At 43.2% G+C, this 72,089-nt stretch overlaps 1 protein-coding gene across 1 annotated transcript; it reads left to right on the top strand.

The window, feature by feature from the left end:
• The first annotated feature begins 37,910 nt into the window (after positions 1–37,910).
• On the top strand, positions 37,911–38,823 carry LOC131901816 (polyadenylate-binding protein 1-like 2). Its single transcript, XM_059252889.1, has one exon. The coding sequence runs from the start codon at positions 38,079–38,081 to the stop codon at positions 38,766–38,768; it is 690 nt and encodes a 229-aa protein (XP_059108872.1). The 5' UTR covers positions 37,911–38,078; the 3' UTR covers positions 38,769–38,823.
• Positions 38,824–72,089: the final 33,266 nt, after the last annotated feature.

Raw genomic sequence — 72,089 nt, 5'->3', positions numbered from 1 at the left:
TGTTCGGGACATAGGAGTGCTCTGGAGGGCCAAGTTCCTTCACCTAGACCCAAAGACTAACTCGGGGAGGTCAGAGGCTGTCTTCTATCTCGGGGAAGAAGCTCCTGCACCTTTAGGATGACACACTTCAGCTTGTCTGCCCTTTTGATCCACACAGTCTTCGCGTCCTTAGCCAGCAGGTACTGCGCCAGCAGCTCAGCTACTTTCTAGCTCCCAGGGCCTCTGGGCATGCGCGCCAGGGGTGGTGGGACCCGCGGGGTGCTCGGCGGGGGATCCCCTAGGGGCTTGTGGGGTCCACAAAGGAGCTTGCAGAAGCACCTGGGCGGGGGAGGGGGGCTACGTGCCTCAGAAGAAGTGCTCTCTCTCTCGGGGCTCGGGGAGCACTTAGCGTCCCCGCTGCAGGCGGCCCCGCGGGGTTTCCTGGGCAAGGAGGAGAGAAGAAGGAGGCCAGGGGGCCTCTGAGACCCGCAGGCCCTGGGTGCCACCTCTACCGCGGACGTTCTCACCTGCGGCTTTGGCTGGCCCAGGAAGCAGGAACTCGGGGAGGAGATGCGCGTCCACGGGCATTCGGCGGCCGGCCCGAGCGCTGGCTGCCAGGCCGCGAGGACCGTGACGTCGCCGCGGACGCTGCGGCGGCCGCCGAGAACACCCGCAGCCCCTGGGTCTGGAGTCCCAGGCCGCGGCGCTCAGACCCCGAGGACCAGGAAGCGGGCAGGGGAGGGGGCGCAGCCTCCGCCTCCCGGCTCTGCCGCGAGCTGTGGGAACGCGCTGGCGCCGCCCCGCAGCGCCTCTGCCGGCCGGGGACGGTACTGCAGCCCGGGGCCGGAAGGATGCGGGGGCACTGCTCCCAGAGGTGGGGGCCGCTGATGCCAGCCTTCCAAGAGACCAGAAGCCTCAGGACCACACTCAAGGCAAACCTTCCTCCCTGTTGGCTGTTACTGGGAAGAATCCGCTCCCTTGAGATCATCCCTGTCTCCCTCTCCCTGCCCCTTGAGGAGGAGGCTCCCTAGGAGATAGATGCTTCTGGCCCTGAGTGGAAGCCCTTCTCCAGCAACAGGCCCTCTTGCTTCCTCTAGGCATGCTCCACTTGGGAGGGCGGCGGTGGTAGCATGCCCTTTTTGTATGTTACTTCTCCTCTAGACAACCAAAGAGCCATTAAGTATAGTCTAACTTTCCAGAGTTCACGGCATCTTTGTTTACTTCGTTCTCTGCCTCCCACCTCACTGGGTCTCCTTGTTCCCCTACAAAGTACTTTTTTTCCTCGTGCCTCTCATCTGACATTCAGGGACCTTCAATAAACCTTGGGCTCAGAGGTCAACTCCTGGGGAGCCCACAAGGAGCCAGGAGAAGGCTCCACCCCAGCAAGTGCCTCTTTTTGTTGCAGCGTGTCCAACAGGTTGGAATTCCATTTTGAGCCTACCCTTTCTAGGCAGTAAGCAACCAGCCTCTTGGCCTTAACGCCTATGGCCAGCTCTGTATCCCGATACAATGGTCCCACTTTCCATGTGATTTTGATGCTTCTAGGTAATAAATTTCTCCCACTGCTGGCATTTTATTGTTGTCCTTGCTGTTATGGAGACTTGAACGTCATTTTTATCATCTGAGAAAAACAGTTTCGCCTTATTATCCTGTGTCTTGAAATCTTTTGAAAAATATTGTCCTCTATATGAACATCACGGTCAAAATTTGCCGATACCAAGACATACTTGGCTCGATTTGCATTAGTGTTACCTGGCATGTAGAGCTCAGTACCTAGGACGGTTAGCATCTGGAAAATGTGGAGGGTTCCCAACCATGAGAACGTACGTTCTTCCCTTGATTCTGGCTTCTATTCAGAGTACTTGAGTTGTCTTTATAACTTGCCTTCTGTGCCTATTGCGTGTTTCTGACGTTGTCAATGCCCCTTTTGGTTTTACCGTTGCTCTGAGTTGGAGAATTCCCCACTGTATGTTCTAATAATTTTTGACTTGTCAGATGCCCAGTTGTCTCATACATTTGATCGATCTGCTATAAAGCCGTCTGAACAACAACTGTCCTTGATTGGAATTTGCTGTCAGTGGGTATTCGTGGAATGCTGCAGTTCTTGTACCCGATTTCCTCTTTCTGATCACCCTGACTAGGACTGTGGTCATCTGTTAGTTAATGTTCCTCCTGTGAAATTTCTGTTGTTGTTTTTAATGGGATGAACTCTAGGGCCATTGAGCTAAATGCAGTATGTTGTGGTTTTCTGATGTCCACTGAGCTCATTATCTAGCCATTGTTTGTCCAGGTCCAAATCAATTTTCCTTTGTCCTGCCTCGTGGCAGAAAAGCTGATGAGTTACCCTTTCTCCTGCCCCAGCTAAGCGAGTGCTAGGTGTTGTCGGGGTCAAGCACTGGAGTGGCCCTGCAAGTCCCAGCAGGAAATTGCTTCCCTTCCCTTCCCCATCCAGGTTGGGGTGTTCACTGCGGGAGGTCAGAGGCCAGCTCAGATAAACTCCAGCTGCCCCCAGGCCTTGCTCTCCTTCCTGTGGTCGCCTGTCTTAGCTAGCATCTGTATTGCTGTGAAGAGACACCATGACCAAGGCAACTCTTATAAAGGAAAACATTTAATCAGAGGTATAGTCCATTATCATCATGGCAGGACATGGTGGCATGCAGGCAGACATGATGCTCTGAGAAGGAGCTAAGAAATCTACATCTTGATCCACAGGCAGCAGAAGGAGGCTGCATCACTGGATGTAGCTTCAGCATGAGACCTCAAAGCTTGCCCCGCAGTGACACACTTTCTCCAACAAGGCCATTCCTGCTCCAACACATCCACAATTCCTAGTATTGCCATTCCCTATAAGTCAAGCATTCAAACACAAGAGTCTATGGGGGCCATACCTATTCAAACCACTGTACTGCCCTTGGGCAACTCACCCCACCACACTTCCCAACTCTATGATGGAGGTCTCTTCTATAGAGCCACACAGACCCTTACTCTCTGGCAAGTTTCTCCATCCCTGGACAAGAAGATCTTTTCACATGCAAGCTGTCTCAAGGAGGTCTAATTGCAGCCAGGAAGGGAGGGTGTCTTCTCTTACTGCCTCAACCTCTGTCCTTTCTCTTCCTACAGGAAGGAACTGCTCTTTTGCACCCAAACTTTTGAACTCTTAAAAGTGCTCATTCACTCTTTCGACTGTTGAGGCAATCTTTATACTTCTTGATCCAATTAACAGCATCAGTGCTGCCTGCAGACTAGACCCTCACCCACGAGATAGTCATCAACTGAGAAATTTTCCATTAAACCAAACCCTGTAGAGTTTTATTTGGACATGCATTTTAAATTCCACTCAAAGGTGTTTCATTATCAATGATTCACATCGTTTCTCTCTTTGGGTGGCTTTTAACTGTTAAAAGCAAGAAAGGAAAGAAGAATGCAAACCAAGGGAACATGCCAGAACCTCTGGCTGCGCACTCTCTTTAAAATTCTGCCAGCAGTACACAGTCTTCTCTGCACTGGCCACTAAACACAGCCAGTTGGACACTTGATGGGTTCCACCTGTGTTCAGGACTAGAGCCCTGCTGCCTCCACCATGAAACTTGTGCCAGGTCTTCTCCGATCTCCCACCCCCGACAAAGCCAACCATCATCCCAGAGAGATGTCTACAACCTACCTCGGTCCACAACCAGATGAGACTGGGCTCTGTATTCCAAGAAAAGGCCAAGGCCAAAACACTTTCCACTGAGGGAGAAGAGCCACCAGACAGGGACCCAGGTTGCCAGCAGCCTGATGTCAGGCGTGCTCATAGGGGAGGGATAAAGTCCCAGGTCTGGCTTGCTCTCTGCATCAATCTATATGCTGTGGCTGAGACTTAGGCACTCCAACCCTACACCATTGCCACATACTGCTCATGTTGACCTGCTCTAGAAAAATAAAGAGGTAAGAGATGACAACAACAACAACCAAAACAACAACAGCAGCAGCAGCAGCAGCAAAAACAAAAACAAAAACAAAATGTCAACATCTTCTCCTCAGTCAGGAATTCAAAGTGGTGAAAATTCTTTTCTTTTCTTTTTTTGGTTTTTCAAGACAGGGTTTCTCTGCGTATCGTTGGTGCCTGTCCCGGAGCGCACTCTGTAGACCAGGCTGGCCTCAAACTCACAGAGATCCGCCTGGATCTGCCTCCTGAGTGCTGGGGTTAAAGGCGTGCGCCACCGCCACCTGCTATATCTAGGATTGTGAACCAACATACTGTCCAAAGGCGATGACATAATATGGCTCGAATAAGGCCTCACATAACATGACCATTCTAAGTAGAATTCTAAGTCACTTAAATTTAGCAATTAAACAGAGTCTTTGGTTGCATTTTAGGAACATATAGTTAACATGTGCAAACCTTAGGTTCAACTAACACCATCAAAACAGAAAAAAGAAAATCAAGAATTTTAGTGGAAATGTAAATCAAAAATAAAGCTGGCGAACAAATTTGTGTGAGGGTAGTTTTGTACTGAGATGATTCAAATTCAAGTGTCAGTTACATCCTCTCAAATACACAAGTCCAGGTGGTAAGTCTAGAGGTAGCTGATGATTGCAAAATGCACTGGACCTTGTAGCTAAAGCACAGATCAGACTAGAGATAACGTCAATCAGTCGCAGAAAGTCCCCTGTGTTCTTTCTAATCATACCACTGCTTTCCCAGGGCATACCTACCTTTCTTCTTTGTATCAGCATAAATTAGTTTTGTCCATTCTGTACCTATTTACTTATTGAACCATCAGATGTTCTTTTACCTGACTTTTCTTTCTCAGTATAATAATTTTAAGATTCATCAGTGTCATACAGAGCCATAATACTTCCCCGTTTCTGTGTGATATCCAGTTTACAGGTGAATGTATTCCACCCCTACCACAGATGGGATATTCCGTCCAGCTGCCAGGTCTGTGACTCCCTGTCCATAGGAGATGTGTATCAAGTTCAAGACAATTCACACACTAGAACTCGCTCTAGGTTAAATAATATGATTATATACTTCTCCTAGGCATATTCAACATGAGGTTAGCTCCTGAAGGAGACCAGAGTATGGCAAGAACTGGGAAAACATTGAGACAGGAAAAGCCCGAGAGATTTTTGAACAGTGCTGAAGGAACTACCAGTTACCTGCAGCACATTAGAGTGGGAAAATGGAGGAGGAAAGGCCAGGGTAGCAGATTGTGGGTGAAGTTGCTAAAAGAGAGTCTGACAAGGTGGGATATGGGGCATGGGTTGTCCGGGGCAGGGCATATGAGCCAGTTCCTGTTCGAATATTCTATTGCGCAGATTCCTTTCATATGTGGGGAAGAGGAGTATGTTGCAGCATGTAAGCATGAGAAACCAAACAGCCATGTGCATTTAAGTGGTGCCTAACCCATACTCAGGGCAAAGAAGGTGGCATGGTCATGAGAGCAGGTAAGAGGTCTGACATCAGGAGATGCAGCTTCAGTGATGTTTACATGTTGATTAGCACAGGGCTAGCCCTGAGCAGCAGCTTCTCCATGGGAGGTCCAAGGGACAAGCTGTAGCCCTATGTTAATGGGGTTTGCTTTCCTAAGGTGGGATTATGTGTGTAAACCACGGGAGGTGTGCTTTACTGCTTGTGATGTGGCCAACAGGGGAGAAGGTTGTGACCCAGGAGCCTAGAATATGGGTGTTGTCTGAGCCATAGTCAGTCATCCTTTGGGATTTAGGATTGGCTGTCTGTGACCATGGACTTTGAAGGCCAATACAACTCATGGGCCAGATGCAAGACATGGTTAAGTCCAAAAAGTCAGTCATCAAAACTAATATGAAGGTAAGTCAGAGGAGGACTACAAACACCAGACCACATTATTTCTTGTTCAACCTGATGACTGTTCAGCCTGATAGTGCAACATGCCCTGCCTGTTTGAGTGTAGTAGGTACACTTTGACAGGGCTACTGTGGGTGCAGTATTGTCTAGGTGGGCTAGCAATTAGTCAAGAAAAGCATGTCTTAGATACACGGCCCTAGATACCTAAGTGCCCATAAGTCAGTGGGCATAACTAGGCCAGTGCTAGCTGAAAAGATCCACAGGAATCTTTTCAAGACTTTAGAGAGTTCTCTGAATATTGGGGGTCTGCCTGTAGCAGTAGTGGCCCTCCATGTTCTAGGGCTCTGAGAGTCAGCCCAGAACGAGGGTGGCGAATAAGTAGCATCAGGCATGTTATTATAAAATATTGACATCAGGGCCACCTTGGGGTCTTTTCTACCTTTCTGCAAGACATGCATGGTGTTAGACATTGGTCTATATACAAGTATCTCTATTTCCTGGCAGGAAGGACTTGACATCAGGTAACCTTTAAACCCATCATAACTGGTGAAAGCTTTAGAATAGTAGCACCTGCTTTCTAGAAAAATACTGCCAGGTGTTGCCCTGTTCCATGCAGGCTCAGGTAGTCCTAGTGTCCTATGTGCACTGGGTACGGGTGTCATTCCTTTGTGCATCAGGCTAGGACTGAAACAGAATACACACTGGAGTAGTTAAATTCTAGTATGGTGGGGCACCAGTGAGGTTCCATGGCATGGAGCCCCAAAATGTCACTACTGGAAGTTCAAATTCTAAGAATGTAAGAAACCCCACTGAGATTCATTTGGTTTGCCCAGTATTTAGCAGGGTCTTTTTATTTACCATACCTTTCTTTTTGAGTCAGGACATCAATACCAGATGTTACCAATAGCCCCTTTCAGGGACCTCTGATCATCGTGAAGCCACCCTGGAGTCGTGGTAGTGATGGTATATTCTGGAATGGTCTATTGCTTTTGCATTTCAGCTTACAGTTTCCTTGCAGAAGCATATTATCAGAGGAAGGATTTCCTTTGACTCACAGTTTCAGAGGTTTCAGTTGATCATGGACAGCTCTGTGTTTCTGGGTCCAGGCTAAAGCACAGCATTGTGACAGCAGGATTAGGAGGCAGAGGAGATAACACCTCGTGACAGACAGGAAGTAGTGGTAATATGAGAGAAAGGGAGCCAAGGACAATGTCTCTCCAATAATCCACCCCAATAACCTGGTGCCTACAGCTAGATCTCTCCCAAAGTTCCCAGAACCTCTTCACATGGCAACACCACTGTTTACCAGTCTTTCAGTACTAGAGCCTATGGGCAGGGGGGTGGGCTTCATGCCTAATCCATAACAGGGATTGCTGTATACTCTTACTTACATGGCGTTTGATCACATGGTGTAAAAGGCATCCTTTGCTTCAATTTGGATGGATCCATACAAGTGCATGTAATCTGAGGACCTTTAAAAATGAAGGCTAAAAACTGTTGGGCACTATGAAGGAACCAATGGACCACCAAGGTTGCAAAGCCAAGTGACCCTGGGTGGCAGCTGGACTACCATGGCCCTGTTCATCATGTAGAGTTGATATCATTGAGAAATCTGGGGAAGCTAGATCACTATGTGGTGGAAGACTATTTTGGAATTAATGTTCCCATGTTTGTCCCAGAAAATAGGACTTGTGGATCATGGAATAGCCCAATCATGGGTGTACTCCAGGTCTGAAACAGGTTTTCCTGGATTAAAGAGGCTGGAACAGCCTAAATGCAGGATATTCTAGTGCCAGAGGTTTTGTTTGGGGTCTATGATGATCTGAATTCCAAGAGCCTTTATACTTACCTATTCAGAAACTCTTTTTTTTAAAGGGGTTCATTTTGTGTTTGAGATCAGCATGCAGTTGAGTTCAGGGTGGCCACATAGCTGGCCAGCAAATACATCCATCCAGGCATTTCCTCCTTTATAGTGGTCGTAATACTCTGAACTTTGAGAACCGGTCTTAAGAAATAGGTGCTTTATCTCTGCAGCTTAGCAGGCTTGACTAAGGTTAAAAGGTCATTTATTTTGGATGTTTGCCAAAATAGCAGATTTCTTGGAACTATCAGAGTTTTGCAAATTGCAATCTGTGTTCTTCAAACCAGGCTCAGCCACCATGAACCCAAACATTGACACAGTGATCTGCTCACAAGCCCATAAAACCCAAATGTAGGAGGGAAAATTGGGTGCTTGTCTGGGGAATATAGTGTTCTAGAAGAACCATTACAAGAAGTCAGAAGGGACAGTCATCAGGTCATTAACCAAGAGATCACAAGAAATACAGTCTGATCCTTTTTAGAATGGGACAACTGTCATGCAAAATTAGTCCTGAAAGGAATAATAGCTTATCAGACCCTTTCAAATCACTGACTGGACAGAATCCATTTTTTAAAAATAAATGTTTTTTTAAAAAAATACTTTCAAATAAAAAACACCACATATCAAAATTAACCAGCCCCAAGATATATACAGCTTAATGAACCAAAAGGGAAGCTGTGAAGCATGCCATTAAATCTTATACTTTCAGTATCAAATATATTTTATCCACTTGTCCACAGAAACACACACACACACACACACACACACACACACACACACACACACACACATACACACACACACAAACCTCACATGCACTGGCCAGTTTGATGTCAACTTGACACAAGCTAAAGCCATTTTTCATAGGGAAACTCAATGGAGAAAATGTCTCCATTGGTTTGGCCTGTGGTGCATTTCCTCGATTGATGGTTAATGTGGGAGGGCCCAGCTTCGTGGACAGTGCCATCCCTGGGCTGGTGGTCCTGGGTGGTTTAAGAAGGCAGGCTGAGCAAGCCATGAGGAGGAAGCCAGTAAGCAGTTCCCCTCCATGGCCTCTGTATCAGCTCCTGCCTCCAGTTCCCTTCCCTGTTTAAGTTCCTGCCCTAGTTTTTTTTTTGATGATGGACAGAGATGGAAATGGAAGTGAAATAAACCATTTCCTCCCTGAGTTGCTTACAGCCATGGTGCTTTATCACAGCAATAGAAACCCTAACTAATATTCTAGGACAGAATTAGAACTGGAAAAATAATTATCTTTATATCCTCTTTCAAATCTGTGTCCATTACCTGAGTTCACTCCTTCCTCTTCCCTTTATATTAAGCCATTCTTTTTCTCTTTTCTTCATGTTTTACTGCACTGTACATGTATACTACAAGAAGCTTTATGTTCTCTCCAGTTTTTTATACCTTTTGAAATGGATATGTAATAACTATACTCTTATGGCATACAAGGTAATAAATTGTCCTATTATATACTTTATGGTGATCAAATCACAGAAAAACTAAAGTTTCCATCTCCTTAAACATGTAACTTTTTATGGTGGAAAACTATAAACTTTGCTCTTCCAGTTGCTTGTAAGGGATGAACTGCATTCACACCAGTATGTGGTTGAGGGGCAAAGCCTCTCCTAAGCAACTGTATGTAAGTACCAGTTGTCTAGCCTCCTCTATCCCCTCCACTCCTGCTCTTGAATCATAGCTTCGTGTATGAATGTGACACAAATCAGTGAACATCGTACATCCAATGGACAAACCAAAAACGAAAATCAAATTGACCGGGTCCGATGATGCAGTATGTGCCTCTGCTGGAACTCACATACAAGTGACATTATATAGCCTGAGCAGGTTGTATTTAGGAACTTGTGTGTGTGTGTGTGTGTGTGTGTGTGTGTGTGTGTGTGTGCATGTAACAACAATTAATGAACGAAGAGGCTACAAATCTGGAAGAAGGCAAGGAGTGATGTCTGGGAAGGTTTGGAGGCAGGAAAGGAAAAGGGGGAAAACTCAGCATGTGTATATGAATCAAACACTCAAATCGCTGGAGTGCTAACTCAGTGGTTAAGAGCACTGGCTGCTCTTTCCCAGGACGCAGGTTCAATTTTGAGCACCCACATGGCTGCTTACAACCTTCTATAAGCTCAGTCCCAATGGATCAGCTCCTTCTTCTGGCTTCCACAGACACTGCATGAAAGTGATACACAGACACCCATTCGGGTACAACACTCACACATACACACACACACACACAAATGAACCAAAATCTCAAAAATAACTACTGTGCAACTTAAGCGTATCTTTCTTCCTGCTAAAGAGTGACTTCAAAAAGCCAGAGGAACTATCTCACTTAAAAAGTCAAAAGTTATACTTTATCTAAATTAAAAACATCTTTCAGAGACCTTTTTAAGGAAATGAAAAGTAAGGCACATGGAGAGAAAATATTTTTGGTGCATATATTTGATAAAGGAACTACACTTAGAATATGCCCAGAATGCTCATGGCTCAATCATAAGAAAGCTGGCAATCCATTTTTTAAAAGGGACAATGTATGTGAAGAGACATGTCACTAACGAAGATACATGGATTTTTAGGTATGCCTATGGCAAGATGAGCATTATGTAAGTTTCCATTAAAACAGCAATAACATTCCAGGTTGAGCATGACCTGGAACTGCCTTTCAAGGCTGGTGGGCTATGAAATGGTTCAACCACAGAGAATGTTTGGCAGCGTCTTAAAAATTAACCATACACCTATCACACACATATTAGCCATTCTCTTCCTGGGTGTTCACCTAAGAGAAATGAAGACATGCATCTTTATCGTCACTTCCACACAATTGTTCATGGCTGTTCCACTTGTGAAAGCTGAAAATTCCAAACAGTCTCCTATTGTGTTGCCCCAGTTTCCCATCGTTTCCTTTGTCGCAAAGTTATTCAAAATTGCGCATGGCCTTCTGCTGACGTTGTGTGAAACCAATTCACACAAAGAGAGTTTCCCAAGAGTCAGCGGAAGCGCACTCATCATGTTGGCCTCAAAGCAGGTGAGCATCTGAGGCCTCTTGGGTCTCTCTGCATGGTGGTGGTGCATCTGACTCATGGCTGGTTCGAATTATTGTGAATTCAGCTGCAGTATTGTTGAATCTCTTCAACACTGCTTTCATTTTGTTTTCCTAGGATTAAGCTTCATTGGGGTTTATCTGGTTTTGACACCAGAATTGTGTTGTTCCTTGTCCAACCTTCTAACAGCTACACATGTCTTAAATGGCATTTGTCCATAAGATGAAACAGTCCATTGAATGGAAAAGGCAAACACCAGGTCAGTTCTATCCTTAAGGAGGTGCTGGGGTTGAGGACTCTGAAGGACTCCCGAGGCAGTGTCCCTTAGCTTAGGCCATGATGGTTCCCTGCTGAAACTAAGCAATCACACCTCAAGTACTCACCTCAAACAAGGTCGCTGCAAAGCCACAGAAATACAAACATCCCCATCTCTCAGCCAGCATTAGTGACTACTGCGTTTTCTTTTTGACAGTTCTAGCCCCCAGTTCTTCCTTCCTCATAGATTAAATTAACTATGAAGGCCTGAGAGGTGGCTCAGCAGTTAAAAGCATTTGCTGCTCTTGTAGAGGACCCAGATTTGGTTCCCAGCACCCACATGACAGCTCAACTGCCTGTATCTCTAGTTCCCAAGGATCTGACACCCTCCTTTATCCTCCATGAGCACCAGCCTTGCAAGTGGTACACATATGTACATGCAAGCAAAACACATATCACATACCTATGTTATGGAGTTTGTAACCCCTGGAAAAAGACCATAGATGCAATTCGAGTATGATTACAAGATTTATTGATTAGTTTTTAGCAGGATGACAAATAGGAGATTGTCATGAAGGAGCATTATACGGAAGGTTTTTTCTTTGAAAGACTGCCTGAGGTTGGTGTGTTTGGAGAAGTTCAGTCTTTAGTTGATTAGAAATCTGCTAGGATAGTTATAGACTAAGGACAGAAGGTAAAGTTGAGGAGCTCAGGGAAAAACTTTATCTTGGGCGTACATTTGAATCTTCCAGGCCTATGGTCCTGGTAGTTGGGGCCATGGAAGAAGTCTCAAGACCAGCAGAAGAAAAGTGCTCACCCTCAGGAACAGGCAATGTGGGGAAGCTGAAGATGTTGACTGACATGGCAGGAGGAACTTATCTGGAATCCACTTTACCTACGACAGTTGGATTCAAGTTATGATTCCCTGACGTTTACATGATTTTTTTTTTATTTTACAAAAGAGATCTTAATATGACAACAATCACATAGGGAGAGAGAAGGAAGCTGGAACATGTTTTATTTTACCTTAAATTATTGTTTTACACATTTGTAACTTGCATTTATGTACTTTAAATTACTTTCTTAGACTATCATAATTCATTAAAGCTTTTATATCCACAGACCTTTACAACTTGCACCCTAAATAATTTTCCTAGATCCTCATCTTGTTTATAGATTTTAAAGTTTTTATTTAATTAGCTTTCATGAGACATAATTGGTTGATTATTGAAAGTAGTCATTGAAAACCAAGGTTTTGTAAAAAATAATAAAGGAATATTAAAAGGTTACAGTAAAACCTGTGTTGTGTTGTGAGTTTCTCTCTTTTAGTGTGAAGCTTGTCAGCTGGATAAACTATATGGGTTTGCCTTTCTCAACAGGAGACCTAATAGCTCTAGAAGAAGCAAGGCCTGATTTTTACACATGAAATGGACTGAGGAGGCAGCTGCAGCCATTGGGTGAGGAGCTGGGTGCTTGATGCTGTTAAACTGATAAAGCTACAGTTAGCCATCATCATCATCATCAGAGATGTGAGAAGGATAAATTTAAGCAGGAAGTATAATCCAAACGGCCTCTGTATCAATGAAAATGACAGAGACTTTCCTAGACAGTTGCCCTAGGTTTCTACTTGGTGGCTCTGGGGGGCAGAGGTCAGTGGTCTTCAGCAATCACACATGACAGAATTAAGTCTCCCATTGCCACACAGGCTATCATTTGCCTTCAGCTGCCAGACCCAGAAGATCTGGGAGACTCTGTGGATGAGGAACTTGAGAGACTGGCCTACCTTGGCAAGGCAAAGAGGGGTAGTCAGTTCTCTAGTGTCCTGCTTGTCCACAGTTTGGGCAGAGACCTGATGAGGCATGAGACATTTCTTGGCCCAGTGGTCAGTGTTTCCACAATGCAAGTGGAGTCATCTGTGTCTTGCCCTCTTCTTTGTAGGAAACCTTAGGGCTGCCACTAGCATATGACAGTTTTGTCTATCATAGGAAGATTTTTGTTTTCAATACATCATGACTGCAGTTTCTCCTCCTTCCATTCCTCCCATCACCCCACAACCCCACCACCCCTTTCCCCCAGATGCTTTTCTCCTCTGTTCCCTTCAGGTATGAGAAGACCTCCCAGAATATCCACTGAACACAGCATAGCAAGATCAGATAAGTCTAGGCACAAACCCTCATTTCAACGCTGGGCGGGGCAAGCCAGTAGGAGGAAAAGTATCTCAAGCACAACCAAAAGAGTCAGAGGCCCCTCACTCCCACTCTCAGGAGTCCCACAAAAACCCCAAGTTAAACCACCACAGCAATATGCAGAGGACCTAGCACAGGCTTATGCAGGCTCCATAAATGCTGCTCCAGTCTATATGGACCCCTATGTGCCCTACTTAGTTGAAATATGTGGGCCATGTTCTCCTGATGTTCTTGACTGCTCTGGATCCTAGATCTCTTCCTGCCCCTCTTCCATGGGGTTCCCTAAGCTCCAAGGGGAGGGACCCATGGAGATCTTCAATTTGGGCTCTCTCTCTGCCTAATGTTTGGCTGTAGGTCTCTGCATCTGTTCCCACCAGCTGTTGGCAGCAGGCCCTGTGATGACTATTGGGCTAGGCACTTATCATGTTTGTCTTTTGGGGTATTAGTTACCTCTCTCAGGGTGATTTTTTCTAGTCTCATCTATTTGCCTGCAAACTTCATGATGTCATTTTTAACACCCAACTAATACTCCCTTGTGTAGATGTCCCACATCTTCATCGTCCATTTTTTAAAGATTTATTTATTTATCATTCTGCCTGTATGCCAGAACAGGGTACCTGATCTCATTATAGATGGCTGTGGTCATTATAGATGGTTGCTGGAAATTGAACTCAGGACCCCCGGAAGAGCAGCCAGTACTCTTAACTTCTGAGCCATCTCTCCAGCCCCAATTCTTTGTACATTCTTCTGTTGAGGGACATCTAGATTGTTTCCAGTTTCTGGATATTATGAATAAGTTCACTATGAGCATAGTTGAGAAAGTGTCTTTGTGGTAGGATGGAGCACTCTTTGGGTATATGCCCAAGAGTGGTGTAGCTGAGTCTTCAGGTAGATTGGTTCCCAGTTTTCTAAGGATCCTCCATATTGATTTCCATAGTGGTGTTAAGGAGTTTGCACTCCCACCAGCAATGGAGGAGTGTTCCCCTTGCTCCACATATATAGGAAGTTTTTTTATTAAACATTTTAAATACCATACTCAATAGATCTCTTAATACATCATTTAATGTATTAAGTATACCTTATTTTAAATAAACTTTGTGTTTAGCTACCTTCTTTATGCTTAACCTTAAAAATACACAGAGAAGTTTTTGATCCAGATGTAGAACTCTCAGATTTCTTCTCCAGCATCATGTCTGCCTGCATGCAGCCATGCTTTCTGCCATGGTGATAAGGAACTAAACATCTGAAAGTGTAAACCAGCTCCAATTAAGTATTTTCCTTTATAAGAGTTGTCATGGTCATAGTGTCTCTTCATAGCCATAAAACCCTAACTAAGACAGAAATTAATACCAGGGACTGGGGTATTGCTGTAATAGGCCTGACCATGCTTTTGTTTGGAGGAATATGGAACATTGGAGACTATGGATTGGGAAAGTGACCGGACAGTTTGTCCACAAAATCTGCCTGAAGCTAAACTGAAGAGTTATGGATTAACAGCTTTGGCAGAAGACATTTCAAAGCAGTTTAGCATTGACTGTGTTTTGTGGTTATTAGTGGCAATTCTTATGCAGATCTATAATAAAAAGGAGCAAGATGAGCATGGAAAAATGAAAAATGTACAATGGGAAGAGAAAAGGAGCACCAGGACATGTAAACAGATTAAAGAAAAGCCTGATGCTAAGTGGAATAAAGGGAGTGGTGACCTCAGAACCAGACCCCACCCAGCTAAGCTTCCAACTTGAGAAAAAGAATTAAAGAAAAGCTTAGAGCCAGGTGTTGTGGTACACACCTTTAATCCCAGCACTTTGAAGGCAGAGGCTGGCAGATCTCTGAGTTCAAGGCCAGCCTGGTCTACAGAGTGAGTTCCAGGATAGCCAAACTTAGGCAGTGAACAAAACCATCAAAAAAAGAAAGCTTGTGAAAATGTATTTGAAACAAGGGGGCCATGTTCCAGCCCAGCAAGCAGCAGAACTTGCTTCAGTCACGTGCTTCTGAATTTAGAGTCAAGGGTGGATAAAAGGGGTTATGGAATCTCTCTCCATGGCTAAAATCAGCCGCTGAGGCCAGGCATGTGTCAAAAGTATCCCTGAGTGGAGACCTAGATAGGCCATTGTTGAATCTGTGAAGATGAAGCCTGGATTACCTTGGAGACTCCAAGATGTTGGAGATGCCAGAGCCATGGAATGTCTGCCAGGGAAAGCTGCTAACAGAGAGTGGAACCAGCCCAAGAGAGAGAAGTGTGTTGTAGTCAACAAAGCTAAACAGAGTTGGAAATCTGAAGTGCATTTGACATGCAGAGTTTGGACGTTGCCCAGCTGGTTTTCTACACTATGCTCCTTTCCCTACGTTTGGAAGAGTAATATATACCATGTACCATTATATGTTGGAAGTATGTGATCTGCTTTTTGATTTTGATTTTTACAGAGGATTATAATTAAGAAATTGCCATGAGTCAATCTGTGAAGAGATTTTGGTTTTTGGAGTTATAAACAGGGTTGAAACTGTTCTAGACAATGGGGACTTTTGAAGTTGGACTGAATGCATTCCTGCATTATGATATGGCTACAAGCCTATGGGGACCATGGAGTAGAATGTGGTAGTTTGAATGAAAACGGCCCTCATAGGCTCATAGTGAGTGGCACTTGTTGGAGTAGGTATGTCTTTGTTGGAGTAAGTGTCTCACTAGGGGTGGGTTTTGAGGTCTCAGATGCTCAAGTGTCTCACTCTTTTCCTGCTCTCTGCCAATCCAGATGTAGAACTCCCAGCTACCTCTCCAGCACCATGTCTGCCTGCATGCCACCATGCTTCCTACCAGGAGGACAATGGACTAAACCTCTGAACTGTAAGCCAACCCAATTAGATGCTTTCCTTTATAACAGCTGTCATGGTCATGGTGTCTCTTCACAGCAACAGAGACACTAGACAGCACTATTACAGAAAATTACAGGTTTTGTATGACTCAGTTTATCCAAATAGCTAAAACTTAACACAGTTAGCAAAAACCAAGAGGCTAGAGCTACATTTTTAAGTTCCTTATTGTTAACCTGAGAAGACCTTAGGAATTTATAACATCATTTATTACATTTGTTTTATTTATTAAACACATGTTGATTTTATCTAAAAATTTTGTGTTTAGGGTAAAAATCATCATATAAAAATCCATCTTAATTTAAAATATCTTGGAGACTGTTGTTGCCGCCTTAGTCTAAATGGAGATAACCAGAGTTGATTTCAAGTTACATATAAGCATGCAGTTGCAAGTTAAGATTACCTATGCATAGGCTCTTCAAAAACTATTACCCCTTTTTGTTACAAGTTTTAAGCTAACTTTTTACTTGGGATTTTACAGGTTCACACACACACACACACACACACACACACACACACACACATAATGGTCTGCAGATCCTGAGAGAAAGAAAGTTTACATTTCAGCAAGAGGTTTGAATATCCATGACCTTAAATGGGAGAACATTCTGTAAACAAGAACCAAGAAATGGAGAAGAAGTCAAATAGCTGGACATCTGTTGGTTACATTTAGCCATCCTGATTTTTATGTAAACCGTTTATTAAAATATTCAAATAACATGATACATAACAGTAGCAAATTTACCATTTGTTGGGAGAAATGTTTCCTAAGGATGGTGTTAGACAATATCTGGAGCCTTTACCCAGTATATATAACAGCTTTTCCATTGTTGCACAGACAGGGCCCCTCCTCCTTGTTCTTAGTTTTCAGCCTCTATACCATAGTTGGCTCTTTTCCCAGAAAACCTTGGGGCTTCATGCACTATCATCTGGGAGGAGTGTCTGTATACTTAGGTGAGGGTCCAATGACCTTGCCTATCTCTCTTTTATGTAGAAATATGAACTTCTTTGTTTGTTTTTAGAGATAGGGTTTCTCTGTGTAGTTTTGGTGCCTGTCCTGGATCTCCTGGATCTCGCTCTGTAGCCCAGGCTGTCCTCGAACTCACAGAGATCTGCCTGGCCCTGCCTCCCGAGTGCTGGGGTTAAAGGTGTGCACCACCACCACCTGGCTGTAATATTAACTTTTAACAAGTCCAGCTCTGATTATTTTAAGCAGGCCTATCCGGAATTACTATTGAGAAATATTATTTTTTAACCAGTTTTTGTATGTCTGCAGATGGAGGCAAGACAACCTGAAAAGATTAATACATATTTTTTCTTATAATGTCATTAAGTTGCAGAATAATATAAGTATCTGTAACTTATATATATTTAATGTCCTAGAGGACATTAAACAGCAAACTGCAAAAACCAGGTATCTATGGGAACTCAGAAAATGTTGGCATTGTGTTGTTTTTGTTTCATTTACAGATTTTTGACTAAATTCAACATGCCTATAAGTCGTAAGGTACAAAAAAATGATATTTTAGCTGTTTTAAAGCACATGGTGTTTTTCTTACACTGTTTTGTTTAGTTTTCTCTCCTTGTCCTAGAGTCAAATGGCCTTCTGACCTAGGACAGAGATTTTGGAGGAAATTTTCAACAAGCATGCTTGGTTTGGGAAGGGGAGCTGTAACTCCCCTTCAGAGCGAGCTTTTTAATCCAGTAGAACAACATAACACAATACTTCAGTATTATGTATGCCCAAAAGAAAGCTGAATCCAGTGCCCAGAGGGCAGTTCTCAGCACAGGCCCCTGCAGCAGTACGGAGAGCAGTGGGCGGTGAACAGGGAGCTGATGGTGCCTGAGAGGGCTGCCGATGGGAGCACCCACGTAGCTCCATCCCAGCAGCACAGGCATTGGTGGCAGCCAGAGATGCAGGGTCAGAGACAGGAGCCAGCTGGGGTATAGAGCGAGCAGGAAAAAAGACATCCTTCAGAAGCAGAGTGAGGGAAAAGGGAGCTAACAGAAAGGCGTAGAGAAGTGCCTGATAGACCTGCAGGACTAAAACAGCAGGCTCCAGGGAGCCAATGAGAGGGACAGAGATGGCGCAGGCTAGAAGGAGCTCCATGGAGGAGCTTGCATAGAGGCAGCCAGGAGCAGTCTGCCTGGCAGAAATCCTGAAAATGTTGTAGCAGGCAGCTCAGGGGCCATTTGGCTGTGCTCACTCTGACTCCCATCTCTGCTACAACCTTGAAAACACAAGTCGAAGAGACGAAAGAAAACAACATAAAAGACAACAGAGCTTTCAGGGAAAGACAAGAGAACTCGGACATGTGGCGGCCACCTTCATTCATACACCAAGACCAGAAGGACAGCAGGGTGTCCCCTCTGCCCCAAAGACTGGGTCTACTACTGAGTCCAGTTTTGCCTTTGTTTCTCCAAATGTGCAGAGTCCAAAACCGAACAGAGTAACTCACTGGTCAGTCAGCACTTCAGAAGCACAATGGCCTGCACGTCTTACTTTCATTTTTTCTTCCACTTTGCAAATTTGGGAGACTGAAGTTTGGGATCCCCTGGGCTTATCAAGTCCACCTTGGACTTGCTCCTTCTGGGGCCTGCTCCCAACCCCTGGCCCTGAGTCTAGAATCTCCCATGGATCTCTCTGGGGCCTCCAAATATTATGGAGCTTGTGACTCAATCCAAGTATAGTTAAAATATTTATTGATTAGTTGTTAGCAGGATGGCAATCTCTGGGCCAAATTTGAGATTGCCATGAAGGAGAGGAATAGGGAAGGTTTTTTTAAAGGCAAAACTGCAAGAAGACCTTCAATATCTACACAAGCAAGCAAAAACTGGTCTGTTCTGCCAAGTTCAATGGTTAACCCTACTCAAAACAATTTTGGGGTATTTGCATAAAGAAGTTACAGAAGCCAAAAAGTTACATCATAACAAGTAGATGGTCACAGTTGTACATTTTTGGGTGGCGGTCACCGAGTCAGGGTCACTGGGAACTTACCAAGAAGGATGCCTGGCATAAAAGGGAGTTTCTTTAGCCATCACACGTAAAAAATAAAATGAATATTTAAAATTTGCCATGATGCTCAGTCATAGGATTTCTCTACTTTTTAACAACATCCCATCCCAAGTAAAGCCCAACTTGACTGAACTATTTCAGTCCTTTGTGATACCCTCTTACTTGCTGCTCAACTCCCCCATGGGATGCATTCCCCCTTTTTACAGATGCAGGCATGCTCCTGGTACCAGTGGTGAGTGTCTGATGGAGGACTAAATGGATGAAAAGATGGATGGGTGGATGGGTGGTTGGATGGATGGATGGATGGATGGATGGATGGATGGATGGATGGATAGGTGGGTGGGTAGATGGATGGATGGATGGATGGATGGATGGATGAATGGATGAATGAATGGGTGGAAGGGTGGATGGATGGATAGATGGATAGAAGGAAGGATGGATGGATGGGTGGGTGGGTGGGTAGATGGAAGGATGGATGGATGGATGGATGGATAGATGGATGGATGATGGATGGATGGATGGATAGGTGGATGGATGGAAGGATAGATTGATGGATGTTTGGTTGGATGGAAGGATGGATGGATGGGTGGGTGGGTGAATGGATGGATGGGTAGGTGGATGGATGGAAGGATAGATTGATGAGTGGGTGGATGGATGGATGGAAGGATGGATGAATGGATGGGTGGATGAATAGCTACAAATGAGGGAGAAAGGAAGGGATAGGAAAAGGAAGGAAAGTAAAAGGAAGAATACGTAAGAGAGATACAGAAGGAGGAAGAAGCAATTCAGGTCTTCCTGCTCTGTTCCGTGGCCCAAGTTATACCTGACACTGTTGTACATTGTTTCCTAAGGGACCTGCAGTGACTGTATGCCTCTTGAGGTGGCGTTTTATTTTGAAGGCAGTCTTGACTTCTATTATCCAATATTCTGCCCTCACCCTTTTTCTTTTTCCTCTTCCTCCCTTGGTGGTCATCCCAGCACCCATGGCTTTTCTGGGTCAAGGACCTCAACATATGGCCAGATACACTGAAGCTGATAGAAGAGAGAGTGGGGAACAGTCTCGAACTCATTGGCATAGGAAAGGACTTTCTGAACAGAACACCCATAGCATAAGGAACAAAAAAAGACTAGACATCAAGAAAACAAACAACCCAATTTTCTTTCTGCTTTTTGCGAAATGGTTTCCAAGTGTCTTCCTGGAACCACAGCCTCTTCCCAAAGGTGCTGTCCTGCATACCTCTTTACACCACATGATGGCGCTCAAGCAGAAAGAAATGAGGACATGTTTTTTTGTTTGTTTGTTTGTTTGTTTGTTTGTTTGTTTTTTTCCTAGCTCAGAAGGTCCTGTCACAAGCCACATTCTGACTTCTGTCTTTGGCATCTAGCTGCACAGCTCCTTGGTTGTATTCTAATGAGGTTCGTGGTGTCTGTCATGAGTCGTGTTCCTTAGAGGAGCTGTGAGTGGAGGGTTCAGCAGAAAGTCACTATGACCATAGCAGTAACGTACCTGTGGAGGGTTCCTAGCTCCTAGCACCAAAAGGAGATATGTTTCTAGATTATTTGTAGCACCAAAATGTACTAGAAATACTATGCAAATGGTTGGTATATTGTAATGTTTGAGGAATAATATAAGAGCAAAATCTGTACATTTTCAATGCAAATATTTTTTTTTCAAATATTTCCAATTTGTGGTTGGTTGGATCTGAAATTTCAGAAACAGAGAATACATAATTTTGTAGTTTTGGGGTTGGCTATGTGCAACAAACTTTGAAGCACATCTTTTTACAACCTGAGTGATTTCTTCACTCCATTTTAGTTGTGAATGGCATCCATGACTTTTTTTTTTTTCATAATCGACTTTCACACAATAATGATTCCAACTGGGTTATGGTAATTAATCCTTTTAATATGTTGTTGGATTTTGTTTGCTAGCTGTTTTTTTTGTTTTGTTTTGTTTTGAATTCTAAGTTTAAGCAGAGCCATCCGTGTAGGCTTGGGTTTGAAACTATCCATTGGCACATTGCCAACTCACCAGCGGTTACACCACTAAAAACTATCACCACCTTTCACCTGCAGTTTTGTTTCTGGTTTCATCTGGTTCTGGGATTATTACTTCATATAGTGAGTTTGAAAATGTTTGCCCTTCTTCATTTTTTTCAGAGTTTGAGAAGGATCCATGTTAATTCTTTCTTAATGCACGGTCGAATTCACCACTAGTTCTGTTCCTTGCCATTGTCTGGAGGGTTTAAATGGCTACTTCATCCTTGTTAGTAGTTATCAGCAGGTTCTGCCATGTTCTTTTTTCATAATTCACTCTTAGGAGAGTGTGTTTCTAGGTATTTTTAGGTATCAAAGAGTTGGTATAATTTATTTATAATCTTTTATTATCTATTTAATTATTACAAAGGCAGTTGTCATGTCTTTTCTTTCTGTTTTGATTTTAATTATTTGTGCCCTTTCTTTTTTTATTAGTACCACTAAACACTTCATAATTTTGTCAGCTGCTTTGAAGAACTAACTCTTGATTTCTTCGATAGCCTCTAATTTTGGAAATTTAATTTTGGAAATTTATTTTTACATGTATGAGTGTGTGTGTGTGTGTGTCTGTGTGTGTGTGTGTGTGTGTGTGTGTGTGTGTGTGTGTGTGTGTAATGAAATGGTCAACATAGTCTTTAAGGTACTCTCAAACTTTGCTCTAGAACTTCAGAAGCCAGGCCTCCATTGCCTGTACTGTGCTCAGCATTATCTTCTAAGTTCAGTTTCCACAACAGCTAATTAAGCTTTTAACATACAATGGCTTCTGCAGGTGAAAGTTCCAAAGTCCTACCATGACTCTCCCAAAAACATGGTCCAATCTGTCACAGCAATACCTCAATTCTGTTACCAATTTCTGCCTTAGTCAGCATTCTATTGCTGTGATAAGACACCATGAAAAAAGGCAACTTGGGGGAAGAAAGGGGTTCTTTCATCTTACATCTTGTAGTCGCTCATCCAGGAAGTCAAGAAAAGACCTCAAGGCTAGAATTTGGAGGCAGGATTTGTAAAGGCAATGGAGGGAGGAGTGCTGCTTACTAGCTTACTTCCCATGGTTTGCTCAGTCTGCTTTCTTACACACTATCTGCCTAGGGATGGCACCACCCACAATGGGCAGGCCTTTCCCACATCAATCACTAATTAAGAAAATGCCCCACAGATTTTTCTCTGGTGCGCTGGATGGTCACAGTTTCCATGTATGTTTCCAGCATCTAACATTCTCAGGAAGACGTGGGGAGAGCTGTCTGCACTAGTATTTAAATTGAAAGGTGCATGCTCTCATCTCACCAGAACCCTGGCTGCTTCCCGAAGTCAAGTCTTGCCTGTTGGTGTTCACAAGTCTGCGTCAGGGTTGCCACCCCTCATACTTGTGTAGTTAGCAGTGTTTTTATTTGCCTAGGTGGTAAAGGGGGTGAGGGGCTTGGGTGTCTAGATACAGTAGTGCCGAATTATCTCTTCTTTTTGGTGGAACAATTTAGTGATAGACTATATCTTGGGAACACTTCCTTCCTTCACCCCAGCCTAGGAGCAAGAGGGACCGTTCTCAAGTCATGTCCAAGCATCTGGTTCACAGGGCCCACACAGATCTCTCATAGAAAACACTGTTCTCGGAATGTGCTTCTTGATATTGTCCTCCTTTCTTCTATCTGTGGCCCCGAATTGGTTCTTTCTTCTACTCCATTTAGTGTTCTAAGTTGGACTTTTTTCTTTTGTAAAGCTAATATTTACTATTTCTGGATCTTAGTCCGTTTCCTTCTGTCTGTTCTTTACTGTCCCCTCTCTCTTGTCTCTCCAGTCTCTCACCTCTGTCTGCAATCACGCATCAGGTATTTTCCTACAAACGTGTCGGGACATAGGAAAGTCGTGTTGGTCTCTGTTCTGTCATCCTGGGATCTTCTGTACCCCTTCTGCAGTACTGGAGATTGAACCCAAAGACTTTTACATATCAGGCAAGTGCTCTATCAACTGAGCCATGCCTCCAGCATTCACTTCTTCTTGTTTTATATTCCATGGAGATATTCTTTGTGGTTTCCATGGGAAATTCATAAAACATCTAGAAACTGCAACAATTTCTTTAAAATTTGTAAGAGTTTAATCTCATACAGACCCTAATCCTTCACATTTCCACACCCCTTATATTATTGCTACCACAAAACATGCATTGCACATTCCATACTTTGTAATATAGTTGAATCATTTTAGTCTTTGTCTTAAATATAGAAGAATTCAATTTGGAGCCACAAACTGAAGTCAAAACAGTATAGTTTCATATTTACCTATGTACCTGGAGTTATCTCCAGTCCCACTCAGACCCAAATAAACACACAGATGCTTGTATTACTTATAAACTGTATGGCTGTGTGGCTCAGGCTTCTTGCTATCCAGTTCTTATATCTTAAATTAACCCATTTCTATTAATCTATAAGTTGCCACGTGGCTCGTGGCTTACCGGTATCTTAACATCTCCCTTGTCATGGCAGCGGCTGGCAGCATCTCCTCTCTCAGCTTTCCAATTCCCAGAATTCTCCTCTCTCCTTATCCTGCTTATACTATACTTCCTGCCTGGCTACTGGCCAATCAGTGTTTTCTTTATCAATCAATCAGAGCAATACCTTCACAGCATACAGAAAGACATCCCACAACATGCCTACATATTTACTTTCCTCGGGGGAATTTATATTTTTATATATCTTTGAACTCTCCAGCATCTTGTAGAGCATCGACTCTCTTGGTTTTTATTTTAATGTGACTGTCTTAATGTATCCGTAATTATTCAAGGGTGACCTTGGTCCTCTGAGCCTCCTTACTTTACCACCCATGTGCTGGGATTACAGGTATGCACCACCATCCTCAATTTATGCAGGGATGGTGATCAAACCTAGGGCTTTCAGCATATTCTATCAATTGAACTACATCTTAATCCACTATGGGAAAGTTTTTTCATGGGGTTAGAGAAATTAGTCAATTTTGTGAAGTGACTCCAAGGTGGTAACTACAATATATCTGTGCAGTGTTGGGTGTGGAGACCAGGAAAATAAGCCAAGTATGTTGTACTGTTATAACCCAAAGTGGGTGGTCATTAGGAGACAGCTGTAGAAAGCAGGTATATGAATCAATCATACTGAGAACTGGGAGGGTGTAAAATATTGGAATCTGTTTCACTCTTCATATTAAAAGGTCCAATTTATGTTCAAAACAGATGCCAACACTATATAAAAGTATGAGAATTTACTGATACTCAATTCATAATGAATTAGGGAATATTTTTTCCTCTTTAATTTTTGGAAAGAGTTTCAGATACACTGCCCTCTGTTGTTATTTGGTAGGTTTTCTAGTCATTCCATATATAGGATTTTTCCTCTATTGGGATTTTTTTTCTGTTGAAAAGTTCTTTCATTACCAATTCTCTTTCATTACTATTATAATCTCTATTCTCAGCCTTTTTTATTTCCACATACACACACAAGTAACCTGTTCAACCTGTATAACGTTACTCATATGTATGTTTTCAGGGCTGACCATTTCGTATTGGATCACCAACTGGTGTGCTCTCCCCTGGGAAAGACTATTTCTTCCATTCTTAGCATTCTTTATTTGCCTGTAGTTCTCTGTGTAGTGTTGAGGCCTCTGGGATTTCCCCATCCACTTGAGCATGTATACTGTTGTTGTCCTTGTTTAGCTCATGAATAGGCAGCCATGTCGGTGAGACTTTTATGGGTATACAATCCTCACCCTTCATCAAGGAAACTTCTATTTGCATAGACAGAGACTATTACAGAAAATCAATTAATATATTTGTCATCTCACATAGTTCAAAAAAGTTAACATACTTGTGATACGAACATGACTTCTGATTTTTTAAAAAAAGCAAATGCATTAAAACATAGGCAGGAAAGAAATTACTAGGGTAATTGGGGAAAGATGAGGACACATAAATCAAAGGCTACAAATTTGTTTTTGTGAGATGAAAAACTTTAGGAAGCTAATGTATGGTATACAAAATATAGTTAATAATGTATTTGGGGGCTGTAGAGATGACTCAACAGTTAATAGCACTGGCTGCTCTTCTAAAGGACCTGGGTTCAGTTCCTAGTACCCACAGGGAGTTTCACACTCATCTGAACTTCAGTTCCAGGGGATCCAACACCCTCTTCTAAACTTTGAAGGCACCATGCACACACGTGGTACACAGACATACATACAACACACTTATACACATAAAATAAAATTAAACACCCTAAAAATATATCTTCTACTGATGATCATTTATTAGGTCTTATTAATGTGAATGGGTATATGATGTATGTATTTGGATACACAAGTGCACATGGAAGATAGAGAAAAGTTTGTGGAGTCAGTTCTCTCCATCCATTTTTACCAGGATTCCAAGGATCAGATTCAGGTCATGAGACTCATATAGAAAGTTTCTTTGCCCATTAAGCCATCCTACCTGCTCTCCTTGATTTTTTATTGATTTGAAAATGATAGTCTTATGGGAAAATTTTGTTCAGCATTTCTTTAGTATTTGTTCAGTTTTCTTTGACCTTCCACAAACTGTGCTTTTATGTCTGACCTTAGGATGGGAAAGAAATTATGTCTTTTTTCAAAATTATAAAATAAAATGTGTTGAATTTGATTATTCCCTTCTCTGAGATCAGACTCTGGGAAAACCCCAGTAAGTTAGTTTTTGGTTATATAGTTTTTCTTGAGATTAGAACTTTTATGAAAATCTAAAAGTAGTAGAACATTCGAGATTGGATCCCCTATGTCTTTTCCATGCTGTATCTATAATGATTTGCCAATTATACTTTACATTTCCCTATGCTTCCATGGGCTCCCACATTAGTTCACGATCTACACTAGCAGGTTACAACTTTGAGTATTTGTGTATCATTTTCTCTAATTTAGAGCCAGTAGATTTCACTAAATGCACATATTACTGACACATTATTTTAAAAGAATATTATTTGTTATTTATGTGTATAGGTGTGAGCCTAAGTGAGTTTATGTGCACCTGCAGTAGACAGTGGAGAAAAATGGGGGTACTGGAACTACTGGAACTGGGGTTACAGGCAGGTCTTAGCTGCCATGTGGGTGGTAGGCAAAAAATTTCTGTCCTCTGCAAGACAGTAAGCCATTTCTCCACATATAATCTTCATATCTTCAATCACTGCCAATTAAAGGAAGAAATTCCACTTTGTTATAATATGTGATGCTACTATACTGATGAATTTGAGTATCTAGAATTGTATTGAATTTATACATGAACGCTCTAAAATAATATTTGTTTACTGGTTTCTTTTTTAACATTGTGTTTATCTGGTAAATTTACACACAAAGTCATCTGCTATTTCTGTACTCCAATTCTTTACCTCCTAACTCCCAAACCAAACTGCCAAACCAGAAATATTACTAAGCACACACTACCTTGCTGATCTCTGAATAGTTGAATATAAAAGTACAATTCAAATAAGCCTTGTAGACAAATGTGCATAAAAGCTTGATTTAAAATAGCCACACATAAGAAACTTCCAAATGACCATCAGAGGCTGAGCACATGAACAAGCTGCTGGGTAACTAAGCAGGAAAACACTAGACAGCAAAGAAAGCAGACAGAACCTTGGCTAAGGCAGCAAAATAAGAGAATCTCAAAAGGAATTGCTATTAGGATTGAAAGAAGCCAGATGCTTCAAAAGGTCCATACCGTGGGATGTGTGTCTCTGTGAGGATTTGACAATCAGCATTTGTGCACAATTCCAGAAAATACAAAGAAGCCCTCATTTCCCGAAAGCGTATCTGTGTTTGCCTAGACACAGGGAAAAGAGTGTCAGGGTGAGGGAGAGGGAAGCATTGCTAAGGGCTTGGGAACATGTTCTTAGTTGCAGTGAACATTCTAGGTGTCACTTGTCGAACCTACCCAGTGGCATATTTTGTTGTGTATCAGAAATATCTCAATACAGCCTCAAAAAGTCAAGGGAAGAAAAACCACCTAGAAACTCACAAAACAATGGGGAAACAGGAAGTCACTGGACTTGTCTGCCATTGCTGTCTCTGAAAAAAAGAAAGAGGGACTGAGGGCTGCAACACCATCAGAAGAAACTACGTTAGAAATGGTACAAACAGGAGGCAAGATGAGAAAACCACAGCTCTGGGAAGTGAATGAACTCCAAGCAAAAACTATATGAAAGGCTCACAAAGAGAAAGTGGCTTCCAAATGAGAAATACAGACAGGCTACTACTAAAGGTGTGTGTGTGTGGAATCTTGATTACTTTTCTACTTCAGTGAGAAAACACCATGACCAAGGCACTTATGCAAGAGTTTACAAGAGTTTGCTTGCAGTTTCAGAGGATTAATCCATGACTATCATGGTGGGGAGCATGGCAGCAGGCAGGCAGGCACGGTGTTGGAGCAGTAGCTGGGAGCTGGGATCTTGATCCATAAGCAAGAGGCATGGAAAGGGCCAACTGGGGATTTGTATGGGCAGGAAGAGCAGCACAACACTACAGCTCCCTGTGTTCTCTGTAACCCAGAATATCTGGGTTCTGGGGGGCTGGTAATCATTAACTGCCTGTGCAGCTGTGGCCTTTGTAGTGACAGCATGCATTCCTACAGAGCAGAAGAACATGGTCTCCACCACCAGCAGTGAAACAAGAATGCCTTGTGTTGAATCATATCCCAGATTCTGCACTCAGGTCAGTGCTTGAATAACAACACGGTACCAAAATGTTGTCAAAAGTAAAGCAGAGATGCTGTGAACACCAGTTCCACAGGCGGTTGGTTACAGGCTGAATATTTAATGATATTAGTCTGCCTGCCTTTTGAGGACTTGCATGCATAGGAGACAGATACAGAAAGTGTATTTGGTGATTGCTGCATTGAGTCCAAATTAAACTCACCTTTCAGAAGATCCCGGGACAAAGAAAAGGATAAGATACACACTCCCTAGAGAGTTCTATCATTCTGTACCTCCTATCATTCTGCCTTCTGGATGGTACAGGTAGAGAGGAGGGGAAAGGCTCCTCATCTGGACTGACTGAGGCCTCACCACACTGTGGGACAGTCAAGGATCTGTCTGTTAGGCAGACCCGAACATGAAATGAACAACTTACAGTACTCACATTTGGTAAGCCATGAACTGTCACTTCATAGTCTTAGACATCGGTGATATTGTTGCAAGGATGACATGGCAGCATCAAAAGGCACCCCGTGCATTTGTACCGCAGCAGCCAAGCATTACCTTTTGTGAAGTGTGTCCAGATGTGTCCCAGTGAGATTCTGAAAGAGAAGACAGAAAACATTCCTGACCCATACACATTCTTTTGAGCACCTGGGTGGCTCACACCTGTTGGGTGCTTTGCTTGAGAACAAAAGCACCAGGCTTTCATATGCTCATTTGCAAAAGCCTGGGACACCTGGGGGTGGGGGTGGGAAATCAGTGGATCCTAAAGTTGCTCTGGTTGGGAAAAGGTCCACAGAGGGGCTTAGCTAAGTGAGTTCAGGCCAGAGAAACAGGCAGTGGCCTGGAGTGAAATGTGGCCTTAACCAAGGACTGAAGCCAGGAGGTCAGACTCTCTCTGTGCTGACACTTTGATCCTGGTCAGAGAGAAAGTTCCAGGCATCCCGGGTTGCCAGAAAGAAAAGTCACTAGCTTTGAAAACCAGATGAACAAGACATCCTCAGGACAGAGGGAGATGAGATTAATAAACAGTCTATTGTATTGGGCATTGAATGCATGCCAGGCATTGGTGAAAAACATTGCCAGTACATGACCACTTTTCATGCTCATAAATCTCTCTTTGTACAGCCCAGGACTGCAAAGGTAAGGAAAAGAAGAGAACATACAGTAACATGTCCAAGGTAAGCAAGCACCTCTCCTAAGCCATGGCCTTTGCTGCATCTTAGGTACACTGTTATGTGATCACTCCTATAACTGCCTGTGGTTATGGCAGGCCGGCCCAGGGACACCTGGAAGCATGTGATGGAAGGTGAATTGGTTCCCCGAGAAAAAAGAATACGGGGGGAAGCTGTGACAAAACCCTCAGTCCTGATCACTTTTCGCTGTTGGTTTCAAAGCAGGGTTTGGGCAAAGGGACCGTCCTGAAGGAAACTGCCAGGATCCTTCTGGAGAGTTTCCAAAATTCCAACTTCAGGAAGGAACTCAAGTGCACAGTGGTTACGTCTTAGCCTCTAAGATCCTGCCGCCAAGTCAGCTTTGATCCCAGGTCCATCTTCTCCATGCCCTCAGGTAGCAGGTGGTCAGCAGTGCATTAGAGCTGCCAGAACGACATGCTTCTTCATATCTTCTGCCCACCCCGAGGCTGAATGTCATCCTTTTGTGACCCTGGCTGCTCAGGCAGGACCAACACCAAAGAGTCAAAGGGGTTTTCAACCTCATGGAGGGGGTAGAGTGGGGAAGACAGAGAAAACAAGAGAGGAGGGTGAGAAAGAGGAAGAGAATTAGGATGATTAGATAGTGATAGACCAAGATCTTACTTCTCACTATAGACACACCCAGAAGAGACCCAGGGTCCACTCTATGAAACAAGGCACAGGGAATTGAATCCAGTTCCTCTGGAACATCAGTCAGTGCTCTTAACCACTGAGCCACCCCCAGACTCAGAAAGACAAACATGGTGTGTACTCACTCTTAAGTGGATACTAGATACATAAAGCAAAGGGTAATCAGACTACAACCCACAGCTCCGGGGAAGCTAGGAAACAAGGAGGACCCTAAGAGGGACACGTGGATCACCTTGGGAAGGGGAAGGGGAAACAGAGAAGATCTCTATGAGTAAACTGGGGATGGGGGGACAATAGAGGAGAGGCGATGGGGGATGAGAACATGAGGGAACAGGACAGTCAAGCTGGGGGAGGGATGGAGTGGAAGAGCAATGGAAGAGATACCTTGAGAGACGGAGATATTATGGGGTAATGGAGAAACCTGGTGCTAGGGAAAAATCCCAGGAATCCACAAGGATGACCCCACATTAGACTACTAGCAATAGTGGTGAGGGTCTGAGAACTGGCCTACCCCGGTAATCAGATTGGTGAATGCCCTAACTGTCATCATAGAGCCTTCATCCACTAACTGATGGAAGGAGATGCAGAGATCCACAACCAAGCACCAGGCTGAGTTCCATGAGTACAGCTGAAGAGAGGGAAGAGGGATTTTATGAGCAAGGTGCATCAAGATCATGATAGGGAAACCTACAGCGACAACTGAACCAAGCTCATAGGAACTCATGAACTTTAGACAGATAGCTGGGGAACCTGAATGGGACTGGACTAGACCCTCTGCATATGGGAGACAGTTGTGTAGCTGGGTCTGTTTGAGGGGTCCCTGGCAGTGATGATCAGGTACATGATCTGGCTTTCTGGATCCCATTACCTATGGTAGGTAGGACATCTTGCTAAGCCTTGATGGCAGGGGAAAGAGGCTTGGTCCTGCCTCAACTGAATGTACCAGGCGTAGCTGTCCCTCCCCTCATTGGAAAATCCTATAGGAGAACTTACCCTTTTGGAGGAGGGAAGGAGGGATGGGCCAGGGTGGGCTAGGTGGGGCGGGGAGCATGAGCAGGGATGAGACAGGGATCTGTGGTTGGTATGTAAAATGAGTAAAATAAATAAAATAAATACAGCACAGGAGAATGAATTGCAAAGAGTCACACAGGGGGTAGTAATTTGATTGTTTATCCATTGTCTTTTGTCATCTCACAGGACCAAAACATTTGGACTGAAAAACAAAGTGTTTTTGTTGTTGTGGATCTTTTCTGAATGACAGGTGCCTGAGCATGTGTTCTGAGACTAGTTTAACTTTAACAATCGAACTTTAAAAAGTTGTCTACTATTTCAGGAAGGAGGGAGCCCTCAGGAAGAGCAGGGCTCCCAGCCGAGAGCAGTGTCATGGGATTCTCTCAGAGCTCAAGTTGGCCAGGGTATTGAGAGGACAGAAGGGGGTCTTTTGGCAAGGGCTCATCATAGTTCAGCCTTGCCAAGAAGTTTGCACTGAGTCAAAGTGCAACAGGCAGCCATTCTGACCATTTAAGGCCAGGCCAAAAATGTAGTAATTCACCTTACAGATGAATCTGGCCACCGAGTCCAGCTGGGAATTTGGAGGAAAGGAGTGACCTGTTAGAAGACCATGGTGGGAATGCAGGGAACACAACGGCAGTAGAGTTTAAGAGTTCCCCTGGCATTTGATAGTCGGTGGCCACAGAAACCGCCTAGACACGGCATGGTGTCTCCAGGTACATATGGAAAGGGAGGATATGGCGATGCCTCTCCAACACTGTTTCATCTTCATCCTTGGACCAATGCTCACTATCCATTATCCTTTGGAGAAGACTGATGGGGGAGTCACAAAGAAGAGGAAGGCACAGTGTTGTGGACTGACCCATCACTCACAAATAGTGTCTGGCACTTCTGAGGTTTGGTCAGTGACTCCCTTTAAGGCACTAGTGCATACTGTCTCCTTTACCTTAAAATTCCTTGGGAATCCATGCCTTAGCCCACAGACTCTGCTTCAGTCTGGAACAACATACTGCAGTCTCATGGGGGAAAGACTGTCAGGTGGCAGGCCCATAGCAAATTGGCTCCCTGCTTATCTTTGCACCCTCCACATCAGCAAAACTGCCCACACACAGCATTCAGACAGAAATGAGTCAGTGTGACTCTGGGCACTGCCTAGACTTAGGGATCTTCCTGCTTCCCCACACCACTGTGAACAAGACCAGACCTTGATGGGGAGAGCTGCTCACCTCTGTACCCTCCTCCCTAGTTCCTTCCTTCTTCCCCCTGTTACACTAAGTTCCAGGCTCCATGGATGGATGGCTCCATGGATGGCAGGCTCCATGCAGGTCCCAGTAGCACCGGAGGCTTCTGCCATAGTGACGTGGTGCATTACAGCTCTGTCTGCTAGGCAGGTTTTCCATGCAAGACTGGCAGCTCATTATCTTCAGAGAAGCCTTCCCTGGGCTCCATGGTGCTCCTCTGCAGCCTCCTGGACCCTAGAGGAGTGTGCCACCAATCATCTCCTTCATGGCTCTGAGAGTTTTGCCTCTTCCTTCATCACATTTCATGTTTTCTGACAAGTCTATCGCCACGTTCTCGGTGGAAAATAGTTTTGCTGAGTACAGGGACAACCTGGTTGGGGAGGGCTATCCAACGTGGCTCTCCAGGAATACTTGTGAATCATGAAATGAGGGGCATCAGTGGCACCTCCTCCCATTTGAAAGACCTGTCCTCCCTCCAGGGACACTGCACGGGACTCTTTGTCTTTACCCGTCACAGTGCTTAGTATTCTGAACACTTCTGGTTACAGGTGGGATGAACACTCAAGAAGTGTAGAAATGGATGTGGAACTTTATGGAGGCTGCAGAGAAAGGACTTGGACAGAGTCTCTAGCTGTGGTCCTAGAAACTGTACCGTTCTCCTTACTGTGGATGGGGATCTTAAGTAGTCACTGTCCTGGTCTCCTTACTGTGGATGGGGATCTTTTTTTTTTTTTTTTTTTTTTTTTTTTTTTTGGTTTTTCGAGACAGGGTTTCTGTGTGAAGCTTTGCGCCTTTCCTGGAACTCGCTTTGGAGACCAGGCTGGCCTCGAACTCACAGAGATCCACCTGGCTCTGCCTCCCGAGTGCTGGGATTAAAGGCGTGCGCCACCACCGCCCGGCTGGATGGGGATCTTAAGTAGTCACTGTACAGGTCTCCTTACTGTGGATGGGGATCTTAAGTAGTCACTGTCCCGGTCTCCTTACTGTGGTTGGGGATCTTAAGTAGTCACTGTCCTGGTCTCCTTACTGTGGATGGGGATCTTAAGTAGTCACTGTCCTGGTCTCCTTACTGTGGTTGGGGATCTTAAGTAGTCACAGTCCCGGTCTCCTTACAGTGGATGGGGATCTTAAGTAGTCACTGTATGGGTCTCCTTACTGTGGATGGGGATCTTAAGTAGTCACTGTACAGGTCTCCTTACAGTGGATGGGGATCTTAAGTAGTCCCTGTACGGGTCTCCTTACTGTGGTTGGGGATCTTAAGTAGTCACTGTCCCGGTCTCCTTACTGTGGTTGGGGATCTTAAGTAGTCACTGTCCTGGTCTCCTTACAGTGGATGGGGATCTTAAGTAGTCACTGTACAGGTCTCCTTACTGTGGATGGGGATCTTAAGTAGTCACTGTACAGGTCTCCTTACAGTGGATGGGGATCTTAAGTAGTCCCTGTACGGGTCTCCTTACTGTGGATGGGGATCTTAAGTAGTCACTGTACGGGTCTCCTTACAGTGGATGGGGATCTTAAGTAGTCACTGTACAGGTCTCCTTACAGTGGATGGGGATCTTAAGTAGTCCCTGTACGGGTCTCCTTACTGTGGATGGGGATCTTAAGTAGTCACTGTACAGGTCTTCTTACAGTGGATGGGGATCTTAAGTAGTCACTGTACAGGTCTCCTTACTGTGGATGGGGATCTTAAGTAGTCACTGTACAGGTCTCCTTACTGTGGTTGGGGATCTTAAGTAGTCACTGTCCCGGTCTCCTTACTGTGGTTGGGGATCTTAAGTAGTCACTGTCCTGGTCTCCTTACAGTGGATGGGGATCTTAAGTAGTCACTGTACAGGTCTCCTTACTGTGGATGGGGATCTTAAGTAGTCACTGTACAGGTCTCCTTACAGTGGATGGGGATCTTAAGTAGTCCCTGTACGGGTCTCCTTACTGTGGATGGGGATCTTAAGTAGTCACTGTACAGGTCTCCTTACAGTGGATGGGGATCTTAAGTAGTCACTGTACAGGTCTCCTTACTGTGGATGGGGATCTTAAGTAGTCCCTGTACGGGTCTCCTTACTGTGGATGGGGATCTTAAGTAGTCACTGTACAGGTCTCCTTACAGTGGATGGGGATCTTAAGTAGTCACTGTACGGGTCTCCTTACTGTGGATGGGGATCTTAAGTAGTCACTGTACAGGTCTCCTTACTGTGGTTGGAGATCTTAAGGACTGTCTCTGAGACAGATTTGCAGACTCTGGTGATATTCCTCTGCAGCCATTTCTCCAGCCATGGCACTGACTTGTGTGGGTCAGTGATCTACAAAGGCAGAGTAGGAGCTTGTGGAACCTGGCCCTGTGGTTGTCCTCCAATTGCTGTTCCTTCTCATAGGTCTCCTGCTCCCATGAAGAGAAGATCCTCTCCCATGGCCACATCACACTGTCTTATCATCAAGCCCCACCCAGCAATCATGGCTTTACCCATGCTGCCCATCTTGGATAGACACCTGAAAAGGTGAAGCAAGGCTCATCTGTCCCTTCTGCCCGCCAGCATCCCGTACCAGACCGAGGGATGCCCAAGCCCTAGGTTCCTACCCCTTGCCTCTGCTGGTACAAGCTCTGCTATGTGCAGAGACTTGGGCTTTTCCAGAGGGCGAGGATCCTATCTGGGTCCCAGCTTCTCAGGCAGAGACAGAAAGTCCTGCCTCATGGCCCACAGGGACTGTGTCCCGTTCTCAAGTTCTGTTGTCCTATCCTGTGTGGGTTCTGCCATTAGAGAAAGCCACACAGAAAACCTTGTATAATCCAGGCAGACTGGGGTGCTGTGACAGGTCCAGGTGATGGCATGTAATATTCCATGGACACCCTAGTCTAATCACACAGACCTGATGGGATGCTAAGTACAAATGGCTAATTAATACTTGAAACAGTGCTCAACTTCCTCAGCCAGAGGGAAATCACATACAAAACCTGCTGTAGCCCATCTAACCCAAGTCAGAACGGCCACTGTGAAATAAACAAAGGACAAGTCATAATGAGGATACAGGGAAAGGGGAACAGAGTGTGAACTTGGGGAACCATGATGGGAATGAGTATGGCGATTCCTCACAAAACAGCAATAGAACTCCTCTATGACCCAGCTCTGCGACTCTTGGTCACAGACACGAAAGACTCTAACTCTACACACCACAGAGATATTTGTGCATCAGACTCAGACAAACACCATTTTTCTGCAACTGTGAATCGAAGACAGAAAATTGTGTATGGGGTGGCGTGGGGGGTGGGGTCGATGACACCTGTATGAAGAAATCAAGAGGAAACCCATTACTTTTTGTTTGCCATTACATTCCAATAAAATAAAAAAAGTTTAAAACAGAACAACTCAGTCTTCTGGGGGTCAATTCTGCTACATAGAGGCGCATCTTGAGTTACTGTAGTGGAGTCTAGAAGTCTTGAGGAAAGGCCCCATGGTTTGGGCATTTTAATTTCTGTAACCTATTCGATGCCATTGGTTTCTGGTAAGCATGGGACCCCTGTTTCTAAAATGGCAGTGCAGACAGAGGGAAAGTTTGTTCAAACTCTTTTGGAACTAGTTCCGTCTGACAGTTTTCTTTATGTTCTACCACAGATTTTTTTGGGGGGGCACCCACACTTGTATGCACACTGACGTTCAAATCACTGTCTGCCATTTTGATGACACCACCCTTTCCTTGCACATGCTGAGTTGTGAGCAAGCCCATCCATATATGTCCTAGATACCTTCCACCCTATGGCCCTGCAGACTTTAGGTCACTGGTAGGAGCACCAGTGACCATGTGGGTGCTGCCACATCACAGATCCTGGGATACAGAGTGATTCCTTTGCTGGATCCCTTCCCTCCTGCCTAGGGATGGAGCAGTTCTACCTCCCTTTCACAACCCACTTGGCATTCTCTCTTCAACACAGCTTCCCTGGATTCCTACCAGAACTCTGAACATCTGGTCCTCCTTTCTGGACCCGGGACTCCAGCCCCTTTGTGTCTACACCCTGCAGGTTGCCAGCTTGCCTGTCCCCTCAGCAGTTAGCCCTGTGTGCCCGCATTGCCCTTCCCACACCAGTAACATACCAGCATCCCCTTTCCACACTCCCAGCCCCGGTGCCAGAAGGTCTGGCTGGTGAGTGGGGACTCTGCATCTCACCCTCAAGAGAGATTTCAGGCCCTGTTCTCATTTGCCTTCTGGGCAGGGATGGGCACTTCTTGGTCCTAGTCAGGGACCTCAGCACCTAAAGGGCATAGGCTGAGAGTGAACAAGCACCTGGCTCTGGACCAGGCCCTTCTCAGCTCCTGCGCCCCCCCCCCAACCATCCCCTTCCAGTTTGACTTTCTTTAACTTACCATTGAGGGATGCTGCCCTAGAGACAAGGTGCTCTTGATTTTCACGGGCCACGTGGCACTGGGAGTTGAGGCTCTGCAGAACCCCAGGTTCACAGTAGTCCAGGGGCTGGGGCACAATCATGGAGAGGCTGGGAGTGGAGTAGGGTACAGTTTCCAGTCCAGGCTCTCTGCTCCCCAGGAGAAGCTGGAAGGCAGCTCATATTCCTCTGTCTTCTAGATGTCTGCATCCCCAGGGACTGGCACAGGCTCCATGTAGAGTATTTGTGGCAGGGCGTTATGAATGAGCATGCATTCTTTATTCTCTCCTTTGGAAATGTTGCAGAGTGGGGTGGGGGGTGGGAAGGGGGAGCCTACTCAGAAAATGGCTCAGCAGGCTGCGTGGGGAGCTGGGAAGACTCATGCTTTCCTGGGTGCCAGTGGTGGTGGTGACGTTAACGAGGGAGTGTGTGTGTGTGTGTGTGTGTGTGTGTGTGTGTGGTGTGAGAGAAAGAGATAGACAGCGCATGCTCTCATGCCTCTGTGAGCCTGTGAGAGAGACATGACAGAGAGACACACAGAGAAATACACACACACCACACACACACCAGTGAGAGAATGCTCTTGCTCCTGTGTGTATGTGTGTGTGAGTTTGTGAGAGAGACAGAGGGACACACAGAGAAATACAAGCACCCACAAATACACACAGACACTAGAGAGAGAATGCTCTTCTCTCTCTCTCTGTGTGTGTGTGTGTGTGTGTGTGTGTGTGTGTGTGCCTGTGTGCCTGTGTTTGTGCCTGTGTGTGTGTGCCTTTTTCCCAGGGTTGGAGACCCCCCCCCCCCCACAGATGTTGGAATACTGCTTCTAGGCTCCATCAGCCAGGGCTAGCCTAGCTTCAAGGCCACCCCACCGATTCATGACAACCTTCCCTTAGGGGCTGGGGACAGAAAATGAGCCACCGCTCCCCCGTCCCCCCCTAACCCCCCCCCCCCCCCCGCCCCACACCAGCAGAAGACATGGAACCCGAATTCCTTCGGTCCAGAGCGCAGTCCTGTCCCCGGCATCCTCTTCCCAAACGCGTGGGCGCCTCGGAAGCTGCGCACTGGTCCCCCCACCCCAACTCCTCCCCGCCCCCGCGCCCCCGCCCCCGCGCCCCGCAGCCCCGCAGCCCCGCAGCCCCGCAGCAGCCACAGGGGGAACCAAAGAGACAGAAGCCTTCCCAGCTGCCCGGACCACAGACGCCAACACCCCCCGCCCCCCACCCCCCGCCGCCCTCCCGCCCGCGCCCCGCACGCCAGCCAGCCAGCCAGCCAGCCCACGAGCGAGCAGCGGCGGCGGCGGCGGCGGCGGCGGCGGTGGCTGCAGGCTGCTGCGGAGACTGGGCTCTGCGCGCTACCGGCCGGCGCTCGCCACCCCGGGGGACTCGGTCCCGCCTGCTCGGCCAGCCCGGGCTCCCTGTCCGCAGCTCCCGCGCGCGCGAGCCCCCGGCCCGGGTTCCGGCGCCCACCGGCTCTCGCCGCCTCCCCGCCCCCTCAGTTCGCGGGAAGGGAGGTCGCGGCAGCGGCCCGGCGGCAGCGGTGACCGTGGCGACCGTGGCGACCGCGGCGACAGTGGCGGCGGAGGTCGCTGCAGCGGCGGCTGCGGCTGCGGCGGAGGCTGCGGCGGCGACCGTGGCGGAGGCGGTGGCGGAGGCCTCCGTGGCGGAGGCGGAAGCAGAGGTGGAGGCTGAGGTGGAGGCCGAGGCCTCGGCGGCCGCGGCGGAGGCCAGCCTGGGGGAGGCGGCGGCCCTGGCCGGGGAGAAGGCGGAGGCGGTGGCAGCCACCGAGGCCAGCCTGGCGGAGGCCAGCCTCGAGGAGGCCAGGGGGGCCGCTGCGGAGGCTGCTGCGTCGCCTTCCTACGGGAGGGTGGACATGGATGAGGAGCTGGCGGCGGCCTTGGCTGCAGAAGAGGAAGAGGCGGCGGCCGGGGGCTCCGATGGAAACCCAGACTTTCCCACGGCCTCGCTCTACGTGGGCGACCTGCACCCCGACGTGACCGAGACCATGCTGTACGAGAAGTTCAGCCCCGCCGGGCCCATCGTGTCCATCCGCATTTGCAGGGACAAGATCACCCGGCGCTCCCTGGGCTACGCATATGTCAACTACCAGCAACAGCTGGACGCCAAGCGGGCCCTGGAGACCATGAACTTTGACGTTATCAATGGCAGGCCGGTGCGCATCATGTGGTCCCAGAGGAACCCGTCGCTCCGCAAGAGCGGGGTGGGCAACGTCTTCATCAAGAACCTGGGCAAGACCATCGACAACAAGACGCTGTACAACATCTTCTCGGCCTTTGGCAACATCCTGTCCTGCAAGGTGGCCTGTGACGAGAAGGGGCCCAAGGGCTACGGGTTCGTGCACTTCCAGAAGCAGGAGTCGGCCGAGCGGGCCATAGATGCGCTGAATGGAATGTTCCTGAACTACCGCAAGATTTTCGTGGGGAGATTCAAGTCCCACAAGGAGAGAGAGGCCGAAAGGGAAGAAGCCTGGGCCAGCCCGTCCACCAGTGCTGACTTCAGGGGTTTCGATGATGACTCCGATGAAGAGGCCACCTTCCGATGAAGACATCCCAGGCCCCAGCCAGTAGAGCCAAATCTTGGCTCCCACCCCGTTTACAGCCCCCCCCACCCCGCCCCAACCCACCAGCAGTGTATTGTATTGGGAGTGCAGGTTTCTCTCTCCCTCTCCCTCCTTCTTCACCCCTTCCCCCTCCCTCCCTCCCCCCTCCCCCTTTCCTCTCTCCTTCCCTCCCTCCCTCTGCTGCCCTCTCTCCCTCCCCTTTCCTCCTCTTCCCCCCTCCCCTGCCAGCGCCAGCTAGCTGCCCCATCCCCTCTCTGCTCTCTGCCCCCTCCCGCTTCTGTCCTCTCCCTCTCCTTCCTTCTCTTTCTCCCCACCTCCAGAAAGCTCCCCTGCCCCAATAATCCCACTAATCTGTGCCATTTGAGAGGTTAAAGGCTGCCTCTTCTCCCTGTGATCGGTCTGATTCTTAAAAGCGTTCTCTGTCTCTTTGTTTACTGCACAGGTGATGCAATTTCGTGGTAGAAATATCTGGAAGGAGAAGGAAGTCTGATGTGGGAGAAAGAACCAAGAGTGCAATTGCTTCCCATCATCCTAATACTCAGAGAGAACCTCTTTTACCTTCTTTGGTGTGCTGTTTTTCCAGGCTCTCTGCTACCCCTTTCTCCCCCTCTCACCCCAGACCCACCTTCCCTTTTAACATATTCTTGTAGAGTGGTTCATGTATGTGGTGTTTCTTAACCTGCTTTTTTCAGCGACTAAAACCAAACAGAAACCAACGCGTTGAACTTCTTTCCATGCTATTCAACAGGCTTATGGAACGTCATCTTCAGTGCCTGCAGAGTGCTCCTGTGTATCCGTGGACCTTAACATTTCTGTAATCATTCCCGCATTGTTGGACATTCAGGTGGTGCCTAGTTCTTTCCCTGTGTTTAAAACCAACACTGCGTGCCCTGATGAGTGAATCCTTCCTTGTCAAGCCAAATCTAGGCTAGCATCCTGGATGGTCTCTCCTTAACTGTGGACTTGCAGCATCCACATATAGACGTTTCAAAGACTTTCCCTGTGTGTTGCCAAAAGGCTCCCTTTCATAAGCATTGTACCAGTTTGTATTTGTGCCAGCCAGCCAGTGCAGCTAGTAAAAACAAAAAAAAAAGAAAACAACCGAGTATGCCCATCTCCCTTGCACAGTCTCACGGTCCACTGTAACTCGTGTGTGTGTGTGTGTGTGTGTGTGTGTGTGTGTGTGTGTGTGTGTGGTTTGTGCAGCGTCATGAGCTGCAAATGGTATTTCACTGTCGTTATTTCACTGGAATTGAAAGCTGTTAATCACCCCTTTTCTGCATTCCTGCTTCCTTTCCTTTTCCCTCTTGCCATAAAAATAAATCAGCTATATTGCAGGAAAAAAAAAATCTCTAAGTAGATGATTTAACCTAAGAAATTGAATGCTATCAGCAATCAATCCTAATGACTCCCTTGCCTTCTTGACTTGTACTGATCTGTATGTGCCCAGTGTTTTTCATGTGAAATATATGTGTATTTAATATATATAATATTTCAATATCTGCTTTTTCATGCATAAAATATAATATAGATTATAGACATAGATGTATAGATATTCTTGAACTTCCTTTCATTGTCATTAAATATTCTTTTAAAATATATCTTGTGCTTGTGTCGTGTTCCAGTGTATGAATGAGCCAAATTGATGGGCTGCAGATGTGAGCGTGCTTCTACATCAACACTTACACACAGATTCAGGGATATGTATTATGTTTTCACTGCCCCTCTTTCTTTAACTAATGTGACTTTTTTTTCTTATCTACATCAGTGCTCTTAAGTCCAACCTAAAGGATCTCCCCTTATATTTAAGATATTTTTTTTCTGATAAAATATTGTTCAAAGTGAAATTGCAGTGTAAAGGCAGGTCTATTTTTTTTTTTGCGAGGTAGTCACATTTTCTCCTCAGAATAACACAAGAGCCAGAAGTCTTAAACATCTGGTCAGTTTTCTGGAGTGTGTATGACATTCACTTTTGCATACCTATCATTTTTCAGGGTAAACAGATTTTGTTTTTACTTATTTAAATCATTTATCTTTACTAAATTAATAGAAGTACTTAAAGTATCCTCACTAAGTAAACATAAAATACCACTCAACAGTTTGACAACATAAAATTTCAAACATGTGGATTGTGTGCATAAAAGAAACATACCTACAAAAGCATAAGATGAAATATATGTTTCATTTTGAGATATTTTCACTATTTGAGGTTTTTTTACTTCCAAATATTAAATATACACATTTTAAAATTTCCTTTTTATGGATAAAATACAATTTCAGTTATACTTTTCATTGGTTCTAGTCTTTGACCATACTTTGGAGCCCCAGTATGGTCATTATTATGAAGAAAGTACTTTTAAGTATTTTTAGTATTTCTAGTGGTATTTATTTGGCTTATATACATTAGTGTCTTTTGTCAAACGATCTTCCCATAAAATTTATGCCTAGCAACAATATAAATATTTCATGTTTCTCTTCTCATGTTAGTATTTTCAAGTTATGAGAAATTGATCAGACTTGTAGATTTTTTTTTATTTTACAAATAGATTTCTTTTTTACAAAATGAATGAATATTAAATACACCCAAGTTCTTTAAAGTAAGCATTTATTGTACTGCCTATTAGTACATTTTAAAGCAAATACTGAATTATACTGAATATATTCAATATTAAATGTATATTCAATATATTTATATTGAATGTAAATTTCTTATATATAAACATATAAATCACATCCTGCTACTTAATATTTTCCCAAAACTCACTAATTCTATAGGCATATCATAATTTTTTAAGTGTTTCTTTATCTTGGCCATAAAAGTAGTTTCTAAAATTTCTCCAGAACACTTTAATATGTATGAATTTTTTTGCAGTAGTAGCCTTGTATTGTTTGCTTAAGATAAATGCCTAAAAGTTGTATTGAAAAGTAGAAGTCTTTTAAATGCCATTAACTGTTCCATCCTAGCTGTATCAGTTTACATTAACCTGTTAGATGAATGTCCATTTTCCTGCATGAGTCCCTCCTAGTTATTAGAAACTGTTCTTACTAATAGTAATAGTCAGGGGAAGTTGCTAGATGTCAGCATAATGCCATTAATGTAACGAATGAATGCAGAATCTTGAAGAGAAGAGATCAAGATTAAACTAAATTCTCTTGATCCAACCTCTCCACCCAGCCAGATCCTACCTATCCTTCTCCAGGGTCTATCCCAGTGGATATGCCTGACTGTAGCCTCCATGTACCCTCCCCGAATCTCCAGACCTGGCCCTGGCCCCACATCCAGTGCTCCTGCCTATCCTGGCCACCCCTTCCTGCACTGAAACCAACCTCTAGGGGTCCTACAGAACTCACCCTGCCTGGCCCTGATCTTTCCACACCAAATTCAACTCTTTAACCCAGGCAGATCTACTCCGACCCCCAGGCTTTGATCAGGACGCACATCCTGCACACCAGCCCAGTCTTCTTCGTTAATCTGACTTCATCCCATTTAAGCCATTTCCAGCCTCTAGGCCCAAACAACTCACACATCCTCTCTTCTGCCCCATCCTGCTCTGTCTATGTCAGACAGAATTAACAAAACTTTACCACGAAACACAGTATGAAATATAAAACTAGTATCTCTCCTCTAAAACCTATCAGTCCTGTGGAGATGTTTCTCATTAAGAATTACCTAGATGAATTCCAGGGAACAGAATTTGAAAAAAACAATCCATAGACTTCATTCATCAAAGAATTCAGGGGCAATGGTGGCCCAGAGCTTGTAGGTGTGGACTACCAATGACTGGTTTAACTTGAGGCACAAACCACAAGAGGGAGCCCATGTCTGACACTGCCTGGATGGCCAGGAATGGGAAGCCTGATGGCTCAGAGACCTAGGGTAAAACCAAACAAGACTAGCATTAAAAAAAAAAAAAGTTAATGACATGATTTCTAATAATATTCTGCTATACTTATAGATCTGTGCCTAGTCCAATTTATCATCAGAGAGGTTTCACCCAGCAACTGATGGAAACAGATGTAGAGACCCACAGCCAAACATTAGGTGGAGTTCAGAGAACCTCACAGAAGATGGGGAGGAAGGATTGTAGGAGCCAGAGGGATCAAGGACACCACAAGAACACGGACCACAGAATAAACTAATAAACTAACCAGAGCTCATTGGGGCTCACAGAGACTGAAGTGACAATCGAGGAGCCTGTATGGGTCTGACCTTGGTCCTCTGGATATATGTTATGGTTGTGTAGCTTGGTGTTCTTGTGGGACTCCTAACAGTGGGAGCAGGGGCTGTCTCTGACTTTTTGCCTGCTTTGGGGACCCTTTTACTTCTGCTGGATTACCTTGTCTAGCCTTGCTATGAGGGTTTGTGCCTTGTTTTATTGCATCTTGTTATGCCATATCTGGTTGATGTCATTGGGAGGAGGCTTACTCTTTTCTGAAGGAAAACAGAAGAGCAGTGTGGACTGGGGAAGAGGGGAGGTGGGGGAGGACTGAGAGGAGTAGAGGAAGGGGAGGCTGTGGTCACTATGTGTTGTACGAGAGAAAAAAATAAATAAATAGAGAACGGGGGGAAAGTAATCAGGGAATTTAAAGAAGACACAAAGAAACAGCTCAAAGTAAGGAGAAAGAACTTAAAGAGAATAAATGCCTGAGAGATGCCCAGGAAAACACAAACATAAGACTCATGGAAATGACTAAGACAATCCAGGACTTGTGTGCTGTCTAGTTTTATGTCAGCTTATGATACAAACTAAAATCATCTGAGAGGAAGGAACCTCAATTAAGAAAATGCCTCCATAAGATCAGGCTGTAAGCAAGCCTGTACAGCGTTTTCATAATTAGTGATTGATAGGGGAGAGCACAGCCCACTGTGGGGGGTGCCATCCATGGGCTGCTGGTCCTGGGCTCTAGAAAAAAGCAGATTTTTTTATTACATTAATATATTCTGATTACAGTTTCCCCTCCCTTTACCCCTCCCAGTTCCTTCCCACCTCCTCTCCCATCTGGACCCACCCCTGGACAAAACAGACAAAATACATATGCAAAAGACCTGTAGGATAGATACATATAATTGAAAAATAAAAGGAAAAGCCCTGATACAACACTATGAGATAAGGAACCTCCAAAGATGCGGAGTTCATTTTCTGTTGGCCATTTCTGTTGGCCATCTACTACTGTGGCAGCTTACCCTTAAGAATAGTTTTTTTTCCCCAGTGACACTCCCTTGGAAGAAGCTAAATTCCAGGTGGTCATCAATTGGATTGCTTATAAGTTAGGGGTAGAGATATATGTCCACTTCTCCTTTCTGTTCTAGGGCCCCATGCTGTGGGATGTTCTGTATGTTAAATGTGTTGCTCTGATTGGTTAATAAATAAAACACTGATTGGCCAGTAGCCAGGCAGGAAGTATAGGTGGGACAAGGAGAGAGGAGAATTCTGGGAAGTGGAAGGCTGAGGCAGAGAGATGCTGCCAGCCGCCGCCATGAAAAGCGAGATGTAAAGTACCAGTAAGCCTCGAGCCACGTGGCAACTTATAGACTAATAGAAACGGGTTAATTTTTTTTTTTTAATTTTTATTTTGCAATACAATTAAGTTCTACATACAGGCACAGATTCCCTTGTTCTCCCCTCTCACGCCCCCCTCACCTTCCCCCCAGCCCGCCTCCCATTCCAATCTCCTCCAGGGCAAAGCCTTCCCCACAGACTGAGATCAACCTGGTGGACTCAGTCCAGGTAGGTCCAGTCCCCTCCTCCCAGGCCGAGCCAAGCGACCCTGCATAGGCCCCAGGTTTCAAACAGCCGACTCATGCAATGAGCACAGGACCCAGTGCCAGTGCCTGGATGCCTCCCAAACAGATCAGGCCAATCAACTGTCTCACCCACTCAGAGGGCCTGATCCAGTTGGTGACCCCTCAGCCATTGGTTCATATTTCATGTGTTTCCGTTTGTTTGGCTATTTGTCTCTGTGCTTTATCCGACCTTGGTCTCAACAATTCTCTCTCATATAAACCCTCCTCATTCTCGCTAATTGGACTCCCAGAGATCCACCTGGGGCCTAGTCATGATCTCTGCATCCAGATCCCTCAGTAGTTGGATGAGGTTTCTAGCACGACAATTAGGGTGTTTGGCCATCCCATCACCAGAGTAGGTCAATTCGGACTGTCTCTCGACCATTGCCAGCAGTCTGTTGTGGGGGTATCTTTGTGGATTTCTGTGGGCCTCTCTAGCACTTTGTTTCTTCCTATTCTCATGTGGTCTTCATTTACCATGGTCTCCTATTCCTTGTTCTCCCTCTCTGTTGTTGATCCAGCTGGAATCTCCCACTCACCCAAGCTCTCTTTCCCTCGACCCTCGCCCTTCACTACCCCCACTCCTGTCCAGGCTGTTCATGTAGATCTCATTCCATTTCTCTGTCATTGGGCGATCCCTGTGTCTTTCTTGGGGTCCTGATTTCCAGGTAGCCTCCCTGGTGATGTGAGTAGCAGTCCAGTCATCCTTGTTCCACATCTAGTATCCTGTTATGAGTGAGTACATACCATGTTTGTCTTTCTGAGTCTGGGATACCTCACTCAGGATGATTTTTTCTAGGTCCAACCATTTGTCTGCAAACCTCATGATGTCATTGTTTTTCTCTGCTGAGTAGTATTCCATTGTGTATATGTACCACATTTTGTTTATCCATTCTTCAGTTGAAGGGCATCTAGGTTGAGAAACGGGTTAATTTAAGATATAAGAACTAGATAACAAGAAGCCTGCCATGGCCATACAATTTGTAAGCAATATAAGTCTCTGTGTGTTTACTTGGTTGGTCTAAGCAGCTGCGGGACTGGTGGGTGAGAGATTTGTCCTGACCATGGGCCAGGCAGGAATGGAGAAAACTCCAGCTACAGCCCCATTTGGTACAGATCCATGCAGGCCCTGTTTATGATGCTTCAATCTCTGTGAGTTCATGTATGTGCTGATCTTGCTGATTTAGAGGTCCTTGTTTCCTTGGTGTCCTTCATATCCTCTGGCTCTTACATTTTTTCTGCCTCCTCTTCTGAGGGGAGGTATTTGATGGAAAGATATTCTATATAGGGATGAGTGTTCCAAGGTCCCTCACTCTCTGCATAACGTCTGGCTGTGGGTCACTGTATTCGTTCCCATCTGCTGCAGGAGGAAGCTTCACTGATGATGGCTTAACAAGGTCCTGATGTATGAGTATAACAGAATGTTAGTAGTAGTTATTTCATTGCTATGTTCTTTTAGTAGTACAGTAGTATTTGAGTTTCCCTTAGATCCCTGAGCTGTCTAGCCTCAGAAGACCATATCTTTGAATTATAGGCATAGGTAAGTGAGAAGAATCCCAAGTCAATGACAGAGCAGATCTTCAAATGACTATAGAAGAAAACTTTCCCAAACTAAGAAAATACATAATTATATATGCACAAGAAGTACACAGAATACCAAATGGATAAGACCAGAAAAGAAAATCCTCATGGAATATTATAGTTAAAACGCTAAGTATACACAACAAAGAATGTTCTTGAAAGCTGCAAGAAAAAACACAAAGAGAACTTTGAAAGCCAGAGCTTGGAGTATTGCATTGCAAGTCCTAAAAGACAATAAAGACCAATGTAGACTAATATACCCAGCAAACCTATCTACCACAGCTTAAGGAAAAAGAAGTCTTTCCAGGGTGCAAATAACCTAAAAATTTGTATAGCCAATAAACCAAACCCAAATAAAATACAGGAAGCAATATTTCTGACTGAAGAGAAGAATAAACATAGTCAAGAGACTATAGAAAATAAAATGAAACTTATAATTACTGAAATCCAAAGTACCACTGAGAACACAAACAACACCAAAAATCAGCAACATGCTAAAAACAATCAACACATACTCATTAATAAATTTAAGTATTAATGGCCTCAGTTCTCCAATCAAAAGATACACATTGGTTGAATTATCAAGAAATGAAATCCATCTATTTGTTGTCTACAAGAAATGTAAGTTAGCTTTAAAAATAAGCACTACTTTAGAATAAAAATGTGGACAAATGTACTCTGTTTACTGATCTAGAGTTAGTGGAACCTGGGAGAATGGGGTCTAAAAATGAGGTATACATACCCAACTTTATTCAGAGCATCAGACAATTTATACCCTGAGGGTTAAGAAAGTCATTTGAGTAAAGTTGTCATGAGTTCAAGCTGTATATAATCACAGGGTCAAGCTGCATATGGAAAAAAACATGTTTTTCCATAGAGGCATATAAACAATAAAAAGACAGTTGTAATGTAAAAATTCAGTTGTAATGAATAATCTGAAATAAACTCATGCCTATCTGTTATATCTGGGAGGAGTATGAAAACACATTCCAAGAACAATTCCATTTTTTGAAAAAAACTGAAGTCACAAGATTCTTATCTGTTAGAGTTTTCTCACAAGCACTCAGAATTCTTCTCACACAACTCCATTCTTGGACCATGTTCCAACAGTACTCCAATTGAAAAGGACCAGAAATCAAGCAGGCATCAATATTCTAATATGTAACCAAACAGACTCAAACTAAAACTAATCAGATGAGGTAAATAGGGACACTTCATCTAGTCAAGGAAACAGTTAGTCAAGAAGACACTGATGCCCTAAATATATATGCACCAAACTCTGGTGCAACCAATTTCATAAAATATGTACTAATGCATTTCAAGACACAGATTAGCACTAACCCATTAACAGTAGATGATTTTAATATCCCACTTTCTCCAATAGACAGGTCATCTGGACAAAAAAATTAGAGAAACAACAGAATTAATTGACACCATACACCAAATGAACTTAATAGATATCTATGAATCACTCAAATGCCAAAGAAAAGACATTCTCTCAGCAGCACATTGAAGTTTTTCTAAAATAGACCATATCATAGAACACACAAAAAATCTTTTACAAATTCAAAAAGATTTAAATTGTTTCCTGTATCCTGTCTGACCACGATGAAACAAATTTAAAACTTAACAGCAAATATATTTCTAGTAAAACACAAACTCGTGGCAATTAAACAGCTTATTATTGAATGATGACTGGGTCAAAGACGAAATCAAGAAAGAAATAAAAAAAAATCCTGAAACTAAATGAAAACACAATACAACAAAACCTCTGTGATACATTCAAAGTAGTCCTATGAGGGAAACTTTTATCTCTAAGTGACTATATTAAAATTTAAAGAGCACAAATAAATTATTTGATGATTCAACTCAAAAATTTGAAAAAAATAAGAACAAACCAAATCCAAACCCACTTGACAGCAAGAAATAATAAAAATCAGAATAGAAATCAATGAAACAGAAACAAAAAAGTACAAAGAATGAAGGAATTTTAGAGCTGGTTCTTTGAGGAGATAAACAAGATTGGCAGATCCTTGGCTGAACTAACGAAAAAAAGAAATGGAGGACCCAAATTAGCAGAATCAGAAACGAACATGGAAACATTACATCAGACACCAAAGACATTCAGAACATTATAAGGCAATACTTTAAGAAGGTGTATTCCATTAAGCTTAAAAACTTAAACCACTCTTTAGCATTTGCCTAAAAGACTTGACCTACTCCACAGGTACTTGCTCAGCCATGTTCATTGCTGCTCTATTCACAATAGCTAGGGAATGGATACAACCTAAATGTCTTTCAACTGATGAATGGATAATGAAAACATAGTACATATACACCATGGAATACTACTCAGCCGTAAAGAAAAATGAAATCATGAACTTTCTAAGTAAATGGATGGAATTAGAAAACGTAGCTCATACCCAGAGAGACAAATGTAGCATGTTCTCTCTCATCTGAGGCTCCTAGCTCCAAATCTTCAGGTGTGAATTCAGGAACCAGGAAAATAAAAAGGGATCATTGCTGGGGTGGGGCAGGGATGCTGCAAGCCGCAAATATATACAAAGTAGGATCTCAGCTGATCATGACAAAGCTAATACCTGGAAGAAGTCAAGGGCCTTCCAGAGGTCAAGCTGAGGCTCAAGGAGCCTTGGTGATATTTGGCTTTTGATTATCAGTTGTTTTCTTATCTAAGCCTGTAAACTGACTGGAGCTGACTGAAATGCCTTTTGTCTTAAGCCTGTGTCCTGTAACTTCTATCAAAAGCTGATTCTCTTTAGACTCATTCTGACTCATGGTGCAAGAAGGATTCTTAATAGGGAAGGGAGATATTCAACTACTCACCATAAAGAGGCCTGGGTTTCCTCCTGGTCTGCAGCACCTTTGGTGAGGTCCATCGGTAGCTGGCACTTCAGGGGTCACCTTTACAACTCCCTGGAGAGACTGCCTCATCTCTGGACAGCCTCTGCCAAGCAACACCACTGCTTTTTGAGTGTGCTTTGTTGATTACTCTTCTTGAGACTGGGTACCCAAGGGTGTCGGGTCTTGTATAATATTAGAGGGACCAGCCTTAATATTATACATCCCAGGGGCTCAGGAGAGAGAACTACTAACGGTGAGAACTATTTTGGGGAAATAGAATCTCAGCACACCAAGATCTATAGTCCACTTGCTTTAATTCCTCTGGGATAGCATCCTATTTACACAGCTTCAGTTCTGTTCTCACGCCTAGCTCCTTTCTTGCCTGATTTCTCTCTATATTCATCTACTGCTCCCTCTAAGTTCTATCTTAATTCTCTCATCTTAATTCTGCCTCATCTAGGTCCTTTCCATCTTGTTCTTACCCAGCTAGTACCCCATCTGAGTCTTCCTCATCTTCCATCTCGTCCACATGTACTCTCTGGTCAAAATCCTCCTTATCCCTCCCTGTTCTTCATCTCTCTTTGTCCTTCCCAAGTCTCTCAGGAGTCCAGTTACAAACCCAAGCAATAGCAATCCCCTGGTCAAGCATGGTCACCAGGCTTGAATTCTACAGGGTCATAAAGGCAGGTAAGAATTTTTCTCAGGCAGTGACCACCAGGCTTCCAGGGTCAAACGAAGTAGTGATAAGAATCACATAGGGGGCAATAACCATTAATTATCATTTGCAACCCCAAAGGGAAGTGACCAATGGGGAAATGAATTAACTAAAGGCTAAATTTGGGTAATATCTAAGAAGAAGGATCGTATGTGCTCCACTATAGTCTTAAACGTGATTGGTAGAAAATGTTAAGAATCTATAAGTTGCTAGGTCAATGGGAGAAAATAAAACTGCCTTCTTTTTTCCTGTGGCTCTTATCTGTCCAAGCTATCTGCCGCTTTTCTGCAGGGTAGGGGAAAGTATGCTTGGTCGCTAGGCAACCGGTGTACAGCTAGATGTCTCTGGTGATAGTTAAAGGGAGATTTGGAACTAGAGGTAAGATTTGGGAAAGGATGAAGTTAAGCTTAATTGCACATCCGCCAGGCCTTCTCAAACAGGTAGCCTGGATGCTTAAGTCTGTTCTTAGAGAGAACAGAGATATCTCTGATAAGGTGCTCTCCTCCATCTGGGGATGGTTCTGGCTGGATGCTGCCAATGACGATAATTACAGGGAGGCTTGAACTGGGGTTCTGGCTAAGCATAGCTGTCAGCGCCCAAGGTTATCTAAATATTCCTTTAGTAGAGGGGAAATGGTGCCCAATCAATGATGGAAAAGCTACAATAGCACACAAGAAACTCATAGCAGGAAACGGCTGATAATCAAAAGCCAAATATCACCAAGGCTCCTTGAACCTTAGCTTGACCTCTGAAAGGCCCTTGGCTACTTCCAGGTATTACCTTTGTCATGATCAGCTGAGATCCTATTTTGTATATTTTTGTAGCTTGCAGCACAGAGAGAGGAATAGCAGGGTACAAGGGATCTTATGGGGAAAATGGGAAAAATGGGCTCTCTAATTATGAGGGTAGGATGAGATAAATACAGAAGAAGGAGGGAAGAGAAAAAATAACAATAAAAATGTCTGAACAGGTCATAAAGAATCATATTTAATTACCTGCATAAAATACCTGCACATAAGTCAGTGTATTAATATACTTGTATAGTTTAAATGAAGTTTGCCCATCTGGGTTGTTAATGCTCAGTCCAAAAGCCAAATATCATCTAACAAAATACCCAATAGCAGACATGACCAGCTCTCTTTTGAGTTGTTGGTCAATGTTGTCTAGGATACTCCCCAAACACCATAGGCTATTATTTCTATTGGCCTTAATTTACCCCCAGAAGTAGAAGGTAAGTTCTAATCACTGAAGACATCATGTACTTCAAATACAGGGTTCAAAAGTCCCTGAGCTAGAACTGACCAAAAGGCTAGCAGCTTCATGGTAGCAGAAGGCACCATGCAAACTTCCAAAGGAGGGAAGCATCCAATAGTCCTACCCAACTATGATAAATGTAAGAGTGCTGTAGTGGCACATACACTTTGGTGGTAGAGCTCTCTAATTGGACTTAAGACCTGCTCAACAAGATGGAATCATGCCTGATACTGGAAACTTAGTCAACTACTCAGGGTTAGTAGTCACAGATCTTGGAGGAGAACCTACAACCACCACTTGACTAAACCAGCATAATCCCTTACTGCATTTTAAATATTTATCCTAATACTCACATATATACCATGTGAGTCATCACTGCTCATCAAGGAAATTTCTCTTTGCAATAAAAGGAGATCATTACAGAAAACCACAACCAAGCAAACTTCAGAGTTGTCCCAACAGATACAATTACAATACAATTCCCATACCTAAGCTCAGAAGTCATTGCGGAAGAGGAGAGGAGAAAGGTTATAAAAGCCAGAGGAATGGGGAATTTGCTGTCAAATTGTGTCTCCTAGGAATGTCAGAAGCTACACCTATAGCCTGACTGCCAAAGCATAATCTAAACAGGAAAGCAACAATAGACATGTGCCCCGGCCAGCGGGGTGTCAACGGGGGCGACCCACCTGTGGGAGAGAATGAAAGGGTTGGGGAGACATGAAAGAAGACAGCAAGACAGGGTTCTGATCAAGCTGCAAATTTTACTCTCCTCAGCAAGGCTTATATAGCATGGGAGGGGGAGGGGGCAGGAAGGAGGGAAGGGGTGCACGATGTGCTGTATGTGCAGGTGAAGGGAGACGTGCAAGTCGTGAGGCTGCAGGGTGTTGTGCTAGGTGGTAAGGTCCCTGGTCAGGGCCCATTGTTCTGTTGCTATGCTACCTGACCTACCTGACCTGTTCTTTATCTTTGGGGGCGTCTGGTTTAGGGCAGGGGCTTGTTCTCTGGCCTAGCTAGTACTTTTCCATGGTCCATGTTTGGTCCCTGACAGACATGTTAAAGTGGATCGGGGAGAGCCGAGGGGGCCTCAATCCTGAACAACTAAGGAATGCTGAGAGTAGGCAAAATAATCTTCCCTAGAGAAGAGCACACCAATTGGTTATCCAATACTGAATGGTCATCCCTGAAAACATACAAGTAACATTACACAGACTGAGCCAATTGTATGTATGTATTTAGGCATATTTGTGTAACAACTAAAAGAAAAAAAGAGGCCATGAGTTTGAAAAGAGAAAGGAAGGGTATGTAGGTGGGTTTGCAAAGAGGAAAGGAAAGAGGGAAATGATGTAATCATATAGTCTCAAAGGATGAAAGATTTTTTAAAAACCTAAGTTTGCTTATACATCTTCAAAACTGATATAATCTGAGGTAGGCCAGTGGTTACTCTTGGTCTTGTAAGCTGAAAACAAACTGCCTCTGGTGGGCCTGACATCAGAGAGCAAAGGACATTTGCTGTATCAGTGGCTGGGTACTGAGTACAGAGGATGTTCATTTGCTCAATCAATGAAACCATGTCCTATACAGAAGCTACAGTAGGAGTCACCACTTGGTTAAGCTTATGATAACCCATTTATATTACTGTGGAATAATCTTTTTGTACACTGTGAAGATGTGTCTTTGCTAAGGCACCTTCTGATTGGTTTAATAAAGAGCTGGGTGGCCAATAGCTACACAGGAAGAGGTTAGGCAGGACTTCCAGGCAGAGAAAGGAGGATGAATCTAGGCACCAGAGGACATATGGAGGAAACAGGAGGTGCAGGATGGAAAAGAGGTAAAAAGCCAAGAGACAAAATGTAGATTAATATAAATGGGTTAATGTAAGTTATAAGAGCTAGTGGGATAAGCCTAAGATACAGGCCGAGCTTCCATAATTAATAATAAGTCTCCATGTAACCTTTTTGTGAGCTGGTGGTCCAAAGAAAAACCCATCTACATATTGTGTCCAATGTGGGGGCTCAAATATCCAAACACAGGGCCTGAGAAAACTAAAAAAAAAGTTCTGGACAAGGAGCCAGATGTACCTTCCTAGTCTTGCTATCTCTCAGATGGGCTGGTGCTGGGCAGCATGCAGAGGTGTGGCTACTGGCTGGCTGTTGCCTGTATACTGGAGCCAGCTGCCAGTGCCAGCTACCAGCACCAGGCATATGCTAAGCTGAGCCATGTGGAGGCTGACATGGCAGTTTAAGATTTGTCTCAAGCATCACCTGCTGCCCACCAACATTACTTAAAGCCGGTCTAGCAACCTCAGACTACACCCCCTCCCCTAGACTTCATACTAAGACCCACAGTCCCCAGAACCTGTATTGGAGGCCAGAGCAGTTCCAGGGACCCCACTGTCCATTGCCCACTAAAACCCTTTAAGTCTTCTCAACAATCCCAGACTGCATCCCCACCCCTGGGCCCCATATCCCAGCCTACTACTTTGGAAGAGGTCTTTGGCTTTATCAGAGGCCAGGCAAGGTCAAGGAACCCCAGATAAGACACTGTCTACTGCCAGCTAACACCCCTCAAAGCCTGCCTAACAATACCAGACCTCACCCCCTCCTCTGGGCTCCATATTAGGGCCCACAGCCCTGGCAGCCTTGTGGGAGGCCAGACTGATCCTAGGAACCCCAGAGGCCAGTCCTGATTTAGGAACCCCAGGTCTACAACTTCAGAAGAATTCAGCCTTGCTGGAGCACAGGATGGATCTAGGGACACAAGAGGCCAGACCAGATCTAGGGACCACAGTCTGCATCCCCTTGCCTTGTCTCCACATCCTAGTCTACAAATTTGGAAGAGGACTCCGTCATTTGCAAAGGCCAGGCCAGATCTAGGGACCCCTAGTCCTAAAAACTCCAGAGGGGACACCCTACTGAACCCAAAGATACACTAGTCACCCAAACTCTTGGCTATTAGGCCAGAAGGCCAGAGAGACAAAGAAACAAAGGAATAAAACACCCATACAACAATGACAAATGCAGGAATCAATACCTAGACTTAAAATCATCTCAAATCCTGATGTCTAAACACCAGAGTAAGAACACAATAACAGGAGCAAAAATCTGGCACCACCAGAGCCCAGCTATCCTACGCCAGCAAGACCTGAACAATCCAACACAAGAAAATGACCTTAAAAATGACTTTATCAACATAATAGAGGTCCTTAAAAAGTATATGAACAACTCTCTTGAAGAAATTGAGGAAAAGACAAACAAAAAATTAGAAGAAATCATTAAATTCTCAAAAGAAAACCAAGAAAAAGCAAACAGATAAAGTAAACTGTTCAAGACCTGAAAATGGAAAGAGAAACAATAAAGAAAACACAAATGGAGGGAATCCTGGAAATGGAAAATCTGGTAAGCAAACAGAAACTACAGATGCAAGCATCACCAACAGAATACAGGAGATGGAAGACAGAATCTCAGGCATTGAAGACAGAATAGAGGAAATAGATTCATCAGTCAAAGAAAATGTTAAATCTAAAAAATTCCTAATACATAACATTCAGGAAATCTGGGACATTATGAAAAGACCAAATATAAGAATAATAGGAATAGAAGAATGAGAAGAAACCCAGCTCAAAAACCCAGAGAATATATTTAACAAATCATAGAAGAAAAATTTCTCAAAGTAAATGCTTATAAATGTACAAGAAGCTTACAGAACACCAAACATATTGGATCAGAAAAGAAAATTGCCTTGCCACATAATAATCAAAACACTAAACATACAGAACAAAGAAAGAATATTAAAAATAGCAAGGGAAAAGGCCAAGTAGCATATAAAGGAAGACCTATTAGTATCACACCCAACTTCTCAATGAAGACCCTAAAATCCAGAAGAGCCTAGAATGATGTCTTGCAGGCTCTAAGAGATCACAGATGTCAGCCCAGACTACTACACACAGCAAAACTATCAATCACTATAGATGGAGAAAACAAGATATTTCAGGACAAAGTCAAATTTAAACAATATCTATCCACAAACTCAGCCCTACAGAAGGTACTAGAAGGAAAACTCCAACTCCAGGAAGTTAACTATACCCATAAAAACACAAGAAATAGATAATCTCACATCAGCAAAATCCAAAAATGGGAAACAAAACACACACACACACACACACACACACACACACACACACACACACAATCACCACCACCACCACCACCACCACTACCACCACCACCACCACCAAAATAACAGGAATTAACAATCATTAGTCATTAATATCCTTCAGTATCAAAGAGCTCAATTTGCCAATAAAGAGACATAAGCTAATGGATTTGTACTGGGTGGTTTTGTATGTCAAACTAGACACAAGCTATAGAGTCATCAGAGAAAGGAGCCTCAGCTGAGAAAATGCCTTCTTGAAGTCCATCTGTAAGGCATTTTCTCATTTAGTGATCCGTGAGAGAGGGCCCAGCCCATGGTGGGTGTTGCCATTCCTGAACTGCTGGTCCTAGGTTCTATAAGAAGGTGGGATGAGCAAGCCATGGCAAGTGAGCCAGTAGGCAGCACCCTTCCATAGTCTCTGCATTAGCGCCTTCCTCCAGGATCCTTCCCTGTTTGAGTTCCTGTCCTGACTTCTTTCAGTGATGAACAGCAATGCTGAAGTATAAGCCAAATAAGCCCTTTCCTCCCCAATTTGCTTTTTAGTCATGGAGTTTCATCACAGCGATAGAAACCCTAAGACAAATTGGTACCCATGTAGTGGGGTATTGCTGCGACAGACCTGACCATGTTTTTGGGAGGATTGTGGAAGGACTTTCAAATTTTGAACTAGAAAAGCCATTAAAGGTTGAGATCTCAGTGGAATGTTCTGTGGGAACTTGGATGATAAGAATGTTAAGAGTAGTGCAGAAGATGGAGGCCTGGCTTGCAAGGTTTCAGAGGGAAGTTTAAAGACTCTATCAGAGTCATTTGTTATTTTAAATTAAGATTCTGTGGTTCTGCTTAACTGGGGCTGAAGAATCTGCTGTGATTAACAAGATACCAGAACTACAAGTGAAACCTTTACATTACTGGGACAATTAATGCTGGTTAGCTGGAGCTAAGAAATTAGCAGTAGTTAAGAAGAGACCAGAACCACTGTGGTGAAATCTGGGATGTGTTTCCTGAGAGCACAGAGAAGCTGTGTTCCAGAGGTGGCCAATTTTGTACCTTGTGCTGGCAGCCGGACTTGATTTGTAAGAATTACCCAGGTGGTGCTGGTTTTGAAGGTATGAAGGAGTCATGGAGAGCAGCTGAGGGTTGGCACTTTGAGAGGCCAGGAAAGTCCATTGGTGAAGGTGCAGCCTCACTGGCAGTTGAAAGACCAGAACTGAAGGGGTCATGAAAAGAAGTTGAGGTTTAGCACCATGAAGAGAGCCTATGAGAAGCTATTGATGAAAGTGCAGTCCAGTTGCAGCAGAAGACCCCAGTGCTTTGGTGTTGGGGAATATTAAGGTGTGTTGTATTCTTTTATGTTGCATTTGTTTAACTCTGTGAAACTGTGTTACTGTGCCTGTCTAGAACACCTGATGGTATAATAAAGAGCTGAGTGGCCAATAGCAAGGCAGGACAAAGGATAGACAAGGCTGTCAGGCAGAGAGAATATATAGAAGGAGAAATCTTGGAAGAGAAAGAAGAAGGAGCCAGAGAAGGAGGAGGATATCAGGGCCCAGCCATCCAGATACACAGCAAGCCACGGAGTAAGAGTAAGATTTACAGAAGTAAGAGAACGAGAAAAGCCCAGAGGCAAAAGGTAGATGGGATAATTTAAAATTAAGGAAAGCAGGAAAGAAACAAGCCAAGATGAGGCCAGGCATTTATAATTAAGAATAAGCCTCCATGTGTAACTTATTTGGGATCTGGGTGGATGGTCCCCCAAAAAGAGCAAAAACAATCAACTACATTTTGGAGATGCCAGTATCATGTGATGACCACCAAGAACAGCAGTAGCAATCAACGTTATGACTCAAATGGACCTAACACATCTACAGAATATTTCACCCAAACACAAAAAACATACCTTCTTTCAGCACTGTATGGAACTTTTTCCAAAACTGACCATATACTCGTTCACAAAACACCTCTCAACAGATACAAAATAATTGAAATAATCCCCTGTACCTTATCTTATCAGACCACCATGGATTAAAGCTGGATTTCAACAACAAAAAGAACAGAAAACCTACAAACTCATGGAAACTGAACAACTCACTACTGAGTTACCACTGGGTCAAGAAAGAAATAAAGAAATTAAAGACTTCCTAAAATTCAATGAAAATGAATGCACAACATACTCCAACTTATGGGACACAATGAAAGTGGTGCTAAGAGGAAAGTTCATAGCACTGAGTGCCTTCATGAAGAATTTCATGGAGATGCCAGTATCATGGGATGACCACCAAGAATAGCAGTAGCAAGGAACTGGAGTCAGCTGGAGACTAGAACACAAGCTGTGTGTACTGCAGAGGGCACTAAGTGCCTTCATGAAGAATTTGGGGAGATCCCAAACTGGTGACTTAACAGCACACCTGAAAGCTCTAGAACAAAAAGAAGCAGGTACACATAAGAGGAGTAGACATCAGGAAATTATCAAACTGAGGGCTGAAATGAATAAAATAGAAACAAAGAGAATAATACAAAGAATCAGTGAGACAAAGAGTTGGTTCTTCAAGAAGATCAACAAAATAGATAAACCCTTGTCCAAACTAGCTAAAAGGCAGAGAAAGAATATCCAAATTATCAAAATCAGAAACAAAAGGGGGACATAACAACAGACACTGAGGAAATCCAGAGAATCATTAGGTCGTACTTCAAAAACCTGTACTCCACAAATTTGGAAAATCTAAAAGAAATGGACAAATTTCTTGATAGACACCACTTACCTAAGTTAAATCAAGATCAGATAAACAATTTAAATAAACCAATAACCCCTAAGGAAAAAGAAGCAGTCCTTACATGTCTCTGAACCAAAAAAAAAAAAAAAAAAAAAAAAAAAAAAAAAAAAAAAAAAAAAAGCCCAGGGCCAGACTGCTTTAGTGCAGAATTCTACCAGACTTTCAAAGAAGAGCTAACATTAGTATTCTTCAAATTATTCCACAAAATAGAATAGAAGGAATATTGCCAAATTCTTTCTATGTGGCCACAGTCACCCTGATACTCCAACCATACAAAGACCCAGCAAAGAAAGAGAATTAGAGACCAACTTCACTTATGAACATAGATGCAAAAATACTCAATAAAATACTGGCAAACTGAATGCAAGAACACATCAAAAAGATCATACACCATGACCAAATAGGCTTCATCCCAGAGAAGCAGCGGTGGTTCAACATATGAAAATCTATCAATGTAATACACCATATAAACAAACTGAAAGAAAAAAACACATGGTCTTCTCATTAGATGCTGAAAAAGCCTTTGACAAAATCCAACATCCCTTCATGATACAGGTTCTAGAGAGAACAGGGATATGAGGAACATACTTAAACATAATAAAGGCAATATACAACAGGCCAACAGTTAACATCAAACTAAATGGAGGGAAACTTAAAGCAATTTCACTAAAATCAGGAACAAGACAAGGCTGTCCACTCTCTCCATATCTATTCAACATAGTACTTGAAGTTCTAGCTAGAGCAATAAGACAACTAAAGAAGATCAAAGGGACACAAACTGGAAAGGAAGAAGTCAAACTTTCACTATTTGCAGATGATATGATAGTATACATAAGTGTACCAGGGAACTCCTGTAGCTGATAAACACCTTTAGTCAAGTGGCTGGATACAAGATTAACTCAAAAAAATTAGTAGCCCTCCTATATACAAATAAAAATTGGGCTGAGAGAGAAATCAGAGAATCACCACGCTTTACAATAGCCTCAAATAAAATAAAATATCATGGTGTAACTCTAACCAAGCAAGTGAAAGTTCTGTATGACTGTGGCAGGGTCCTGTGCTGTTGTTCCCTTTGGAGGAGGGGGCCAAATAGGCGCAGAGTCAAACCACACAGACTCCAGGAGAATGTCAAAACAACAAGCTCAGTTTATTCAGAAAGAGGCAAGCCTTATATACCCTCCACCCGTCCCTGGGTGGAAGTCTGATGAATATGCATCATCTGGTGTGACATGGCTGTTTCTCATTGGTCCAGGTCGTCTCAGATCATGTTTCAGCTGCTGTTGCTAAGGCCATTAGGCAGACACAGACTTCAGAAAGTATCTTTTTTACTTGTTTAGGCCGGCTGGCCCTCAAGCCTGTTAGGGATGAGTCATCCCACATATGACAAGAACTTTAAGTCTTCAAAGAAAGAAATTGAAGAAGATATCAAAAGATGGAAAGATCTCCCATGCTCATGGATCATCAGGTTAACAGTAAAAAATGGCCATCTTACCAAAAACAATCTACAGATTCAATGCAATCCCCATCAAAATCCCAATACAATTCTTTATGGACCTTGAAAGGATAATACTCAACTTCATATAGAAAAATAAAAAGTCTAGGATAGCTAAAACAATCCTGTGCAATAAACGAACTTCTGGAGGCATCACCATCCCTGATTTGAAGCTCTACTACAGAGCTATAGTAATAAAAACTGCATGGTATTAGCATGAAAACAGACAAGTTTATCAATGGAATTAAATTGAAGACCCAGACCTATGAACACCTATGGACACCTGATTTTTGACAAAGAAGCCAAAATTATACAATGGAAAAAGAAAACATCTTCAACTAATAGTGCTGATCTAACTGGATGTTGGCGTATAGAAGAATGCAAATTGATCTATATTCATCACCCTGCACAAAACTCAAGTCCAAGTGGATCAAAGACCTCAACATAAATCCAGATATACTAAACCTAATAGAAGAGAAAGTAGAAAATAATCTCAAATGCATTGGCACAGGAGACAACTTCCTGAACAGAACACCAATAGCACAGGCACTAAGACTGACAATTAATAAATGGGACCTCATGAAACTGAAAGCTTCTATTAGGCAAAGGACACCATCAATGGGATAAAATGACAGCCTACAGAATAGGAAAAGATTTTCACCAATCCGACATCTGACAGAGGTCTGATTTCCAAAATATACAAAGAATGTAAGAAACTAGACATCAACAAACCAAATAATCCAATTAAAAATGGGGTACAGATTTAAACAGAGAACTCTCAACAGAAGAATCTCAAATAGCCAGAAAACACTTAGGAGATATTCAACACCTTTAGCCATCAGGGAAATGCAAATCAAAATGACTCTGAGATTCCATCTTAACACCTGTCAGAATGGCTAAAAATCAAAAACACAAGTGATAGCTCATGCTGGAGAGGGAATGGAGTAAAGGGAGCACTCCTCCATTGCTAATTGGAGTGTAAACTTGAACAGCCACTTTGGAAGTCAGTGTGGTGATTCCTCAGAAACCTGGGAATCAACCTACCACAAGATCCAGCTATACCACTCTTGGGCATATTCCCAAAGGATGCTCAATCATGCTACATGGACACTTGCTCAACTATGTTCATAGCAGCTTTATTTGTTCAGAACCTGGAAACAACTTAGATGTTTCTTTACCAAGGAATGGATAAAGAAACTGTGGTACATTTCCACAATGAAGTATTACTCAGGTATTTAAAACAAGGACACCAGGGAATTTGAAGGCAAATGGATGGAACTAGAAAAAAAAATCATCCTTAGTGAGGTAACCCAGGCCGATAATGACAAACACAGTATGTACTCACTTATAAGTAGATCTAGCTGTAAAATAAAGGATACCTATGCTATAATCCACAGACCCAGAGAGACCAGGTAACAATGAGAATTCATGAGGGGACACCCAGATCTCCCTGGGAAGGGGAAATAGAAGAGATTTCATGAGTGGACTGAGGGCAGGTGGGGATGGGAACACGAGCAATTATGTTGGGGGGCACAAAGGGTATGAATGCTGAGGGGTTACTGCTTGGAGGACATTTTGGGGTTTGGCGAAGCCTGGCACAGGGGAATTTATCAGGAGTCTATGGGGAATACCCAGCTTAGATAGATGTGTCTTTGCCAAGGTGCCTTCTGACTGGTTTCATAAAGAGATGAGTGGTTAATTAGGCGGGACTTCTGGGCAGAGAGAGGAGAATGAATCTAAGTGTGTGGGAGATGCCAAAGGACACAGAGAGGAAACAGGGGCTGCAAGATGGAAGAGAGGTAAAAAGCCACAATGCAAAATGTAGATTAATATAAATGAGTTAATTTAAGTTATAAGAGCTAGTGGGATAAGCCTAAGTTATAGGCTGAGCTTCATAATAATAAGTCTGTGTCATTTTTTTTATGAGCTGGTGGCCCAAAGAAAAAAATCTATCTACAGTACATTTGTTTTTTACACAGCCAAATAGAAGAGTTGAATGGAGATGTGGTAGGAATTGTCACCCTTGCATCATTGGATAGTTCTATATCCATGGTCATACAGATATCCCTGGTTAAATTCAGCTGTTCATAAAACAAAAAGTCATGAACATTGAAAAGGGACTTGTATAGAGAAGCATGTGATAATGGTGGAGGGAGTTAAGAGAGGGAAGAGGGTGAGCATAATCAATGCATTATATACACATATGAAATTGTTAAAGGACAAGTTTAGTGAATTTTTCAAAAAGAGTACTGAGAGTGGACACTTTCCCTGTTCCTGACCTCGAAGGAAATTTTTTCAGGTTTCCCCATTCAGTATATTGTTGTCTATTGATTTGTCACAGACAGCCATTATTGCATTAGGTATAGTCCTTCTATTTCCAGTTTCTTTAGGGGTTCCTTCATAAAAGGACATGGCTTTTGTTACATATTTGTTATGCATCTATTGTGATAAGAATTCAATTTGGATCCTTAATTCTTATTTATGTTATGATGTTGAACTGGAATGAAACCAACTTGATCATGGTGCGTGGTCTTTATAATGTGTTGTTGGCTTCAAGTTGAAATCGTTTTATCGAGGATTTTGAATCCTGGTTTATCAAAGAAACTGTTCTATAATTTTCATCTTCTCATGTACCTGTTTTTCATTTCATGGTAATGCTGATTTGCAGAGCAACTTTCAAATCATTCCTTTACTTCTAGTTCATGGAATAATTTGATTTAAAAAAAAAGTGATGATTATTATTTAAAGATATACTTGAACTGGGGGCTGGAGACTTGGCTCAACAGTTAATCACACTTGCTAATATTGGAGAGTGCCAGTTTTGGTTCCTAGTACCCACATAGTTACACACAACCATCTGTAACTCTAGGTCCAGGAGATCCAATGTTCCCTTCTGGTTTTTGAGGGCACTAGGCATACTTTTGCTGCACTTACGTGCTTGTACATAAGAAAAACACTCATATACACAAAATAAAAGTTGTTGAATTCCGTGGTTATTGAATCCAGTCCTAGGCTGATAGTTACTCTGTCTTATCCTCTCTTGGAATCTCATGCTTGGAGGGAAAAAACTCAAGCCCAGGGCCAGCAAGAGGGAAAAGTGTTTCAGGGAAAGAGATTAGCAACTTGTCAGGCCTCCTAGCATGACAGACAATGATGGGTCAATGATGTGTAGAATCACACCTGGACCATGATTGCTTATCTATGCACAACTCTGGCTCTGAACTTTAACCTAAACTGTCAGGACCCCCAAAATAGAATTTGAGTGGTCAATGGGATTTATTTTTTTCCTAATGTGGCCATATAGAATAAAACTCCCTTTTCTGATTTCTACTGTTGATTTCTACTTTCTGATTTCTACTGTTGGCTCTTTTATTGGAATTATTGAGGATGAGTGGCCAAGAATGGCTTGTTAAGGATGCCAGGGTACAGGTGCTAGCCCTAATTCCAGTAATACCCTTTTAGTTTTATACCTTCTGTCTCCCTTTTCAAATATGATGAAAAACATTTATGCTTTTTGATAATAGTTCTATTTATTTTCCTGCAAATGACAAAATTTCGTTGTTTGGTCTTGAGTAAAACTACATTGTTTACATCAACTACATTTTGTTTATTCATGTATCTATTCATGGGCACCAGAGAGATTCCATATTTCAACTTATGTGAATACAAATAAAGATGGTAGTGCAGGTATGTCCACAGTAAGCACACAAATTTTTCCTATATGTTTATTCTCATGGATTTAATACGTGTATCTGTCCTGGTTATATTTTTTTTTGTCAACTTTACACAATCCAGGGTCATGTTGGAAGAGAGAACTTCAATTGATAAGGTGTCTCCATCAAATAAGTAAGTCTGTGAAGCATTTTTCCTGATTAATTACTAATGTGGAGGGCTCAGCCCACTGTGGGTGGTACAACCAACAGGTGGTCCTTGGTTGTATAAAAAAGAAGGCTGAGCAAGCCATGAGAAGCAATCCAGTAAGCAGCACCCCTCCATGGCCTCTGCTTCAATTTCTATCTCCAGGTTCCTGCTCTAAATTCCTACTCTGACTTCCTTTCATGATGGACTATAAGCTGTAAGATGAAATAAACACTTTCCTCTCCAAATTACTTTTGGTCATGATGTTTATCATGGCAACAGAAAGTGAACCAGCACAGAATCAAAAGGTCATTTGTTCTTAGGTCATATAACTTTATGCTGTTCACCATCCATCCATCCATCAATCTCTCTGTCTCTCTTCATGCACACATTATACAATATATTCTTAGAGTATAATATATATACATACACATTTGTATACGTACATATATATATGTATATATTATACTATCTATTCTTAGAATAATCTTGGCAATACACTTAGAGCCAGGACATTGCATGCCTTTCCTGGTAGGCAAGCACTCTACTCCTGAGCTACACCCCCAACCCCAAATAATATTTTGGAATTAGAAGTTTCCCAGTTTACATACTTAAAATTGTTTTCAAGATAACCACATTATATTTAAGTGGAAAATTAATGTTTGCAAAGTGTTAAAAATTATCTGAATGAAAAAAACATTTAATTTTGAAATGTAAAAAGTGGAAAAATGCTTATCCACCTACTTTAAAAATACAGAATCTGGATCCATATGGTACTCATATATCTTCCAATTTTCAAAAAAATCAGTCTTTAAATACCAGGCACATTCTTCTAAAATTTAGAAAATATTTCAAGCTTCCAACAGCAAAATTTACAGTAGCACAGCTAAAGTATAATGAATAAACAACAGAATCAAACCAAAAATATTGTATTTTAAATTTTTAATTAAAAATTTTATGCATAAATTGTAGTGTTAATACTGTTTTATTTAAAAATGTGAATGAAATATTCTCAAAGAAGCTATTAGGATTTAAAAATATTATTGGAGTGGATTCATAAAAGTAATTAGGATGTAAAAGAATAACTTAAAACTATTCATGAATAAAGTAAAAAAGATAAATTGAGATTTTCTGTGTGTGTGTGGTGGTGGTGGTGGTTTGAATGAGAATGGCCCCCATAGTCTCCTATGTTTGAATACTTGGTCCCCAGTTCGTGGAACCATTTGGGAAGGGTTAGGAGGTGTGCCCTTGTAGAAGGAGGTGTGTCACTGTGGGTGGGTTTTGAGGTTTCAAAAGCTCACACCATTCTCTCCTAGTAGGTCCCTCTCTCTCTCCCATTATATTGCTTTGTTCTTGTGGATCAGGATATAAACTTTGTTACTTCCCCAGAGCCTACTGCCATACTCTAACCCCCTGAAACTGTAAGTCTCAATGAAATGTTTTTGTTTATAATTTACCTTGGTCATGGTGTTTTGTTACAGTAATTGAAAAGTAACTAAGAAAGAAGTTGGTGCAAGGGAGTGGTCAATTGCTCTGGCAGGCCTGATGGTGCTAGTTTTTGGAGGAATGTGGAAGACTTTGGGACTTTGGACTAGGAAAGCAGTTGAACACTGTAAACAGGACTAAACAAACCTTCCTGCTTGGACCTTGGAAGACAATAATGCTGAGAGCCATGTGGACTATTGAGGCCCAGCTCAAGAGAGTTTGAGGGGAACAATATTAGCAATTGGGGTACAGACCACTTTTGTAATATTTTGGCAAAAAATGTGGCTACTATTTGCCTCTGGCCTAAGACTATGCCTAAGGCTAAACAGAAATGTTTTGGCTAATTTTGTTGGCAGAGGAGATTTCAAGACAGCCTAATAGTGACTCTGTAGGTGGAGTTTTTCTGTGTCTCAGCAGTCACTCCCAAATAACCACACAAGTATTTATTATTAATTATAAATTCTTGGCAGATATCTCAGGCTTGTTACTAGCTAACTCTTACATTTTAAATTAACCCATATTTCTTATCTACCCTCTGCCATATAATGGTAACTTCTTTCAGCACAGCATGTTTATCTTGTGTTTCCTCTGAGTCTTGATCGAGACTCCTTCTTCCCAGCATTCCTCTGCCCTGAAAATCCTACCTACCTATTGGCATGTCAGTTCTTTATTAACCAATGAGAGTAATACATATTCATAGTGTACAGAAGTATTATTCCACAGCATGACTCTGTTGTGTAGTTATTAGTAAATCCTCTTATGAAGGTCTACAATGAAAAAAGAGCAAGTAGAATAAAACAAAGTATACAGTTTGAAAAGAAAAAGAGCATCAGGAAATTTAACATTAGAGCCAAAGTTTGTGTTGAAAGAAATAAGGAGATGCCTGATATGGAATGGAATGAAGGTAGTGGTGTCATTCAGGGCAAGACCTCATCTAACTAAGCTTCCAACCTATTGAAACAAAATGTCTAAGGAATTTTCTGCTCATAAAAAGCTACAACAAAGGAAGGCATATGAAAATGTAATTCAAGGAGACGACCAAGCTCTATTCCAAGCAGGCAACAGAATTTGGTAGCATCCGCCACATGGTTTTGGTTTTAGTCATGAAGGATACAGAAAAAAGGGGGTTATGCAGAATTCCTTCCTCCACAGTTAAGGAGAGCTGCTGAAGCCATCTATGTGGTGGGGGAGCCCTGCATGGAGGCCCCCAATTGGAGATAACTGTATGAAGCTGTGAAAGAGAATCCTGGATAGCACCGGAGACTTCAGTGTGATGAAAGTGCAAGAGCCATTGTATGTCTGCCAGGGGAGCTGCATCCAAGAAGTGGAACCAACAAAAGAAAAAGAAGTGTGTTGCAGTCAACAAAACCACTGACTAATATAACATAGTGTACAAATACCACATTTTTCATCATCCATTTTTTGGTTGTAGGGCATTGTCTCAGTTTGAGTTACTATTGCTATGATGAAACACCATGACCAAAAGCAAGTTGGGGAGGAAAGGGCTTGTTTGGCTTACACTTCCACAGCACTCTTCATCAACAAAGGAAGTCAGGACAGGAACTCCACAGGGCAGGAACCTGGAGTCAGGAGCTGATGCAGAGGCCATAGAGGAGTGCTGCTTACTGACTTGCTCCCCATGTCTCACTCAGCCTGCTTCCTTATAGAACCAGGACCACCTGTCCAGGGGTGGTACCACCTACAATGGCTTGGGCCATCACTCTTGAAATCATTAGTTAAGAAAATGCTTTACAAAAAGAAGAAAAGAAAATGCTTTACAGCCTTGCCTACAGTATTTTCTCAATGGAGGCTCCCTCCTCTCCAATGACTCTAGCTTGTGTCAAGTTGACATAAACTGGCCAGCATACCTGACCCTTTGTCAACTTGACACACAAACACATCTTTATTAAGCCTCAATCTTTCCTTTCTTAGTCATCCCCAAGAGCTCACATTAATATGAGCACCACAATATAAATCCAAATTTTAAAAGTTCCACAGTCTTTAAAAATTCAGTTTCTTTAAAATAGCCAGTCTCTTTTAAAATCCAAACTCTTAAAATTTGAAGTCTCTCAACTTTGGACTCCCATCAAAAAAAATTAAATACTTTCTTACTTCAAGTGGGAAGAACCAGGGCACAGTCACAATCAGAACAAAGCAAAACCAAACTCTAACTGTGCAAATAATTCAATATCCAATGTCTAGGATTCTCACACGGTCTTCTGAGCTCCTCCAAAGGGCTTGGACCACTTCTCTGGCTCTGCCCTCTGCAGCACACACAGCTTGTCTTTAATCTTCAGCTGGCTCCACTCCACTGCTGCTGCTGTTCTTGGTGATCATCCCATGGTACTGTAATCTCCAAAAATGCTGGGGTCACTTGCTGCAAATGGGCTGCACCTTCACCAATAGCCTCTCCTGGGGTCTCTTCAGGGACTCTAGCTCTGACACACAGCGCCAAGCCTCAGCTGCTGTCCATGACCCCTTCATGCCTTCAAAACCAGTACCACCTGGGTGACTCTTACACTACCAAGTTCAGGTGCCAACATGAAGTACAAACTTGGCCACCTCTGGGACACAGCTTCTGTGCGCTGACCCTAAGGCAACACTTCCCAGAGGGTTTCACCTCAATCATGCTGGTCTCTTTTTAATCACATCTGATTCTTCAGCCCCAGCTGACCAGTATCCATTGTCCCACAAAAGCAAAGTGTTTCTGGTTTCTTGTAAATCACAGCTGATTCTTCAGCTCCAGCTAACCAGATACCACAAATTCTTTGCACAAAAGGCCTAGTAGAGTTTTTGCTTCCCTCTGGAATTTCACAAGCCAGGCCTCCATTGTCTGCCCTGCTCTCAATATTCTTATCTTCTAAGTTCCTACAGAACAGGTTATTGAGTTCTCAATCCTAAATGGCTGTTCTGGTCCAAAGTTCCAAAGTTCTTTGACAATCCTTCCCTAAACAACATGGTCAGGTCTGTCACAGCAATACCCCACTATCCTGGTACCAATTTCTGTCTTAGTTAGGGTTTCTATTACTGTGATGGAACACCATGACCAAAAAGCAAGTTGGAGAGGAAAGGTTTATTGGGCTTACATTTCATGGCACTGTTCATCATGAAAGGAAATCAGGACAGGAACTCAAGCAGGGCAGGAGCCTAGAGGCAGGAGGTGATGCAGAGGTCATGGAAGAGTGCCCCTCACTGGCTTGCTCCTCATAGCTTGCTCAGTCTGCTTTCTTATAGAACCCAGGACCACCATTCCAGTGTTACTACCCAGAATGGCCTGGGCCTTCCCCCATCAATCCCTAGTTAAGAAAATGTTCTATAAGATTGCCCACAGCCCAATCTAATGGAAGCATTTTCTCAATTGAGACTCCCTCTCCAATGACTCCAATGTGCCAAGTTGACATAAACTAACCAGCACAGACATTTAAGTTGTTTCCATTTTTTAGTCATTGTGAACAGAGCAGTAACAAACATGACTGAGCAAGTATTTGCAGAGTAAGATGTCAAGTCCTTTGACTATATGCCAAGGTGTGGTATAGCTGGGTCATATGGTAGTTTTACTTTTTAACTTTTTAAGAGTTCTCCACACTGATTTCCATAGTGGCTGCACCAGTTTGCAATCCACCCACAGTGAATGTGGCTTCTGTTTTCCCTACATCTCCTCCAGAAATTGTTGTCAGTTGTTCTGGTGATCTTTGACACTCTGGCTTGGCTAAGATGATATCTCAAAGTTGTTTTGATTTGCATTTCCCTAATTGCTATTGATGATGAACACTGTTTGAGATATTTCTTAGCCATCTTTTTTTCTTCTTTTGAGAACTCTCTCTTTGTTCAGGTTTCAGGCCCATATTTCAAATGGGTCATTCTTTTTTTACTCTGATTTTTGAATTCTTTGTAGATTCTGGATATTAAACCTTTGTCAAGTGTATAGCTGGCAAAGATTCCCTACCATTCTGTGGGCTTCCCCTTTCCCTAGGTGATTGTTCCTTTAGCTGTGCAGAAGCTTTATAGTGTCCTGAAGTCTCACTTGACAATTGTTGGCCTTAATTCTTGGGCCAATGGAGTCCTATTCAGGAAGTCCTTTCCTACACCTAAATCGTATGGATACTGCCTATGTTGTCTTTTAGCAGTTTCAGGGTTTGAGGTTTGAGGTTTAGGTCATTGATCCATTTTGATTTAGTTTTTGTGCAAGGTGATAGATACGGGTCTAATTTCGTTCTCTTGCATGTGTGCATCCAGTTTTCCCAGGGACATTTGTTGGAGATTCTTTCTTTTCTCCAGCATATGTTTTTGGGCATCTTTGTCAAATAATAAGTGGCTGGAGTTATGTGTGCTCATGTTTAGGTCTTTGATTTTGTTCCATTGGTCTATATGTCTGTTTTTGTGCCAACAACATATTGTTTATTATTATGGGTCTGTAATATATCTTAAGATCTGAAATTGTAATCCCTCTGGCATTGTTTATTTTCTTTCAGGATTGTTTTGCCTATCTGGGGTCTTTTGTGGTTCCATATGATTTTTAGGACATTTTTTTTCTATTTCTGTGAAGAACAAGATGGGGATTTTGATCAGGATTGCATTGAATCAGTTCGAGCAGGTCAGGAGAGAAGAGACAATATAAGGGCAGGTTGAATCTAGAGATTGCGAATGTTTTGGGTGGAATGAAGTCAAGTTGGCAGAGGGGCCTGGACTGGTATTGAAGATGTGCTTTCTGTTCCAAGCTGGGAGTGTGGGGGAGTCCTGTGATTTGGTGGAGAAGTAGAGAGGATATTGACCCAAGCCTAGAGCTCTTCTGCACTGCAGTCAGGGAAGGCCAGACTAGGCTCGCACACTGGGTGTTGGACCCAGGCTAAATCTATCTGGTAGACTGTAGAAAAGGTGTGGATGAGGAGGTCAAGGGTACCCACCAGGCTAGACCTTGGAGGAGGACATGGGAGGTCTGAGTGTGGAGTGGGGTGGTGGAGGTGGCACAAAGGAACTTGTGGGTGTATGTGGGTAGGGTGGGTCCTTGCAAAGGCATAGATGATGGCTGTGGCACAGGAAGAAGTGATGGGACTAGGCCAGGGCATGGGATTTGGGATTTAGTGGAAGCCTAGAGGTTGGCTGCTGCAAGGTCCAGGTGGCAAGACTAGACTTAGGCACTGCCTGTTGAACTCAGGCTGTATCTGATGGGTTTTAGAAAAACAAGTATTGGGTAGTGGTGGTGGGGGGTTGTTCACCAGGATAGACCCTGGAGGAGAAGAAGGAGGAGGAGGAGGAGGAGGTAGAAAGTTTGGGTATGGAGTGAGGCAGTAGAGATTACACAAAGCTGCCTGTGGGTGGATGCAGGCCTGCTTTTTAGTTTTTGATGACCCTCCATACTGTTTGTTGAAATACCTGTACTAGTTTTCATTTTCAACAACAGTATGTAAGTGTTCTCTTCTATTCACATCCTCGTTAAATTTCTTTCCTTTTCCTTTCAATATAGCCATTCTAGCATGCAAGAGGTGACACCTCATTGTGGCTTCAACTTATATTTCAGTGATGTTGATGATCAGGTATGTTGAATACCTTTTCATGTACTCATTGAGCATTTATATGGAAGGCTTCCTTGGAAAACGCCTATTTGTCTTTTTTGTTCATTTTAAGTCAGTTTTCATTTTGGATTTTAGTTGCATTGTTTCTTTATATATTTTGGATATTAACTCATTATTGAATATATAGTTGCAAATACTATCTTCCATTTTGATGATTGTTTTTTACTTTTATTTTCTTTTCTCATAACCCTAGCTATTTATTTTATATATTTTTGCTTTTGTTGTCCTTCCTTTGGTACCATATCTATTAAAACATTGTTAATATCAATGGAATGAAGTTTTTCTCCTGCCTGTTTTTCTTGGAGTTTTATGGATTCAAGTCATAAGTTTAGATCACTCATCCATTTTAGTCAAGTTTAGTCAGTTTTGTGTGTAATGTGATGTAAGGATAAACTGGGAGATGCAATACTTGGATATCTATATTCCCAACATAATTTTTGGAAAAAATAATCCTTTCTCTATTGTGTATTCTTTGTAATTTTGTTGTAGATCATTTGGCTGCATATTGAGTTTATTTCTAGTATTCCTATTCTGTCTCACTGATAAATGTTTGAAATGATTTTACTATGCAAAATAATTGGTTTCATTATGCCATTTTATACATATGTATCATTAAACTTTGCTCAAACTTGTCCCTTCACTGTAAGTGCCTGTAGTTTTGTTTTGCTTTGTTTTTTGAGGTTATAATTTAATTACATTTCTCCTTTCCTTTACCTCCCTCCAAACCCTGGCATACATACTCCCTTCTCCCTGACAAATCATGGTCTCTTTTTTCACTAATTGTTATTGCATGCATATATCTATTTGTATATACATATATATTTCTAAATATAACCTGTTGAATGTTACTTGCATGTATGTTTCCAGAGCCGACCATTTGACACTGGGCACCCAATTGGTGTTCTCTTTCCTGAGGAAGACCCCTCTCCTGCTCCCAACTTTTCTGTTGTCTATAGCTTTGTGTAGGGTCGAGTTCTCATGGGCTTTTCCCCATCCACTTTGGCATATTCATTGGTGGCATCCTTGTTAGCTCAAGTTCGGGTAGTCAAAGTGCCTATTTTTAATGATGCCACATTACTGCTTTGATTACTTTAGCTTTCAATGACATAATCTCTTATTTATAAAATGCCAGAATCAGAATACAAGAAAAATAGACTATAAGACCAATATACAAAAATCTACTCTATTTTTATACAGTATCAATAAGCCAATCAAGGAAAAATTTTTAGGGAATAAATTCTATTTATAATACCATCATAAAGAGCTACAGTTAAGAAATTTAACACAATAAATATTAACTGCTACTCTGTAAAAACTAACAAACTGATCTCACTCTCAGTACATTCAGATTATTTTGCTGGTAGATACGTGTGGGAGCCCACAAAGGTTTCCCAGTGAGATCTGAGCTTGCTTTACCCAGCAAGGCTGCATAAGGGGATGGATTGACCACATGTGTGATTATTAGGTGTTTGGAAGAGTCTGCACTTGGCTGTGCTAGGGGAAGGTCTTTTGCTCCATCCCTTGGCATTCCTTTAAAAAGCCGTTTAGAGCCAGGCGGTGGTGGTACACGCCTTTAATCCCAGCACTCGGGAGGCAGAGCCAGACGGATCTCTGTGAGTTCGAGGCCAGCCTGGGCTACCAAGTGAGTCCCAGGAAAGGCGCAAAGCTACACAGAGAAACCCTGTCTCGAAACCGCCCCCCCCAAAAAAAAATAAAAAGCCCTTTAGAAGAGACAGAAGGGGCTGGTGGATAAGGATCCGGACCCTCCCAAGGCT

The sequence above is a fragment of the Peromyscus eremicus genome, unplaced genomic scaffold (assembly GCF_949786415.1).
Source record: "Peromyscus eremicus unplaced genomic scaffold, PerEre_H2_v1 PerEre#2#unplaced_432, whole genome shotgun sequence".
Lineage (NCBI taxonomy): Eukaryota > Metazoa > Chordata > Mammalia > Rodentia > Cricetidae > Peromyscus > Peromyscus eremicus.
The sequence above is the reverse complement of the archived record's forward strand: the minus strand, read 5'-3'. Positions and strand labels throughout refer to the sequence as shown.

Excerpts from the sequence above, each read along its gene's own strand:
- LOC131901816 (XM_059252889.1), top strand. The coding sequence starts at position 38,079 with ATGGATGAGGAGCTGGCGGCGGCCTTGGCTGCAGAAGAGGAAGAGGCG.